The sequence below is a fragment of the Castor canadensis genome, chromosome 5 (genome assembly GCF_047511655.1).
Source record: "Castor canadensis chromosome 5, mCasCan1.hap1v2, whole genome shotgun sequence".
Taxonomy (NCBI): domain Eukaryota; kingdom Metazoa; phylum Chordata; class Mammalia; order Rodentia; family Castoridae; genus Castor; species Castor canadensis.
Window position 1 is genome coordinate 150,435,731 of NC_133390.1, and position 72,089 is coordinate 150,507,819.

The 72,089-nt window shown below is 38.7% G+C and overlaps 1 pseudogene; it reads right to left on the reverse strand.

Moving 5' to 3' along the window:
* Positions 1-31,623: 31,623 nt before the first annotated feature.
* LOC109677388 (inorganic pyrophosphatase pseudogene) lies at positions 31,624-32,462 on the reverse strand (annotated as a pseudogene).
* Between the last annotated feature and the right edge of the window lie 39,627 nt (positions 32,463-72,089).

Here is a 72,089-nt window from a genome sequence, read left to right on the forward strand (position 1 = left end):
ATAAAAATTATACAAGCAAGCAACATAGCCCATGATGACAGTTTTGCATTTAAATCATTCAATAATACCTTTCTTCACTGCCTGAAATATTCATAATTATTTGATGGATTTGGGGAGAGATAGTTTCTAGATCTTAGTATTTGTCTTATGTTAGAAATGGAGAAAATATTTTAAAATGTTTTTTTAATACATGTCCTTAAAGAAGTTACATCAAACAATGAATGTCATGCTTCCAAGTTTATTTTGGTTACTATTTTTTAATGTTTGATGTGTCCAGAAAAATGTACTTTTTAAAAAAGAAAAAAAGGTTATACTTTCTTAAAACTGTTACATTAGTTTTGATTACTAAGAAGGAAATCTCAATCTGAATTTCTAAAATCTATGGCTCCATCTACTGGTGGCCTCCAGTACTGCTTTGTGTTACCTGTGTTATAGGTCCATACAAAATCAAGCACTGTGAGTGCAAATATTAAAGTACACTTGATATGACAGACATAAAATAATTCTGTATCTTAAAATCACTCGTACCATTACAAATAAAAATGTTACTTGCTTAATGGCTTCCCCACCTACTAGGGTTCTTCCTTTAGTCCTCCATCAATTATATTACAGAAATATCCAAAAATGCTATGCACACATCTTAGCCTCCAGTGCAACTGGAGATCATCATGTTAAGCAAGATGAACCAAGCTCAGAAAGACAAATATTGCATTTGTTTACTCATATGCAGAATCTATACCTAAAAATAATAATAACATCACATAATTACAAAAAGGGGACTGTTGAGGGAAAGGGGAAAGGAAGGCATAATGGAGGATAAACCCAATCCAAGCACATTCTATTCATGTATGACAATAGCAAAATGAAACACACAAAAAACTATTAAAAAGTGGGGGAGAAGACAGAGGGGGAATTAAGAAAGAGTTATATAGATGGGGTGAATTTGATCAAAGTACATTATATGCAGATATGTGAATATCACAGTGAAACAACCTTGTACAAATACTTACATATTCCATCTATCCTTTTTCCTAATTGTATAGTATGGGCTAGTTTCTCTTGAACTAAATTCACCTAATTTATCATGGAGTAAAAATTCTGAACAAAGAGTATATTCAATAGATGATCTCTGATATTATAATATTACACAAATGATCCTCCAAGGGCAGAAATGTTCTTTCACAGCTCTTACTAAATGATAGACAGAACCAAAGTTCTTGCCTTAATGGAGATTATGTTGTAAATAACTACACAAACCCTAACAATTATCTCTGTTGCTTTTGTTGCAAAAATATTATAAGAGTTATAATTATAAGAAAACTATATTCCTACATTGTTTGATGTGTATCCTCTGAATCTTGATGCATGCAATGAACAGATGGCTGATTCAAACCTGAGACATATGAGAAGCAAGAACCTGGCTAGGACAGCAGAGAGGAAGTGATTGAGGGAAAGGAATAAATTAGAAAGCAGAAGAAGAGTTAGAAGCTACTATGCCTCTGCCTGACCACCCTCCACTTCAGGCATCTGGAGCAGGCCCTGATTTGGGAAATGGAGTCATTTTATCTTTCAGGGAAGGTTAGCATTTTGATTATTGTAAATGTCTGGAAATTTTAATTATATAAATTAGAATATCCTTGAGAGTCATAAGTGACACAGGAATTTTTATGATGAGAAAATGTCTACAAAATCACAGTACTTACTTCATTTTACTCCATGGGAAGGAGAAACCCTAGCACCACAGTGCAGAAAGAACAAGTTTTTTGTTTTTGTTTTTGTTTTTATAGTACTGATGTTTGAACTCAGGGCCTCATTTTTGTTAGTCAGGTGATCTACCACTTCAGCCATACCCTCATCACTGAATAAATTGTTTTCTGAAAAATAAGATGTATTCTGCTCACTCAAAATACCATACCCACCAATAAGTTATTTGGAATTTTTCATGTTTATTCATAAGTGCAACTTGCCCATAGTTTTCTCAAACTATTAAGTTTGAGTATTAAGGTGATACTAGCTTCTTAAAATGAATGAATCTGTAAACTTTTCTTCTTGTTCTATAACTGGGATAATTTAAGCAATTTAGAAATTGACTCTTGTTGGGTCAGTGGAGTGGCTCAAGTGGTAGGAGTGCTGGTCTAGCAAGCATGAGGCCCTGAGTTCAAACCCCAGTGCTACCAAAAAATAAATAAATAAACAGAAATTGACTCTTGTTTAAAGGATGTAAGAAAAATCTGCTGTACCATTTAAAATAGTATTTCCCTATCTTATGCTTATTTGTGTAATAATTAGTCTATTCAGGTTTTCTACTTCCTGTACTATTAATTTTAGTTGATGTTTTACTAGACTATTAGGCATTTCCACTAGATTTTTAAAATTATTTTCAGAGAATTATGAATAATACATTCTTATCATTCTCTTCCTCTATTCTATATCCCTGAGTAAATTTGGTTTCTCATCACTGATGGTTCACTTTTATCTCTTTTTTTCTTAATATTCTTGTCACTGGTTTATTTTGTAAGTTCATGTAGAAGAATCTATTTTCATTTTATTTATTATTTTTACTCTATTCATATTCACTCTATTTAGTATCAAAATTTATCTTTATTAACTTCCATTTCCTTCTTTTTATAGTTTGTTGTTACATTTCTTACTTCTTACAATGTTGCTTTCAAGTGATTTTTCCCCATGCCCTCATGGCACCCAGTGAAATTTGCCAAGAGAGATTTCCACCAACAATTCTTCTTCATGTCAGTAACCGGTCATCCTCCCAGACATTCTAGCTCACTCCTTGCAGATTTCAGGATGTGCTCATCATCTCTCTCTGTACCCCTACCTGCCATTCTACCCTTTTCTCTCGTTTCATCATTCCCTCTCCTACATCTCTGTGCCCATGACCTCCTCGCCTCCAACACTATTTCCCTCATTCTACCATTATCTTTCAACATCTCACAAGACTTGTCCTTGCCAGTATTTACATTGCCTCTCAAACAGATCTCCAGAATGGTACTCTCTGATAGGCAATGCTTCTGCTCCATTAATACTTCAGTCTCATTGACCCTACCATTTGTCCAAGGTCTGTTTCTCTCTGCAGCTTCACAATTCCCTCATTACCCAAGTGAGAGTCCACACCATCACATAATGACTCCCTTCATAGACTCCTTCAGCTTCCTAGGTGCTACATCTCTCCATAGTCTTCTGGTAAAATTCCACCTGCAAATTCACCTCTGCCTACTCCGTGGCTGCTTTAGGAAAAAGCATCAAAACCATGCCCACTTGTTACACTGGCAATTTACATTAAAGATCTCCAATGAACCTTTGGCATTTCTCAAATATTCTTTTAAATTTATATTTGTGTACACTAGAGGCTAATGCCCATGCAGAATGTCCATGTTTTTCTTTTTATAACCAAAGCTGACTTCTATTTAAGTATTTGTTCCATAAAGACAACAAACATAATCATTTGGCACAATGTAGCCACGACCACTTCAGTGACCTGTAATGCCCTTCTTGTTCCTTCCCCAGTGTTTAACCACTAAATGTTGGAGGACTCCAGGGTTCAGATTTCCTGTGTCTCTCTCTCTCTTTCTTTCTCTCTCTCTCTCTCTCTCTCTCTCTCTCTCTCTCTCTCTCTCTCTGACATTCTTAAATTCCTTTGTGCCATCAGCCCCTTTGTCAGCTTGGAGAAGCTTTTAGACCCTTATTAGAATGGTTTTTTTATGCAGAAAATAAAAAACATAGAAGTATAACAAAAGTTGTCTAAACATTTCTAAAACTGTTTTATGACTGTGACATGTTTTTTTAATTAAAAGATTAAAAGGTAGGTTCAATAATCATGGTAATTTTAATAATGACAAGCCAGGTATAGTAGTGCACGCCTGCAAACTCAGCACTCAGGAGATTGACACTCGAGTTCAAGGTCAACCTGGGCTACATAGTGAGATCCTATCTTAAAAACAAAACAAAAAAATTAGTGATGAATTTCCAAGTAATCGATATTTTGGCATAAAAGAGCTCTTATTTCTGTTGAAGACAAAGTCACAAGTACTGAAAATACTGCTGTGGTTTGTACTCTATATTCATAAATGAAAATTCTTAACTAGAGGTCAAGGAAAACAATGATACAATTTCTTAGTCTCAGTTCACAGACCTCCTGAATTCTATCCACAGATCTCTTGGAGATCCATGGATCCCATATTAAGAACACCTTGAGAAAATGAGGGAGAATGGTGAAGGGGTGAATATAACCAAGGTACATAGTGCGCATATGAAAGTGTCACAATGAAACCCCCTGTACAACTAACATATGCTAATAAAAACGTCTCAATAACAGTACCTTAAGTTTAATATCCGCTCCCTAAGTAAGGGTATACAGTCCATGGGTTATACAACTATATGCCAATGGCCTATAAAAATAGCTGTCTACTCCCAGCCTCTCTCCTGAGTACCAGACTTATCTACTAAGCTGCCGAGTGGATATCTCAACTTGAATATGTAATATTCATCTCAACTATACCATGCCACACACTGAACTCTAAATTCTTTGCCCTTCAATGTTCAGCAAATGACACTATCAATCACTCAGTTGTTCAGAAAAAAATATCATAAGTTACCAGATTGCCCTCTTCTCTTAGCACCCCACATGTCCTCTCAACTGTCCCTTCAAAATGCACCCAAATCTGACCCCTGTCACCATCTTCATTGCTACTACTCTGTTCCCAGCCACCTTCAACATTTGTCTGGAGGACAGAAAAAATTTCCCAAAGAATCTCTGTGTCTTCAATTCATCTCCGAACAGACTCTTCACCAAACAGAACAAATAAGAATGCCCTTTGTAAACATAAATAGGATAGTATGACTCCTCTCCTAAAAGCTCTCTAAATGGCTTCTCCTCACAAAAGAATAAAATCCAATTGCCAACCATCATTGCTTAGAAGGTTCAACACGAGGGTCCACTTCTCCATCTTACCGCCTGCCTCTCTCTGCCTTGCTCTAATAGCACTGGAATGTCTTGCTGTTCCCTAAACACACCAAGCTCAAGTGAACCCCCGGATCTTTGCACTTGTTATTTTTCATCTTGAGATCTTTGTTTGGCTCACTCTCTTCCCTCAGTCAAGGCCTCTTCTCAAATATTAGTTTCTTAGAGAAGTTTTTCATGAATTCCCTTTAAAATAGTCTCAAATTCTCACCCCTTGGCCTATTGTATTTCTCTTCATAGCTGTTATTACTACCTGAAGTGATGTTACTTATATATTATATTTGTGATTAAGAACAATCTTTGTAAATATTCCAACAACAGATTTTCTGTCAGCACAAAAACTCAATGTCGGAAGCTCCATCTTGTTCCAAGTGTATAAAATATACAGTCACTCAGTTGTTTTTATTTTAAAAAATAAAAACACAGAGCTAAGCCTGAACATGAAAGAGGGACAAATTCAGGTACCATAAATAAAGAAGAAACTCATGTCCAAAGTCACAGAGCTGAGCAAGAGGTGAAGTCACATGGTGTTTGATGGTCCACCCTTGAGTAAGGTCTAAGAAAATTCTGCTGTTGCCAGGGTTACGGTGCACAAGCCTCAGGTTCTGGAGGAACAAGTTACCAGGGAGAGTTTCAAGTCCTTGGCCCATACTGCACATACATGCAACCCTAATTATTCCATTCAGCCAATGTTAAATCGCTGGTATAAAGCCTCCTTTGGAGCCAGTAAACCCAGCAGTCTCAGCAGAGACTACATTGCATCCGTGTACTGGAGAACTGCACAACTTGAGTCATTGGAAGGGGGAGTTTTGAGTGAAATATCCTCGACCAAAAATCACAAAGCACACAAAGGAAATTCACCACGATGAGAGATAGTCAATAGATGGAATAAATGGAGGATTCACCCATGAAGAACTAGAGATCATGCAGCTAAATCTGAAAAAACTTGAGAAAAGTATGTTTTAAGATATTTAAAGACATCCAATCCCCTTGTTGTGTTTGCCCTTGATCTAATGTCCACATATGAGGGAGAACATACGATTTTTGGTCTTTTGGGCCAGGCTAACCTCACTCAGAATGATGTTCTCCAATTCCATCCATTTACCTGCGAATGATAACATTTTGTTCTTCTTCATGGCTGCATAAAATTCCATTGTGTAGAGATACCACATTTTCTTAATCCATTCGTCAGTGCTGGGGCATCTTGGCTGTTTCCATAACTTGGCTATTGTGAATAGTGCTGCAATAAACATGGGTGTGCAGGTGCCTCTGGAGTAACCTGTGTCACAGTCTTTTGGGTATATCCCCAAGAGTGGTATTGCTGGATCAAGTGTGTATACTTTGTTGTATACACAGCTTAAGTCATTTTAACTTCAATTTTAATCATCACATTTATAACCAAAGCAAAAAGTTCTAGTTGGAAAATTAAGGCATTGCTTCCTCTTACTCATTTCTTCTTGTCCTTTGTAAGAACTACAGATAAGTTAATGAATACATTCACACTTGGATTTCACCTTCATGAATTATCAGCTGAAAGACTATGGCGATCTTATGTCAAAGTAGTCAATCTATTAATGAAGAGGAGCCAGTATTCATCAGTGTTATCAAGTAACAGCCTTTTATTTTTCAAATTGTAAAATCCCTGTGAATATTGATTGTGATTTGCTAAAAAACTGCATCAGTTCTCATGAAGAGTACTTCATGATCCATGCCCTTTGTTGCACCAACTCCCATCAAGAGGTGGGAGTCTTTTCTCCCAATTTTTAAATCAGAGCTTGCTTTGTGATTTGCCTTGGCCAACAGAAAATGCAAGAAATGACACTGTGTCACCTCCACGCCTACACCTCACCAGGCCTTGAAATCTTTCACTATCTCTTAGACCTCTACTTCTACTGTAAGAACGAGGCTATGTTAACCTGCTACAGAATGAGAGAACACATGGAGCAGAACAACCACCAGCTAATTAGACGCCAGACAAACCTGGACAAAATCACCCAAGCCAATCAATTGACTAATTAACATCCTATAGACTCAAAAGGAAAATAAATGTATATTATTGTATGGCACTGAAGTTTTATGTCTGTTGTTTTGCAGCACTAGAAAGGCAATAAATAACCAGAAGTGTACCCAAAACATTTATTCCACAGGGTATAAGTTCACTTTCCATGAAACCAATTCAAACATTTACTCTATTTTGACATGTTTTGTTTCTATTTTGTTGAATAAGATACTTGCTTTATTGAACGCATTTTGAGTTTGCATTTATTTTGTCTATCTAGTAGGGGAAATAATTATTCTCCCTGCTTCCTTAACAGGCACTATCTAAGAACTTAAATTTTAGGACCAGGGTTGGAAGACAGTCACTTCTATCATTTAAGTTCTCTGACATGTGATGTTCACAAAAACAAACATAGCGACCTCTGTACTATGTAGATCAGCAGAGTCAAATGTGAACTTAGAGACCCTGCCAACACCCACCACCAACATGCCACCATCCAAACTCTATAAAAAAGTTCAATCTTAAAAGAGTAAAGTAGAAATAGACTCAGCTGACCAAAGCCAGTGGATATCATGTAATTTTCTGTTTCTTTCTAGATACTACACACATTAGGGACATAGTTTTTTTCAAGATGGAAAAAGAAAAAAATAATGCTGAACAGAATTCTTAGGAAAGAAGTTTAAGAAAAAAAGTTGGATTTGCCTCAGTATTATTGCTTCTGCACCCACCATTCCTGTTGTTTTGATATCATGCAGATTTTACATTAAATACCATGAGTAATTTTAAGCAGGACTTTGGCAAAACAAAGGAAGCGGAAGAACAGAATAAATTCATGTTTACTGTAGAAAAATAGAAAATATAGGCAAGCAAAAAAGGAAATTAAATATCTATAATCCACCCAGATTTATTTTGTATAAATATATGCTTTTCCTAAACAAATAGCCTCATAAATATGTTGATAGTGAATATATTTCCCCAAAATTGAGCAATATTCTACACACTCAGTTTTTTCACTTAACATTGTAGTACAAATCCATTTTTATCATTACAAGTTGTCTGCATAAACAATTTCCCATTATTGGACATTGATATTTAAATTTTTTCACTATTTCATCATGTTGCAATGAACAAACGTCCTTATAGCTGAATTGTTGAATACATCTGTGATCCTTTGAATAAATTCCTTGAGGTCCTCCTTATTAATATATTTTTCCAACTAGTTTTGACAGCATTTATACAACAATCCTTATCTCCTAGGGTTGGAATATGTTTGTCTTTGGTGATCACATGGGTGTTGCAATATTGGTTCAAGTATTGCTCCCCTTGGCCCTCTGCCTTTCATGACTTCACCCCCTCCGAGTTTGTTTAAGTTTTAGAAGTGTACTCTACAAATTAGAGAAGCAGAAAAAGTTTCCTTTCAGCACCTCTCTTCCTAGTCCTAGCAATCTCTGTCTCCTCAAATTCAAGGTCTCCTATGCTCTCGTTAAACCTTCCCCCACTAACAGATCAGAAAGTTAGGTAATTAACCAATTCACACCAAATGTTAAATCCTGTGGCAAGTTTAAGGTGTCGTCTCTTTTAAATGCTGCAAATTTTATTCCATGAAAAAAATCTATTGTAGAAGTATAATTTCTAAGCATCAGAAATAGGCCTCTTTAGGAAATTTAAGTTGAAAGAACAGTTCCCCTGGTATGTTCAGATATTTGGATTATATACTATTAAGTTAAAAACCGCAAGGGGCAAGTTCAAAACAGCCTGTACATTGTGCTTCATTTGTACTTAATGTTTAGGTGGGGTTAGGAAGCAGAATTATACTTTGTTCTTAAAAGGATGGGATAATTCTAAAAAGATGCACAGGAAACAATTAATAGTAGCTGATTTTGGACAGGAAAGCTAAGGTAATTAAAAGACCAGAATGAGCCAGGTATCAGTGGCTCACACCTGTAATCCTAGCACAAATCAGGAAGATAACAAGCCAGCCCAAGCAAATAGTTCTCGAGACCCTATCTTGAAAATACCCAATGCAAAAAAGGGCTGGTGGAGTGGTTCGAGTGGTAAAGCGCCTGCCTAGCAAGCATGAGGCCCTAAGTTCAAACCCCAGTACCATGGGAAAAAAACCCCAAAAAACAAAAAAACACAGAATGAGTAAAAGATGTGCTTGAAATCTGAAATATAATGAAATCTATTTATAAGGTTATCTATTTCATTATATATAGTGAAACAAAATACAAAACATTTCTTAGTTTAAAATTTTTGTACCTGAGTTTGCATCACATATTCCAAAGTTTTTAAATTAAACTTAAAACAAAGTTCATGAAATAAAACACTACTTGCTTCCTGGATATTCAAATCCTACAAAGATTTGAAAGAAATGTTTATGACAAATTACGTCAACCCATTCTCCATGCACTCAGGAGAAAGAAAGGAGCCAAGATACTTTGGCCAGAAACGGTGTCATCTGACTTACCAAAAACAGTCACCAAATCAAATTCAGTATCTCTACTTGTCAGAAATAAAATTACCAACATGATAAACTCCATTCTTTCAAACATGATAGCACTCTTTCGGTTCAATGGCCAAAACTATTTTCTTCTTTCTTGTCTATAGTATCAACACTCATTTTATGGTGGAATGAAGGGGAAAAAAAGACCAAAAGACAAATCAGCATATTATCTTGGCAGATAACCACCAGTGTAAAAGAAGGGAGCATTCAAAAGATCAATTTTCAGCTCCCCAGACCATTTATTTCACACTTCTGTCATCTATGGTTGCCTTTCCAGCAATCTGTCAACAGTTTCCTTCTGCCAAAGACACACATTTAGCATCCAAAAGCAATGATAAAGGATATCCAGATCCCCACCTATGAAGTTTAGGTTTGGCTCTAAAAATAAACCTGTATATTCTCACAGAAAAAAAGAAGATGAAGAATAAGCTAATCAGACCATTTTTTAATGTGCATTGTTTGTATTTAACAAAGCAAGTAATTAGCATGTGAAGATAGCTTTTGAGATCTTACACATCTTACTGCCCTCCTGGTAAAGAGGAGTACTGAGACTGGAGGTAGAAAAATAAATTTGAAATGCTGATGGAAAGAAACAATGCAGTACATTGTCAATTGCAACTGAATATAATCCATATCCCCAAAAAAGTGTAACAAGCACAGAAGAGAGACAGAATCCAGACTAGCAGAGTCAAGAGAGATCTTTCTAGAAGGAGCAACACTGATCTTAACTCTAGGGCAAACAGGAAGTGGAAGATGAAGAGTTAGAGAAAGAACACCCCATGAGGATTCTATGGTGGAAAGTGGTTACTTGCTCTGATGGCCCTGACTCTCTATCCACTCATCTGTTCCTTGGGTCTCCTCTTTCTGTTGGGAATCTCAAGGGGCTGGCCCCTGCAGGCTGCAGTTCCCAAGCTCTGTCAGTGTCTGAAACTCAGAACAAAGAAGGAGGGCTGAGAACTGGACCTGAAGCGCAAACCATCCCAACAGGTGAACTATAGCTACAACAGAATTCTTCTTTGGTTTGTACAGTGGTAGGTGGCAGAAGAAGACAGAAAGGCAGATGGGATGGAGAAGGCCATTCTTTCTTCCAACACAGCTAAATCCCACTGTGATTCCTGCATCCACTGAGGATCCAGCTTGGATGAGTTGATCCCTCCCAGCTGACTCACTCACTCTCTCTGTCCTGACAAGGGATGGGAAGGGCTCCCTGCTGTTGTTAATCTCTAGTGGCTTCACTGGTCCTTTTGGCTTCTCAGCTCATCTATTACCTGTGTATATAATTCCTTACTTGTGTTATTTCCCAAGTCACTAAAGTTCCTCTGTTTTCAATACTCAAATTGTTCCCTAGTGAGACCCTAAGGAATAAAGAGTCCACTGGAGTCTAACCTTAGCAAAGAAAAGAATTGCTTTTGAATTGCTTTGTCTACTGTGCCCAAAAGAGCTGGCACACTAAGAGAGGACAGAAAAGGGAAGCTAACATAAAGGGAAGGAAGAAAGGAACAACCAAATTCATTTCAGAGGAACAGATACTACTCCTGTGACTTATCCTGACTTGTCTCCAGCATCAGTATCCTTCATAACTGAGGAATGATCATAATGAACAGTCCTCTAACAAGATGTGTGATGCCTAATCAATGCTGAGAGAATGAAGTGACCTTAAAAGGCCTTATATGTCAAAGGGTTTTTATCTTCTGTGATGTGGGTGCCCTATTAAGAAATGAAGGAAAGTCCCAGCTACTCTGGGCTGAGCATAACTCAACAAAAAATCAAGCAGCTGCTGAAAATTGGCCTGGGTCTATGTTGTGTACACTTCCTTCACACAAAGATAAGCGCATCTGTACAGTCCACACTCTTGATGAAAAAAGTGTACCTTGTTTATTGAGGCAGGCCAGCTGGCCACTGATCATAATCAAAAGTGTATTATTAATACCCATATTCTATTTGTCCTATTTCCCTTCTGACTCAAAATTCATAACACCACTTTGTCCCCCATAAATATCTGTAGCTATAATTTTCCAACTAAAGAAAAGAAGAAAGAGCCAAACTAAACTACTGACAGTATCCAGCACGAAGTCAACATTATAACCTTGACCCTTCTAAAATGTGAGAGTAAAACATAAGGGTCATGTTTATCCCACAATGGCTTCCTGTCTCCATTGTTTATTTTTCAGCAGTAAACATACTTGGAAGGTAGTGATGTAACCTGTGGAAGAATTTCTAAGAATTAGCACAGATTTCTGTAAATCTTCAGAGGGGTATTGATATGAAATACTAAACATGGTATGGGCATACATTTTTCCTTGGACCATAGTTTTGTGGGTTTGTGAAAATGTGTGAGAGGTTTTAATGACATATTTGTGGTCCTTGACCAACAGTAGAAGTTAATTATGAAGATTATTGTTAATTGCACATCTCCAATTATTCTAAGGGAAGGTTTTTTATGTCTCTTGCTCATAACCAGTCAGCTGTGCTTTCAGAATCATTCAATATTTCTCCCATATGTCTCTTTTGCCATCTCTACTTTCCCTTGGATGATGTGCCAATCACCCAATGATGCAGTGGCATCATTTGGGACTTTCCCAGAAACTATAAAGCAATCCAGGAGTTTTTCAGCCTGCATTTATTTCTGGAGCCATGAGTATCCTCCAGGCATCTCAGACCCATCCAGCTGTCAGTTCATCTTCTTTGACCCTTCAGAGTCAATATGTTGTTGGAAAGGTCACCAGATTCTAGGTGGACCAGGAGCACTAACCTCACACCTCCCTGAGTCACCCTTCTGTGACCTTCACTAAACCCTCTATGACTTAACTCAGACTTTGATGGTATAAACCTTTATTTCCTCATCTGTAAAATAGTTCAGTAACATGGATATAAGAAATAGAAAATTAAAAATTAAACAACAAAAAGCTCTTTCTTAAAGAGTAAGATACTATACATAAAGAAAATATGATGCTTAGTGCAAATCACCCATAACTTTGACCATCTATCATCTATGACCTTGATCCTGTCACATACTTCTCTAAGTCTTGGTTTTCTTGCCTCTGAAACCATGACAATAATGCCATATGTCCTATGGATATATACTGATTAACTGAAAGGCTATATACAAAGCTCTTTGCTTAGAGTCTGGCATATAGTTAAGCAGTCATCATTAGTAGTGATGCTGGAATGAATGGCCTACATTTATTGAGTACCTACTGTGTGCAAACCGGTTGAACACAGAAATGAATATTGTACACAGCTCATAGCCTTGAGAAGCACAAAAAACACTTTAAAAGAATATCATGTGTACACAGAAAGTAACAATTTACTACATTATATTCTAGGTGAGGTGAATGATATAACATGAGTAACTTCAGAGCTACCAGAATGGTCCAGAAAGACTTCAGAGCACCTGAAGTCACCTGGGAAGGGAGTGTGCCTTTGACAAGGATATTTTATTCAGCCAGGGAAATTACCAAAGAGTCTTGACTACTGAGGGCTGCCATAAGGCAGCACTTCCAACTTCTGTGGAAGTAGGTGCTTCATCCATGGAGATGGAGCATCTGCACATGAGCCCCAGGACTGATTCAGAACAACCTTGATTCAGGAGTCCTCTTGAACAACATGCAGTTAGCCTCCAAAATCTCTTCCAAGACAGCACCAGATTGGGTCAGCAATGAATGAACCCTCAGAACCATCCAGAACATCACATTCAGGGCATCGCAAAACCCTGAAATACTCAAAGATGACTCCAAAGGGTAATTTGTCCCCAGATAAGTCAGTGTAGATACATTCTCTGAGATTGAGAGAGATTGAGGCAGATTTGCTGAATGTCAGATTATCAAAGGAGCAATTCTCTGAGTTCACCTGTTTCTTTTATCTGGTTGTATTTGACAAATTTTCATTCTGTCTATATTATCATTTTAAAGGATGTTTCATGTCTGTGCTCCATCTCCTCACTACTGTAGTGGAGGGCAGAGAGACGAGGAGGAGAGACAGGATCAGAGATGGAACAGAGAGAAACTCCTGAGAGATAAGAGTCTTTAATTAATACACCCTTGGATGTGTTTTTTTATTGTATAACTTATAGTAACTACATCCTTCTTCTACTTTCTCCCAGTTATCCAGAAATTGAGTTTTGTTTAATTGCATTTCTACAATTTAGGCTGCCTGTTTCCCCACAAACATATGCCCTGCTACTGATGAGTTGTGGAATCCTAAGAATTATGATTGGAAGAGAGATCAGAATCCTCCCATCCAATTAAGCCAACTGCAGATGAGTCATTGAGCTTCTCCAAGGACACCCTTGGTCAGGTCACATGTGAGCTCTTGAAGCTACTTGTCCTTTCTATGGGCAACGTCCATCTTCAGACGCACTCCTGGGCCTTTAGCCTCACCCATGGAGTCCTGCAGAATACCTGCTTCATCTAGATGCTATTCCCTTGGTAATAGAAGGAGCTCTCAAATGTACCTGAGTCTCCTCATCCCTGTTAAAATCTCACACTCTCCCCAAGAACCTACTTAACTTTCCCAGATGGTCACCTCACAAGTCACTAGCCTTACTTCTGATTGGCCACATCTGGGAGTTGCCTTTGAAAGTGACCTTTCAATGCCCAGGTGTTGGGATTTTCCTCAATTCTGTGTCCTCCCCGACAATCTCCCAGACATTTCAGATTTATTTTATTTTTTTATTTATTTTTGTGGTACTGGGGCTTGAACTCAAGGCCTCACGCTTGTTAGGCAGGCACTCTACCACTTGAGCCACTCCACCAGCTCTTCAGATTTATTTAAGTTACTCAGACTTGTTATTTGACTATGCCAAACCCAGGACACCTAGAGATACCAGCAGTTAACGTATTGTGGATAACTTCCTGGGTTTTTTCTTTGTATGGGCTAAAAAAGAAAGACAAGCTAGATGAAAAGGAAGACAGGAAGGCAGGTTTTATGGAGAAATTTTTCCTCAAAAAATATCAACCAGTATAAATAGTTTCTCTTTATTGAACAAAATGTACTAAACATCTTGCAATGGTCTTTCTCTTAAAAGCTTCTTTTTCAACCATGGCCATGGAGTTAAGGCTCTAATTCAGTACTTCATAAAGACAAAGACAAAAACAATTCCTGCTCTCCAGGAAGTCACAATTTGGTTAAGGAGTTACTCACGAACACAAATAATAACAGAACAAAGGTTTGCAATGAGTTTTCACCAAGTAATTAAATGCAGAGCAGGAAGCTCTGTGTTCCAAAATCTTGGGCTTCGTGGCTTGAGAAAGCAGGAATCAGTGTTTTCTCCATCTGCTACAGGCTGAGCCTAATCAGTCACCTCTCAGCCCCTCCAGCAGCAGCCGTGTTGTCGCGTCTGGCCCTCCTCTGATCTGTCACCACCAGGAAATGTGGAACTTGCACCTTCTGAGATTGCCAGTGTGATGGGGAGTGGTGGGAACTGAACTTTGGTCCTTGAGAGTTCCCTGGCCCAGGAGGCTATCTCTAATACAAGGGAGATTTCTGGGAGAATCAAGTCACACCTTGTTCTGACACTCGACTCACAAAGTACCAGGGTGCTGGCTCACATTCAGTCTGAAAAGAAAACTTCAGTGCCCACAAATGTCCAAAAGGAAGGAAGCAGGAGGTTGAACTGCAAGAACAGTGATTGGAGCTGTGCGAGAGAATGGTTGGTTTCTTGTACACTGCTGGTGGGAAGGTAAATTAGTACAGCCATTATGAGAAACAGTGCAAAGTTTCCTAAAAATTTAAAAACAAAACTACTATAGGATCCAGCAATCCCACTTCTGGCTAAAGAGCCAAAGGAAATGAAATCAGTATGTCAAAGAGACATCTGTACTCCAATGTTCATTTCAGCAGCATTCACAATAGCCAAGATACTGAGTCAATCTAAGTGTCCATCAGTGAATGAATGGGTAAAGAAAACATGGTACACATACACAATGGAATACTATTCATCCTTTAAAGAGAATGATATTTTGTTATTTCTGACAACATAGATGAAACTAAAAGACATTATGCTAAGTAGCCAAGTATAGAAAAACAAATATCACATGATCTTATACATATGTCAAGTCTAAAATAACTGAGCTCATAAAAACAGAGAGGAGAATGGTGGCTGCCAAGGAATTGTGATGAGGGTGGGAGACAAAGGAGGAAATGACTGAGCGATGTTAGTCAAAGGATATGAAACTTCAGGTAGATGTAATTTCTGGAGACCTAGGTAAGAATATGGTATTGCATGCCTGAAAATTGCTACAAGGGCAAGAGATCTTAAATGTTCTCACCACAAAAAAAAATGATAAGTATGTGAGATGATAGATGTGTTATTACCTTGATTTAATCACTTCACCATGTATACCTATATCAAAATATCATGTAGCATACCACATGATAAAATTTTTTGTCAATTATACCTAAATAAAGCTGAAGAATTAAAAAAGAGAGCACTGGTTATCGAGGACCTCCTTGAGACACAATACGGAATCCTCTCTAGAGCCACCCTGGGGCCTCTTCACTCCTCCCTTCCTTACACTGTCCCAGCCTCCTCCATGTGGCCACATGCAAAGCACCTCTCTGACACGTGAGGGTATTCCAGAGTGTCTGGATTTGAGCCTTATGAAGACCTTTGGTCTCCAAGTCAGTTTTTGTCTTAAGCTAGAAAAAAATCAAGGACCCTCTGTAGATCTTCCCCACTTCCATACAACTCTCAATGAACTCCCAACTTTTGTCTACTCAAAGAGGTTTCTAGAATATTCTACTCCAGGTACAGATGGATCTGGGGTGTGCCGCCTGAGCTGCCCAACTCCAGGCAAAGAAACCTCTTTGCTAGTCCCAGGCCCTTACTCCAAGAACTCTGCAGAGTTTGAAAAATCCCCAAACTGCCCTGGAACCTAGGAGTGACAGCCCAGACATGGGGCTTCATACAGTGATTGAGGACAGTTTGGCTGGGATAAAGGCAGAACTTATTCAGAATCTATCTGTGTCGTCTTGGGAGAGTTGCTCAACTTTTCTTATTCTTACCTACGTAACGGGCACAGTAGTAATCCCCATCTTCCAGGGTTATTTCGTGCCTTCAGTGAGATAGGGCACCTTGGGCTCTCATCACATTTTCCGACATGGAGTAAAAGCTTAACACCTGTCAGCTACTGTTATTTTTTTCATCCTCAGGCTGGCAAAAAATCCAAAGTATGAAGTGGGGAGACCATATTTCCCTCCCTTTGCTTTCTCCAGTGCTACGTCATAAACCATCCCTGTCCAAAAGAACCTTTTGTAATGATGAAAACATCTATACCTGCCTTAGCCAATACTAGCCACATGTGGCTGCTGAATACTTGACTTGTGGTTAGAGAGACTGAGAAAGCTAATTTTTTTTGTACTTCCGTTCTTTTTATTTCACTTAAGTTCAAACAGCCACACATGGAGAGTGGCTACCCTATTGGTCAGAGCTGCCCAAAAGGATCAAGTAGAAAGTGGCAAGGCTTTGAAAGCACAATGATGGAGAATAAATTCCAAATTTAAGTTAAAGAGGCAACATCATGGCCTAGGGAACTGATGGGTCTTTTCCAAGGACAAGGAAGGATCAAGATGGCATTGGGGAATTGGAGGATTGTGCAAGGAAAGGAAGCAGCCCAAGGAGGCACCTGGAGCATCAGTTTCCCCCTGGGGACCCACACAAGGCCAGTTTGCAGACAGCTGCAATGCGTAGCCATGCAGGAAGGATGGGGTCGCTGTGTTTCCACTTGTGGTTAATCTCTTGGGGCCAAGGTGACTGCTCTTGCTATCAGGCAGATTAACTGTGTATTTATGGCCCTGCCTGGAGAGTCCAAAATAAGTCATAAACAGTTCCAAACAGCACACTCAGATCCTGTTGAGGGCCTGCTTTTTCTGTATCCAAGAGAGGAACTTGTTATAAACTGCTAAAAGGTTGGGGAGGGTGGGAGGAGAGGAGGAAAGAAACAAAAAAGCCCCCTCTGGTAGGATGCAATGCAGAGTGATAAAGTGAGCAGATTTAAGCTTGAGAGCAGATGCCCTCTTGGCTCTGCACTTGGGACCAAATGAGAAAGGCAAGATGATACAGGGAAAGGAGTGATACAGAGTGAGAAGGCAGCTGCCGGCAGGAAAGCACTTGGAACTGCTGCCCTTTTATCAAGGGCAGCTGTAAGTGATGGTTTCAACCTCCAATTTACGTGTCTGCTTGTCTTGCTTTGACTTAGGAACTGAAAGGCAAAGAAAAAAAAAATACTACCCTGATTTGACTAAGGACTTTGCTGCTGCACTAATCTGAAACGGCTTCAAGAATGTTCTCATTGAGGTTCTCCTCGCTAAGAAATTGTATAAGATATCAATTATGATACTCCCCCCTGGAAATAAGACAGGATACCATATCCCAGCTAACATTCAAATCCCCCCCTTTTTCCTCTGCCTGTAGAAAATTGAGCTGTTTGCCTTTAAAATGTTGAATCATTGCCCAAGAAATACCCCTTTCAGGAGTTTATCCTAACAGAAAAAAAAATCACGTAAACATAAACATTGGTGCATACACATGTTTATTAAGGTGGTATTAAAAACAAAAGGAGCAGTGTAAATATCCAAATGGAGTTGGTATGTTCATACAGTAGAATCTTACACAGCCATTAAAACTTTATGATTTCAAAGATACTTAGTAATACAGGGAAATGCATGTTTTCATGATAAATGAAAAGAGCAAGACATGGAATTGTTTCTTAGACACATTGTCACGGGCTATGGATGCAGCTGTATAGAAAGAAACCTAGAGGCTACTTCAAGAGATTTTGTAGAAGAGATCTTTGGATAGTGAAATTAGAAATCATTTTTACCTTCCTCTTCTATACTTTTCTGAAGCTTCTAAAATTAGGATAACATAAAATCAGAAGACTCTCACATTCCATAACCTCCCAGCAGTTAGGTGACTGAAAAGGATAAAGGACACCTAGATGAATAAGAACAGCTTCTCAAAACTTCTCCTCTGAGTTTTCTCTTTTCTAACCCAGTGAACACAATAGTTAATTTCATTTATGACCTTCTGGTAAAGTTAGTCACTCCAGGATTCCACAAAAGTTTTCCTCAACATTCCCCAATGTATTTTATTTTCCCCATATGTACAAAAAGAAGTGGGCTTTTCCCAATGTGTTTATGTGCTGGTTAAGAGGTTAGTATTTCTGGTCATACAGTTAGAGTCCTACAGACATTCTTTTTTAATTCCCAATTCTCTTTAGTCATAACTAGCCCTTTGCCTTGTTCTGAGTGGTCTCCAATCTAGAAATATGGAGAATGTGAATTCCATAGTCTAGGGAATTCGTATTAATCAGTGTGGTACCTCGAGCTACTAAAACAGCTTCTGGTACATAGGTCGGAGACACGAAATAAATACCAGTCAGTGGAGGTGGAATGGAGGAAGGGAGGGAGGAACGATGAATGGATAAGTAAATGGACGAGTTGGATGGAGGGGTGGCTAGATGTATTGAATAGAATTCTCCTTCTCAAAAGTAAAAATGAGCAAAATTTAGGTAAACTACTGAATCACATTCTGCACCCTGAAGCATATTACCAGTGCTTACTCAAAAAAGCCAATTCAATTCATGCTAACTCTAAGGGACTGAGCAGCCTAATTTCTTTACCACTTTGAGTCAACAATCTATCATATTTAGTCTAAAGCTACTGGTACTAGCCTTATAGTTCTTTCTCAAAACTGTTTTGGGCTGGGCATTGTGGCTCATGTATGTGATCCCAGCTACTCAGGAGGCAGAGATCAGGAGGATCACAGTTCAAGGCCAGCCCAGGGGAAAAGGTTAGCAGGACCTCATCACAAATCCTGGTGTAGTGACGCATGTATTTCATCCCAGCTACTCAGGAATCATAAGTAGGATTGTAATCCAAAACAGTCTCTAGGAAAAAATGCCAGACCCTATCTAAACAACAACTAAAGCAAAAAGGCTGAAGGCTCAAGCAGCAGAGCATCTGCCTAACAAGCATGAGGCCCTGAGTTCCAAAGCCCCATTACAACCTCCAAAAACAGGGGCGGAGGGAGACCATTTTCTGTTTCTCTTTAAACATACCATTGTGATTTTGGTAGAGATTACACTAGATCATTTTGATATACTATGAACATTTTAACAATCTTAAATTTTCCAACCTATGACCACCAAATGTCTTTCCATTTACGTATGTGTTCTTTATTTCAGCAGTGTTTTATAGTAACAAGTCTCTCGCTTCCTTGTTTAACTTTCTTCCTAAGTATTTTATCCCTTTTAATGTTAATCTAAGTGGCACAATTTATGCAATTTCCTTAGGGCATTGTTTATTCTTACTTGTAAAAATACAATTGATTTTTATATGTTGATTTTTGTATCTTGCAACTTGGATGAATTTGTTCATTAATCCTAAAGTATGTGTGTGTGTGTGATCTTTAGGATTGTCTACAAATAAGATGATGTCATCTGAAAAGAAAAAAATAAAAGCAACAAAAAGAAAGAAGATGATGTCATCTGTAAATTTTTTCTTTCTTTTTCTTCTAATTTTGATGCAACTTATTTCTTTTTCTTGCCTAGTAGCTCTGGCTTAGGACTTCTGCTCTGATACTATGTTGAATGTAAATGGCAAACATGAGCATAATTTTTGTGCCCCTAATGTTAGAAGAAAAACTTTCTGATTTTTACTATTGTGATGTTAGCTTGGGGTTTTCATATATTACCCTTTTTATTTTGAAGTTTTCTGTGATTTCCTTGCCTTTTCCCACTTATGGACATCTGGCAATAAGAAGAGTGGCAGAATTTAATTAATGCTGAAATTCAGTTGCATTCATGGGTTCAATTCTAAGACCTTTCTAACTTTCCAGTTTGGAGCTTTTCTCAGAAAATATTGGTTAAAAAGAGAATTCCAATCCCTTTATTTTCTCTTTAAATTTTTTTTGAAAAATATAGTATTTAAGTTTGGCACATTATTTCACAGCCCTAGGTTACCACAAATACAGAATAAAGCATATTAAAGGAGAACCCACCTAAATTGTCGTAAGTTTGTCTTGGCACCATTCACTTCCTGGGAGCTAGTACATTTGTTATGCAACTCAAAAGACTGGGCTAATTGTTGATCTAACAATAGTGTAGCTGCCAGCTGGAAAAACACCAGATCCCCACAGGACAGCTTAAAAACATACAAAAGTCCATCATTTGTAGCAGGCAAGTTAACCAAATTGGATTTGTGTGTGAGTGTGTGTGTGTGTGTGTGTGTAAGATAGACACAACTAAGAATTTGACTCCTTTCTTCTGAGGGGGAAAAAAACACTTTCTTAGAACTATGTCTGCAGGTTTGATAAGCAAATGGATAAACGTGATTCATGAAAGTAGCAGCACTACAAAAGAAGAAATCTAGCTCATTAATTCTGTGGCAAGGACCCATCATTAGCCACATACCCTATTACCTGGGATCTGCCTTACCTAGAAATTCACTACCCAATACAACATGTGACTATTTAAGTCTTAAGGTAATTTTTAATAGGTAAAATAGTGTGTTAATCATTTAATGCCTATATATTTTGAAATATTTGAGACACACTGAGTTCAATTAAATATATCATTGAAATGAATTTTAGCTATTTTTTAATGAGGATATTAGAAAAATTTTAATTACCTGTTTGACTCACATTGTATTTCTATTGGACAAGCTTAATCTAAAGAATTATCTTAATTCTCCAATTAGCTTTTGGAGTAGTAATCTAGCCAATGATGGAAAGATTGTGTGTCTTGTTTTTTATTAATCCTATGTTATCTACAAAGATATAAATTGCATTTAACTCTTTTATTTAAATTTTATCTAAGCCTGACATGCTCCAAGCTCTGTGCTATTTATTGAGGGTACATAAATAAAAATCAAGCAGCTGCATTCCAGAATCTTAGTCTAGCAAAGCAGTGACCAAGTAAATCAAAATTTGGAACTATGTTATAAGTTAGGAAAAGATATGTGTGCATGAGACTACATAATGCAAAAAACAAAAAAAAAAACATCTAACTTGGCCAGTGGGAGAAGTGGGGGAGACATCCTAGAGGCAGGGACAGTTGAACAAGGAAAGGTTTATGCTGTTGGTTTAATGTTTCCTTCTATATTGATAGCTGTGCACCCATGTTGTATACATGATATAGAGCCCTGTTCTAGGGTTACTCTTCTTTGAGTAGATTCACATCGCCTTGGACCTACAGTTTGTTCAAATAAAATGAAGGAAGAATGGAAGCATGTGTTGGTCCACCCTAAAGTTTCATTCTAGGTGTGTTGTCCAGAATTTGTTGTGTCCTCTCCCTATAGGGAAGCATCTCCCTTCAGTGTTGAGGACTTCCTGCTTTAGGGCAAGCAGACCAGCCAGGAAGGAGTTTGGCAGACTTGGCATGAAGCTCTGAATCTCTGGCTTGCTGGTTAGTGTTTGTTCACTCCTGCCTAGCTGCCTCTGGCCAAACTTATAAAGTAGTGGCTATTTCTCTATTCTTCTCCCTCATAGCTCCAGACTGATTCCCTTGATGAGGAGTTGGAGAGAGTAAAAGTGATGTGTCCTAGCAATTCTTCCTTCGACTCCTCTTTGTTGGTCTCATTAAAGGAAACCAAGAGCCCTCTTAAAATTTCTTTCATTTTTTAAGAAAAATTTATTCCCTACTTTCGACCCAGAGAGTTATGTCAGTTCTATCAGCCATTGGCATCCTCTTCTAATTTTACCCAATATAGTGCTGCCTAGTTTCAGGAAAGACAAAGAACTATTATCTTCCTTTTTTTTTTTTTGGTACTGGCGTTTGAACTCAGGGCCTCACAATTGCTAGGCAAGTGCTCTACCACTTGTGCCACGCCTCAAATTCTTTTTTACTTTAGCTTTTGTTGTTGTTGTTGTTGTTTTGTGTGTGTGTGTGTGTGTGTGTGTGTGTTTTAGATAGGGTCTCATGCTTGAGTCTAGGATGGCCTCAGACCATGATCTTCCTTCTTTTACCTCCCAAGTAGCCAGGATTATAAGTGTATATCACCACACCTGACCCTGCTAATTTCTACCACTACTGCTCTTGTGCTGTTTTGGATGGTTCTCAGAAAAGAAAGTCTAGTAGTCATTTAGTCCTTTCACTTAAAGAATAATATCTGTGTTTAACAAAAGCATTCTGGAAGCAATATAGCAGAAAATTTAAAGACAGGTAAGAAAAAGATGAGGTATAACTTATTTTCTTATTGATCTAACAGATTGTAGAGCCTACTATACACATACAAACATATATACTCACATATAACATATATACGCCAGTGTGCATATGTAAATATATATATATATATGAACAGAATATTCACATCTTGCATTTCAGAAAGCAAGAAAACATAGTTAAAGTCACACTCAGAAGTCACTTGAAAGCACTCAGAAGTCAGATTGAAGAGATTTTTCATAGGCCAAAGATGGAAAAATCTAAATACCAATAAGGATAAAAACTGTAACAGACCAAAATACAATTGTTTAAATAAATTAGATTTTTAAATTCCTAGCAAGCTAATTTGCCACCATCAAAGAATAGCAAATAAAGGAGAAGATAAATACAAATAAATGAAGGACAAGAATCAAGCATTTACCCCACCCTGGCCATATGAGCTGTAGCAGTAAATAACACATAGTAACTATGTAAGTATTATAGATAATGAATGAAGAATACCTGACAGAATATCATTGATTTACAGACTCCTATAAGTTAATGGGTCTTGTCACACAGCATCAATGTCAGCTAGAGTCATACAAGAAGAGACAACCAGACATTGTGTGCCACTTGAAAGAAGAACCATTACCTCCCATAAAACATCTTGGCAAAAACATCAAACTGGGGTTGATTAAGCTTCTATATAGAATTACCAATTTCAAGAAATACAAAGGACTTAGAAACCTATTAGTCACACCAGGGGATACAATCAACAAATACCAACAGTCAGGAACTGGGAAAAAGAGCCTGGTTTTCTTCCAGAAATAATTTATAAGGGGAAAAAAGAGTGACACATGGAAGAGAAACTTGTAGAGTGAAAGAAATTCATGAACCATGAACAAATCACAATGGTCCTTATTTGAATTTTGTTTCAAATAAACAACCTATAAAAAAAGCAATTATGAGACTATTACATAGTGGTAATATTAAGAAATTATTGTTAACTCTTAAATATGATAATGGCACTGTGGTTCTTTGTTGAGTCCTTTAGAGATACTAAAATAGAGATAAAAATATTTAGTGTCCGGAGCTTGCTTCAAAATAACTTGGGAGGAGAAAAATGGATGAGGATATAGATGAAACAAGACTAATCTTTAGTTGGCGATTACTGAAGCAGGATAGTATTTACATAGGGATTCACTACCTTTGTACATGTTGGAAATTTCCCAGTAAAAAGTTATTTTGGTTTTTTGGCCAAATTTTCACTACTCAAGCCACTGGGTAAGACATAAGCTTAAATTCCTTGAGAGAGGACTTCCTTCTTACCTTCCAGAACACTATATTTGTTAATTTTTGGTGTCAAGTTGCCCAAGTTAAGAGATACTGAGATAGATAGTAAAGCAGTATTTCTGGGTCTGTCTGTGAGAGTGTTTCTGGAAGAGACTGGTATCTGGATCCATGGACTAAGAAAGGAAGACCCTTCCAACATGGGCTGGCACCATCTAATCCATTAAGAACCCAGTGAAAACAAAAGGCTCTGTCTCTACAGCACGGACAGCCACTCTCTTCTCCCCTTGGATGTCAGATATACCCAGTTTCTCCACCCTTTGGACTGCAGGACCTGCACCAGCAGCCCTCCACATTCTTTGTCCTTAGGTCTCAGACTGAAAGGTACACCATTGCCTCCCTGGTTCGTAGGCTTTCAAACTTATACTGAGCTATGTCACTGGCTTCCCAGCTTGCACATGGCCTACAGTAGGTCTTCTCAGCCTTCGTAGTTGCGTGATCTGATTCTCAAAATATGTCCCCTTTTGTCTATTTATCTATCATCCATCTTTCTTCTGTTGGTTCTGTTTCTTCTGGAGAACTCTGACTAATATAGATAACAACAGGTTCTTTGCTATTTTCAGTACAAGAAACCCAGATGTTTATTTTCAAGCCACTTTCTTGTATCAATGTTAAAAATCATGGTGAAATGACAGCACACCAATTAAATGCAATGTGGTTAAAACAGTAGATATTTTAAAATGTACCTTCATAAGTGTCCAACAATTAAACAAAAAAATGAAAATAAAATGGAATCCAAAGTTTTCTGTGCACACAGACAAATTAGAAGAAAAAAATATATATCTCACTGATTGGTGTTATTTCAAGTACATGACCACAAATGTCAATTAAACTCTTGTCCAGAAATTGTCAGCAAATCAAGTTGTGTGCACCTGGCCCACCTGCCCTCCTCTCCCACTATGTCAGATGACATCATTGTGGGAATCAGAACACAATTTATATGTCTATCTTTAAAAAGTGACCTCACTGAGCTGGAAGTAGTAATGATAGTAGTGGCCTATACCAATCAGCTATTATTACATAAAAACCAACTGCAAAGTCTCAAAGAATTGTTAGGAAATGAAAGTTGACAGTAAGAGTTGTAGTGTTACATGGAACTGGCTTTTAACTGAATGTGATGGCACACACTGTATTCCCAACACTCAGGGCACAGGCAAGAAGATCATGAGATCAAGGTAGTGTGGGTTATATAACAAGAACCTGTCTCAAAAAAAAAAAAAACAGACTCAGCTATTGCCATGTAACAAACAAAATTGCAGAGACAAGAAGTATTTATTTCTTGCTTAAAACATCTGCAGGTTGGTTTTGATTCAGATGATTTAGGATGGGCTCAGCTGGGCTTGGCACCTACTCTGTTTCTTGTCCTTCTGGAATGAACATGCTTTGGGGAACCAACAGATAGGAATGTTTGTATCACATAGCCTGGACACAAATGCAAAAGGAAAGCCAATAGCCCAAGCATATTATGGGCCTCACATTTATTAACATCCCATTGAACCAAACAACTCAAATGCACAAGTCCAAAATCAAAGAATGGTATAGTTCGCACAGTGTATAGGTTCAATATATTGTTGTTCTTCTTTTTGAAAGGCACCAAAGTGACTGAAAGACTATTTAAATTTGGATTGCCTTCCCATTCACTGTCCAAGGTAGAGGCTATTGAAGTCTATGAAATATCAAAATGTGCCACCATTCTGTTCCCTCAAGTGATTGAGGGAAGAAGAGCATATAACTTCACAGCGAAATCTGAACACATCTAGGTGTTTCTAGAGAACTCTGTGGCTTATTCTGTTTTCCTTTTCCTTTATAAGTAAGGAAAATATTCCTAACAGGCACACTTACAGACAAAGACATTCATTCCTCCAGCTAACACAAGGAAAACTGTGAAGACAAGACTTTGTTGATACCAGAGGCCATGATGTTTTGAGCCAAAGTCACTGCCTACTGGGCCAAGACAACAAGACAATGTTCAGGGGCTGTGTCTAAACAAACACTTGAGCCCACCAAGAGCAAACAAAACTACCACTGTCAGCCAGCACAGAAGATGCACCCAACTTCCCAAACAACAGTCTCCCCAGTGCAGCCCAACAGAAATGTTGATTTAAATGATTCATGCTAATGTGAATATGGGATAAGGTGATGAGATTCTTGGCTTGCTGACAGTGAGCTGTGAATGAAGTGGTAATGGTATGTACACACACATCCTAGATGAATGAGAACAAAAGCAGAACTGTGAAGTCACCATAGGATCCTGCCATTTGCTTCCCAACTGAGGGCAACACACATGGGGTTATGTCCAGGTCTATCAGAGCAGGTATACAAACAAGCCCCAGAAAAATCCTCCCAAGACAATCTGTGGAGAATATAAAGCAGAAAATAATGTCAACACTACCTATGTTAATTACAAGTGGTAGAAAAATCATGAGATAGACATCTTGTTAAGATCCAGGGAAGTTTAAGAAATGGCCACGAATGTGGTTTCTCACTTTTGCCACTAACTTCCTACATAACCTTAGCTTTAAGGTCATTGTTTATATAATAGAATGGGTGATTCTGAGACATTTACTTTCACAACGCCAAAAAGAAAAGAAATTACACTTAAAGTTTTTGAAGAAGACAATGACTCCAAAATTATGGTTATAATATGAAATTTGTGCAACTGCCCCTAAAAATGCCCATGGTTTCATGAGAGATCCAAAATGATTCATTAGAAATAAGATAATTAATTTGGGATGGGATTAAGAGACATCATCTTTAAAATCACATCTACTGGTCATATGACATGGTATGAATGATATGTCATATTTCAGTTGCATGGATTGTTTTTCAGCAAAATAGTCTTATTTCCTAACACATGGCAAACATACACAATCCAATATGTGTTCATTTTCACATCTTATTCATAAATGTGAATAGATCACAACTTCTTTGACATTTTTTTTTTCATTTTTCTTTTATTATTCATATGTGCATACAAGGATTGGTTCATTTCTCCCCACTGCCCCCACCCCCTCCCTTACCACCCACTCCGCCCCCTCCCTCTCCCCCCCCTCAATACCCAGCAGAAACTATTTTGCCCTTATCTCTAATTTTGTTGTAGAGAGAGTATAAGCAATAATAGGAAGGAACAAGGGGTTTTGCTGGTTGAGATAAGGATAGCTATACAGGGCATTGACTCACATTGATTTCCTGTGCGTGGGTGTTGCCTTCTAGGTTAATTCTTTTTGATCTAACCTTTTCTCTAGTACCTGGTCCCCTTTTCCTATTGGCCTCAGTTGCTTTAAGGTATCTGCTTCACTTTCTCTGCGTTAAGGGCAACAAATGCTAGCTACTTTTTTAGGTGTCTTACCTATCCTCACCCCTCCCTTGTGTGCTCTCGCTTTTATCATGTGCTCATAGTCCAATCCCCTTGTTGTGTTTGCCCTTGATCTAATGTCCACATATGAGGGAGAACATACGATTTTTGGTCTTTTGGGCCAGGCTAACCTCACTCAGAATGATGTTCTCCAATTCCATCCATTTACCAGCGAATGATAGCATTTCGTTCTTCTTCATGGCCGCATAAAATTCCATTGTGTATAGATACCATATTTTCTTAATTCATTCGTCAGTGCTGGGGCATCTTGGCTGTTTCCATAACTTGGCTATTGTGAATAGTGCCGCAATAAACATGGATGTGCAGGTGCCTCTGGAGTAACAGTCTTTTGGGTATATCCCCAAGAGTGGTATTGCTGGATCAAATGGTAGATCGATGTCCAGCTTTTTAAGTAGCCTCCAGATTTTTTTCCAGAGTGGTTGTACTAGTCTACATTCCCACCAACAGTGTAAGAGGGTTCCTTTTTCCCCACATCCTCGCCAACACCTGTTGTTGGTGGTGTTGCTGATGATGGCTATTCTAACAGGGGTGAGGTGGAATCTTAGTGTGGTTTTAATTTGCATTTCCTTTATTGCTAGAGATGGTGAGCATTTTTTCATGTGTTTTCTGGCCATTTGAATTTCTTCTTTTGAGAAAGTTCTATTTGGTTCACATGCCCATTTCTTTATTGGTTCATTAGTTTTGGGAGAATTTAGTTTTTTAAGTTCCCTGTATATTCTGGTTATCAGTCCTTTGTCTGATGTATAGTTGGCAAATATTTTCTCCCACTCTGTGGTTGTTCTCTTCAGTTTAGAGACCATTTCTTTTGATGAACGAAGCTTTTTAGTTTTATGAGGTCCCGTTTATCTATGCTATCTCTTAGTTGCTGTGCTGCTGGGGTTTCATTGAGAAAGTTCTTACTTATACCTACTAACTCCAGAGTATTTCCTACTCTTTCTTGTATCAACTTTAGAGTTTGGGGTCTGATATTAAGATCCTTGATCCATTTTGAGTTAATCTTGGTATAGGGTGATATACATGGATCTAGTTTCAGTTTTTTGCAGACTGCTAACCAGTTTTCCCAGCAGTTTTTGTTGAAGAGGCTGTCTTTTCTCCATCGTATATTTTTAGCTCCTTTGTCAAAGATAAGTTGGTTATAGTTGTGTGACTTCATATCTGGATCTTCTATTCTGTTCCACTGGTCTTCATGTCTGTTTTTGTGCCAGTACCATGCTGTTTTTATTATTATTGCTTTGTAATATAGTTTGAAGTCAGGTATTGTGATACCTCCTGCATTGTTCTTTTGACTGAGTATTGCCTTGGCTATTCGTGGCCTCTTGTGTTTCCATATAAATTTCACAGTAGACTTTTCAATCTCTTTAATGAATGTCATTGGAATTTTGATGGGAATTGCATTAAACATGTAGATTACTTTGGGGAGTATCGACATTTTTACTATGTTGATTCTACCAATCCATGAGCATGGGAGATCTCTCCACTTTCTATAGTCTTCCTCAATCTCTTTCTTCAGAAGTGTATAGTCTTCCTTGTAGAGGTCATTCACATCTTTTGTTAGGTTTACACCTAGGTATTTGATTTTTTTGAGGCTATTGTAAATGGAGTTGTTTTCCTATATTCTTTTTCAGTTTGTTCATTATTAGTGTATAGAAATGCTAATGATTTTTCTATGTTGATTTTATATCCTGCTACCTTGCTATAGCTATTGATGTTGTCTAGAAGCTTCTGAGTAGAGTTTTTTGGGTCTTTAAGGTATAGGATCATGTCATCTGCAGATAGGGATATTTTGACAGTTTCTTTACCTATTTGTATTCCTTTTATTCCTTCTTCTTGCCTAATTGCTCTGGCTAGGAATTCCAGTACTATGTTGAATAGGAGTGGAGATAGTGGGCATCCTTGTCTGGTTCCTGATTTTAGAGGGAATGGTTTCAGTTTTTCTCCGTTAAGTATAATGCTGGCTGTAGGTTTGTCATATATAGCTTTTATAATGTTGAGGAACTTTCCTTCTATTCCTAGTTTTCTTAGAGCTTTTATCATGAAATGATGTTGGATCTTATCAAAGGCTTTTTCTGCATCTATTGAGATGATCAAGTGGTTTTTGTCTTTGCTTCTGTTAATGTGGTTTATTACGTTTATTGATTTTCGTATGTTGAACCACCCCTGCATCCCTGGGATGAAGCCTACTTGGTCGTGGTGAATAATCTTTTTGATGTGTTGCTGAATTCGGTTTGCCATTATTTTGTTGAGGATTTTTGCATCAATGTTCATTAGGAGATTGGCCTATAGTTCTCCTTTTTGGAGGTGTCTTTGCCTGGTTTTGGGATAAGTGTAATACTGGCTTCATAAAATGTGTTTGGCAGTTTTCCTTCCCTTTCTATTTCGTGGAACAGTTTAAGGAGGGTTGGTATCAGTTCTTCTTTAAAGGTCTGATAGAATTCAGCAGAGAATCCATCAGGTCCTGGACTTTTCTTTTTGGGGAGACTCTTGATTGCTGCTTCAATTTCATTTTGTGTTATAGGTCTATTCAGGTGATTAATTTCCTCTTGGTTCAGTTTTGAATGATCATATGTATCTAGAAATCTGTCCATTTCTTTAAGATTTTCAAATTTATTTGAATATAGGTTCTCAAAGTAGTCTCTGATGATTTCCTGGACTTCCATGGTGTTTGTTGTTATCTCCCCTTTTGCATTCCTAATTCTACTAATTTGGGTTTTTTCTCTCCTCATTTTAGTCAGGTTTGCCAGGGGTCTATTGATCTTGTTTATTTTTTCAAAGAACCAACTTTTTGTTTCATTAATTCTTTGTATGGTTTTTTTGGTTTCTATTTCGTTGATTTCAGCTCTTATTTTTATTATTTCTCTCCTTCTATTTGTTTTGGGATTTGCTTGTTCTTGTTTTTCTAGGAGTTTGAGATGTATCATTAAGTCATTGATTTGGGATCTTTCAATCTTTTTAATATATGCACTCATGGCTATAAACTTTCCTCTCAAGACTGCCTTAGCTGTGTCCCATAGGTTCCGGTAGGTTGTGTTTTCATTTTCATTGACTTCTAGGAACTTTTTAATTTCCTCTTTTATTGCATCAATGATCCACTCTTCATTAAGTAATGAGTTATTTAGTTTCCAGCTGTTTGCATGTTTTTTGTCTTTACTTTTGTTGTTGAGTTCTACTTTTACTGCATTGTGGTCAGATAGTATGCACGGTATTATTTCTATTTTCTTATATTTGCTGAGGCTTGCTTTGTGCCCTAGGATATGATCTATTTTGGAGAAGGTTCCATGGGCTGCTGAGAAGAATGTATATTGTGTAGAGGTTGGATGAAATGTTCTGTAGACATCTACTAGGCCCACTTGATCTATTGCATATTTTAGATCTTGGATTTCTTTATTGAGTTTTTGTTTGGATGACCTATCTATTGATGATAATGAAGTGTTAAAGTCTCCCACAACCACTGTGTTGGCGTTTATATATGCTTTTAGGTCTTTGAGGGTATGTTTGATGAAATTGGGTGCGTTGACATTGGGTGCGTACAGATTGATGATTATTATTTCCTTTTGGTCTATTTCCCCTTTTATTAGTATGGAATGTCCTTCTTTATCTCGTTTGATCAATGTAGGTTTGAAGTCTACTTTGTCAGAGATAAGTATTGCTACTCCTGCCTGTTTTCGGGGGCCATTGGCTTGGTAAATCTTCTTCCAGCCTTTCATCCTAAGCATATGCTTATTTCTGTCAGTGAGATGAGTCTCCTGTAAGCAACAAATTGTTGGATCTTCTTTTTTAATCCATTTTGTCAAACGGTGTCTTTTGATGGGTGAGTTAAGTCCATTAACATTAAGCGTTAGTACTGATAGGTATGTGGTGATTCCTGCCATTTAGTTGTCTTAGTTGTTTGAAGGTTTGATTGTGTGTACCTAACTTGATGTTACTCTCTACTGTCTTGCTTTTTCTTATCCTGTGGTTTGGTGCTGCCTGCCTTTTCATGGTTAAGTTGGGTGTCACTTTCTGTGTGCAGGATCCCTTGCAGAATCTTTTGTAATGGTGGCTTTGTGGTCACATATTGTTTTAGTTTCTGCTTATCATGGAAGACTTTTATTGCTCCATCTATTTTGAATGATAGCTTTGCTGGGTAGAGTATCCTGGGGTTGAAGTTATTTTCTTTGACATTTAAGCATGTACTAAAAGTTATCTTAGTTGAGATACAAAAATGCTTTCAGCAAAATAAAACTTTGAATATATTGGACTGGTCACAGTAGAATTTGCTTGAGTTAGATGGGTTCTTTAAATTTGAAAAGCTACTACCTTTGCATCAATACTTCCAGATGAATAGCATACAGCAATATCAGCAGATTCACACGGTGATGGCAAAGCATCTACAGTGGCTTTGGTAGCACCAGGATCACCCCTGAAAGGGCTCTCAGACACTGCTGTACTCATGTGAATGATTCCTTTTCCATCTATTTTCTTGGTACTAATGCTTCCCAATAGTTATAAGTACTTTTAATAGTATTAGTTGCAAAGACCTTATAGAAAGCAAATTCACTTTCTGGTTTTCCATCAAGACCTTGTATCTTTCTAAACCAGTCCACAGTAGCTTCTAGATTGCCAGGTTTCAGCCATCCAACATCATTAATGTCATTTTAACTGGCTGCATCAAGATCATCCACATTAACAGCAATGACTTTCCAGTTGGTTTCGACTTCACCAATCACAGTCAACATGTCCAGAACATTTACCCTGATTATTTCACCTCTTGCATGTACCTTGCTTCCGATTTCATAAACATCAGTTGGATCATATCTGTCACTGTGTCCTGGGTCTTCCTGTGTTTGAGGGAATGACATCATAGTTTCAGATATATCCTTTATAAGGGAAAAAACTTGCAACATAATGAAGCTTTCCTTTTTTTCACATCTTGCTTGATTGGATTTAAAATGTCCTTTGTAGCAATCTCCATTTGACCAGTGTGGAACTTCAACTACCATGTGGAACACACCATTATCCACATAAGTCATAATGTCATAAAATGGAGCTGTATCTTGTCCTTTTTCATTTTTAAGGAAGACTCAGTACTACAGGGTGAAGGACACAATGCACTCCTCACTGCTGAATACACTCATGGTGCTGGAGATGAGCCACAGCCACAGCCAGAGTCACTGGCTGGCAGGAAGTGCCAACTTTCAGAAAAAGAGTCCATGCCTACACCAAGAGCTGCCCAGTTGCATGAGTTTTGGTCATAGATCCTCTCCTTGGTGTTTTCAAATTATAACATTTGGAGCAATGAAATGATTGTGCAACCAAGGATTTGATTTCTCTATAAGAAATATAGTCTGGCTGGGCACCAGTGGCTCATGCTTGTCATCCTAGCTACTCAAGAGGCAGAGATCAAAAGGATCACAGTTTGAAGCCATCCCCAGGCAAATAGTCCACAAGACTATCTCAAAAAAAAAAAAAAACCCATCACAAAAAAAAAAAAAAATGGGCTGCTGGAGTGGCTCAAGGTGTAGGCCCTGAGTTCAAGCCCCAATAACACACAAAAAGAAAGAAAGAAAGAAATATAGTCTGATATTGAACTCACTCATGGTTACAACAGGAACTTTCAAGGCAACTCAAAATAACATACAGAGCTGTATATAACACACATGCAAGGAAAATATCTTAGTAAGACATCCTGTGTCTTACATCCCAACACATTCACATGGAATATTTGATGACACATGCATTTGTAGAACACTGACCAGAGTCAACAATATTCCTTCCACTTGTCTCATCAAACATCTTCCAAATGCTTGTTCTGTGAGATGGGCTTAGTCTGAATCCCACACGCAGCCTTATGATTTCAGATAGCTCTCTGGCCCTCCTATTCCTGATCTTAGGCTGGGGAGGCAAGGTTTTATCACACAACACAGGAATAACTCAAATTCTATTTTTACTTTGAAGTTTGACACCCAGCCCTCAACACATTTTCACTAAACATGTTTCTTTCCATTCTTTTAGAAGTCTCATAATTGAGCTCAAGCCCAGCAGTAATTCAATAGATGATTCTTTAAGCTTGACTTTTCAAGAAAGGAAGAAAAAAACATTTAAATACCCTGAAGACCCAGCTTCCTTTTCCCACATCTAGGGTCCCAGAAAGTCTATATAAGAAACATGGCAAAAACACAAGCTACAGCCCTGGTGTTTTTTTTAAAGTATACATTTAGTCTGGGCATTAGTAGGCAGGGAAAAACTGTATGATACTGAATCAGATTTTATAGCCAAGTGGTAAAAAGTAAATCTCTGGGGACTGAATTAACTCTGGCAAATTACAGAAGAAGAAAAAAATCAGGTGAGTTGTTTTAAATTTATACCCAAGCAAACAAATTAATTTTGCTGTGATTCCAGACCATGTTTTGCCCTCATCTGAGGGGAAGAAGTAACTCATTTTTACAGCCTGTATATAACAACTGCTGGTCTTTATGCTCTCGATAATTCCTTGAGGTTGCTTCGTTTTTGTTTTTGTTTTTTTTTTTTTAAACTCTAAAAATGTTTGAAATTGAACTACACCCTCATTAGCTGGAAACCTTAAATTGGTAGCAAGGTCCAACTTCTCTCCTAGAAACACCTTTTCTTTCTTTTTTTTTTTTCTAACATATGACCCCAGCTCCTCCCTACATGGTCAGTCTCATTCGATCCCATAAAGACAGGCACCCACAACTGAATTTGAGTCCAGACATCTTATTTTGGGGAATGACTAAAAATTACCAGACCACCTATTTTTAGCATGGAGAATAAACATTATCTGTGTGTTTCTTTGGCTCCCAGGAGATTGTTTTTAGTCACAGAACTGAGTACCCCTCCTTCCCGCCATGGATTATTTTTAAAATGTGGGCTCAGAAATAGCTACATGCAGAACATTGAAGGGCTGGCTGCCTTCAGAACTAGAAATATACCATCCAGAACCAAACCTGATGCGTGAAAAAATGCAACCAACAAAAATCAGAGATCCAACACATTTTTCTTGAAGATTTGCCACAAACCAACATGGTGCAAAAACCCAACAATTTGGGTCTTAGTGGTGACTCATAATCTACAAAATGAACAGAGAGAGAAGTTGTAATGAGAACTGGGGAAAGGGGATGAAGTGATAAAGTGGACTTGGTTGGAAGGATACTTCAGGGTGCAGAAAGAGCCTCTTTTAATTGAGTTAACTGGAGAGATTCTGAGGAAGGTCAAGTGCATACCCTTTCTATTGTTCTTCAGACTGTTGGGTCAATTCATGTCAAAGACTGCAGTGATACCAGTGATAAAGAAATAATTTATGCCTAGAAGGTTATGCCTTATAAGGGTCACTGTGATAGGTTCCTAGCTTTAGAAAATCCCACCCTGAACCTCATTCAGACACAACCTTCCCTATTGAATGAGATGTTCATAAGGCCAAGGGAATGTGTTCACCACTGGCTCCCACACTTACTTCTGTTATAGGTTGACTTGTGCTTTCCCAAAATTCACCAGTTGCAGTCTTCACCATGAGTACCTCACAATGCAGTCTTATTTGAAAATAGGGTATTTGAATATGTAATCAAGTTAAGGCAGGGTCATTAGAGTGTACTCTAATCCAATATTACTAGCATCCTTGTGAAGATGAAAGCAGTGATCTGAGTGATGCCAAAATTGTTGGCAAACCACCAGAAGCTAGGGAAGAGGCATAGAATAACTGTTCCTTGCAGTTCTCAGAATGAAGCAACGTTGCTGACACCTTGATTTCTAGTCTCTGTAAGTATGAGACAAAAATTTCTATTGTTCAAGATATTCAGGATGTGATACTTTATTTTGACAGTGTTAGTAATACACCCTCCTTCCAGACCACATCTCATTAGTCAGGCACCAAAATCCCTTGAGTCCCACTCCAGGGTCTGCTGAAAGCAGAAAATACCTCTGGTATGTGCTCCTCTGGGCCCAATGGGTGGCCAAGGGACAGTTATTGATGTAGCATATATAAACAGCTTGTTGGAGGCCAAAAGAGGCCTCCGCTGGTACAGAAGGGAGCTATGGGTAGGAATACAGGTGGGAAGGGAGCCCAGGCCTGGACTGAGGTTTACTGTTCCCAAACACCACAATCCAACAGAGAATTAGACTAACCTTAATTTTTAAGAATTCAAAACATATGGTCAGGGCTTAGTAGATCACATGTCTAATCCTAGCAACTTAGGAGAGGTAGTTAGGGGAATCATGGTTTGAGGATAGCCTGGGCAAAAGCTAGTGAGGATCTGTCTTAAAAAGTAAACCAGATGTAGTACATGCCTGTAATCTCAATTACTTGAGAGGCAGAGGTAGGAGGATCTTTATCCGAGGATGACCTGGGGAAAAGCAGGAGACCTTATCTGAAAAACAAGCTAAAAGCTGAAAGGACTGGGAGGGGAGAGGGAATCAACCAAGTAGTAGAGCACATGCTTAGCCAACAGGAGGCCCTGAGATCAATTTTTACTACTGCCAAATTTAAAAAAAAATTCTAAACTTGGACCTTGCCTTTCAGGCAAAGATGAAAGTATCTTTTTTCTTTGTTTGTTTGTTTGGTTGGTCGATTTGGTTTTTTGACAGTACTAGGGTTTGAACTCAGGAACTCAGACCTGCTAGGTACCCATGCTACCACTCAAGCCATTCTACCAGCAAAAGTAACTGTATTCTTTTTCTTATTAATGTTCTGTTAGTGTGACTTCTAAATTTTAAATAGTTCAATACAGGGCATGTGGCCTCCTTTTGTACTCTGTTTTTTGTCTCCCAAATGTTATCAGGGTGTGGACCTGTTGGTTTCATACTAAGATGCCACAGCTCATGACCTCAGTCTGAAATAAACTCAACCAAGTACCAGCCTTACATTTAGAAATGCAACTATCATCTATCAAGGGTAAACTCTGCACCCTCCTGCCTAATGACATTCTGTTTGTTTTTTGGAAAAAAGATATGTTGAATGCAAACACCTAAAAAAGAAAAATTCTTTAGTCAAGTTTTCCAATCAGAGCTGATTAATTTTTAAGAACTTGTAAGTTCTGAAAGAAAAGAGGTAAAAAGGCTTCACAAAGTCTCTCAAGTTCCCAGGGATTCTGTGACACTCAATTCCTCAGAAATACATGAATACTTGCCCAAGAACACTTGTCCTCTCTGTGTCAGAGGCCTGCCCTCAGCTCACCCAGAGACCTGCCAGGCTGCACAATTCATGGAAAGCCATGTTGGACGGTATAAATATAGATGAACTGACACTATGGCCTGAGATCCTGAAGTTTGAAGAAAATTGAATACTTGAAACACAAATCACAAATAATGGTGCTAATTGTCTCTTATTTCCAGGTTGGATGTAGAACCTGATATGGGGAAATTTACAACTAAGACAGAAGGGTATTTTGGAGTTTTATTGTTTGTTAAAAGGGACTCTTAAGAAAAATAGAGAAGTCAAGATGTTCAAGCCAATGTCTAAACCAGTTCATAAAGTGACCCCAAGGAAAAGCATGGAGAATGATACCTCAATATTAATGTGGTAGTCACTGTTATGAGTTTTTGTAGGTCACGTATATAGACACCATTCAGGTGAGCTGAATGTCCCGGATACAATACAGGGGAAAGACCAGCTTTATAAAGATGTTTGGGACTTGCTTGAGAGACCCCAATTAGCACTGCAATAACTGTTAACACATACATAAAATAATTCAAGTTCAAGGCAGAATTACATAGAAATATAGATCCTAGGGTCCCAAATCTATTCAGATTATTTGTTTCCATCTTTTTTGAGGGGGAGGGATTAAAGAAAAAAAAGAAAGAAAAACTTGTTTTCTGGCCTAGTGCTTGGCCCATGCACAGTTTGCCAAATTGCCTTGGAAAGCAGGAAATAGTTAACAAAAATAAAGCAAGCAGACCAGTTCATAAAAGTGGGCAACAGACTCTAACACCTCATATTCTCACTGCTTTCCCTTATAAAATGATAGAAAAAGCATCATAAAATCAATATTAACTTATTTAAGTAGCTGTAAAAGAGCTCTCTGGTCATTTGGTCCAACTATAAAATTATCTCACCATCTCTGTAAATGGCCAATCCTTAGAGAGCTATCTACTGTGATTGTCTATTAGCCCTTGACAATAAATACTTTTAATACTCCTGGCATGTCTTAAGGTTGGAGAGGAGGTTTTTTAAATGAAAACATATCAGGTATTGTAATGGAACTCTTTCAATGTTACCAAAAGCTACTCTGTATATTCATGCAAACACACAATGAAACAGTAATAAAACTCTCACACCTCTTTCCCAAATAAAATACCACAAAATGCTGTATAGCCAGTGTGATATCTAGAAACCAATGCAAATTTTCTTGCACTTTTCTTGATATACTAGAAACATTCAATTATAGTTTCCCTACATGGCAATTGTAGGTCAAAGAATAATGCATATACATGATGTTCCAGATTTTATGTATTATTTTTGTTTGGAGAAATAGCTCACAGCTCCTTCTGGATAGATTGTACTACTATTTTTTTCCCACCTAGTTGCAGTCCCTCAATCATGTTCCCCTAATTTTGCAGGCACATTGTAGAGATTTCCTCAGACCTCCTGGTCAGGAATGGCTCTGCTTTTCTTCACAACTGGTTTGTTTCTGGCATTATGGACACCATAATTCTTAATGACCAATGGCATATCTCTCTGTCATTACTTGTTAGTCCCTCTTACTCGTACTAGACAATTTTTCTGCCTTTATTTCCTTCCCTCATTCCAGTTGTCTTTAATCATTCAGTTTATCTTCTAATTGCATGACTTTGACCTTAATTTTCTCTAGAAAAAGGTGATTCTTAATTTTTTTATCTTCTCCTGTCTTAAGGCTATCACAAAACTTATTTTCTTCAAATTTCATCTCTTCCTCTCAACTTAGAGTTTTCTAAGAAACCATCACAGATAAAATATACTCACCCCTTACCTTAATTTATTTGTGCTCTGTCAAATTAGCACTTGTAAGTTAGATCTCTAGATTTTTAGGATAGGTTGTATACAGTTTATTTTCATTCTATCTTATTCTCACTTAGTTTATTTTTATTTTTCATAGTTCAGGAATAACTTTTGAGGTTGGAGGTTGTACCCATTCAAAAATTACTTGCCGGTTAACAATTTCTTGGTCCCTAAGTAACTCATATTGCCTGGAAGGCTATTGTGCACACCATTAGTTGCTACTACTAATAGGCAGAATAAGATAGGTTATGCTGAAAAAAAAAATCTCAGTGGCTTCACACAACAAAAAACTTACTTATCACCCATGCAAAACACACTGCAAGTCCAAAGGACTTTCAAAGCTTCCATCCTCCACATAGCATCAGCAATCCATGCTGCTTTGATTTATGTGGCAAATTCATCAAAACACTGGTGTATCCAAGTTCAAAAAGACAGAGGAAAGGAGAAACAGGAGAATTGTAGAGGTACTTCTCTTATGCTCCTATTTCATTGTCTGAATAAATGACAGGATCTTGTCCAATTACCCTAGGCCTGGGAACACAGCCCCACATGCCCAGGGAGGACAACAGAGACAGAAATTTACTGGTCCTAGTAACATCTACTGCATATGCCTACAAGAAAAGGAAAAGAGAAACACAGAGCAAGGAAGAAGAAAAGAAAATTAAGGTTGTTAACTTATCACAAAGACTTAGAAATAAATTCAAGAAATTTTTACTACATGAAATCATTTTGTTATTAAATCCTGAAATAAAAATACATTCACTCTCTGGTTGAATCATCCTCCTCCTCCCAAACCTTTGCTGGCCCCTCACTGGCTCAGTAAGAGTCCACACCTCTCACCTAAGGGAAGGCCTTCAAACTTAACTTCTTTTTTCAAGCTTTATCTCTAAGGACCTCCCCTAGTGAGCATTTTGCTCTGAACAAATGAAACAACTCATGGTTCCCTAAATATACTTTGAGCTTCCCATTTAAAGCTTTCACAATAAGTTTGCTCCCATTGTCATCTACTAACCACAAAATTATATCTATTCAACTTGTAGAAAACAGCCAACTTAACTCTTTCTTCCTTTAGCTCACTGCCTCTAATGTTTTAAATAATTGCTCCAAATTATTTCCTTCTCCGTATGAGGAAGACCTCATGACACAAAGTGCTCTCCTCTAGAATAAAAAATACAAAACAATTTACAAACTTGAGGAAAACAATTTACAAACTTGAAGAGTCTATATTTCACTTTTTAATTTTCCAGTCTAATTTTCAGAATTGTAAAAATAAAACATACTTGTTTCAAAACCTTAAGCCATTTTCAGAAATATGTAGCATCAATAGCTAATCTTCACTCTATGCCAGCTAATATGTTAAGGGACTTATATGAAGTATGTCATTTAATTCTCACAACAACCTGTGAGATTAGAACTATTATCTGTACCTGGCATGATAGTATGTGCCTATAATCCCAGCACTCAGGAGGTGGAGGCACGAGGATCACAAATTCAAGGCCAGCCTGGGCTACATAGCGAGTTTAAAGCCAGTCTAGGCTGTATGTCAAAAATCAAGCATAAAAGAACTATCACTGACTGTATTTTATAAATGAAGAAATTGAGGCTTAAAAAAGTTAAGTATTTAACCAAAGTCAAAAATCTAGAAAGTGATAAAGCTACAATGTAAAGAAGCCACCATCCCAGGAATCAAAAATCCCTTATAATCCCACCCTCCTAAAAACCCTGTCCTCAGACAGAAGTTTCAATATGACCTTTTAAAAAGGATAAGTGAAATATAATGGACTCTCTCCAGTGAGGCCATAAACCTATATAAAAGAAAGCACTAGAAAGTCTCTGATTCCTCCTCTCTCCACAAAAGTAAAGTTTTGGGGAAGCTTATGTGGCACCTCTCTACCTGGTTGACTCTTCCACCTCTTTGGGTTCAAGGTGCCAATCTTTCCCTCAGGTGAGAGTACTTACCAAGTATCATTTGTTCATATTATTATTAATAAAAGTAAGCTTGTGGCCTGGAATGGCTAACACAAATGACCACTAAGCCACTGTGCTGATTGGCTCACTGTCGATGAAGAGAGGCAGCATGAGAACCAAGAACTGAAGTTTTAGTTGAGAAAAAATGAGAAACTCAGAGTTGAGCTCCTTCTCAGGAAGCTCAGTCAGGAGTGTTGTTATGAGCCCCTGACAAACCCCCAGTGGGAAGAGTTGGAGGAAGTGACAGAAAGAAATCTAAGAAGGACCAAATGATGGATTCTTTCTACTGGCTCTACCTTGCTGTTGTATTGAACTCTGTATATCTATTAAGTAAAGAATATTCATTCTGCTTCAAGATGGCTGCACTTGTGGCCACCCAGAAGTAAGTAGTTCTTAATTTAGGGGAAGATCACTCTGAAAATCTGCGAAAGCAATAAGCCCTAACCCCAGGGAAAAAAATACATGAGCAATATTTCACATGCAATTTCTGAAGGGTACTGGAGACCAGAATGAAAAACCAACGTTGTCACAGTGCCTGTAGGATATACTTCCTGTGTCTTGTAATGCCTAGGGGAGAAAAGAGCTTTGTAAACTCACTTCCTATTGTCCTAAGCATCTTTCTGGATCTGAAAGAAAAGAAGTTGGTAAGATAGAGAGGTGTACAGCTGTGGCTAGCTGTTCAGGCTGCTTTGCACAGAATATAGAATATAAGACTTTTTACTTCCTCCTGATGATAAATAGCCACTGTGATTACCTATGACAGCTACAAAGTAAATAGTACCTTCTGGGGTTGTCTCAAGGACAATCCATTCAACCTGTGTAGAGGCTGGAAGACCATGAAACTTCCAGAAAATAAGACCAGAAGGACAGGCTAACTAAAGAAATGATATATTCAGCCAAGCAAGAGCGTGTAAGTATCTCTTACACAAAGGAAAACAACCAGTAGTTCTCTACATCAATCAAGGAAGGAAAAGGAAGAAAGCTGCAGTGGCAGCACACAATGCAGATTAGAAGGAAGGAAGAACTTGCCTAACAAGTGTAATTGACTCTTCCAGGAGTTGCTTAGGATGGTCCAGCATTTTCTGTTTTGAGATTCAGAAATACACATTCATTTTCATGTGCATACCTGCACTAGCTTATAAACTCACAATTCTCATAAATTTGAGAAGGAATGGCACACCTGATTTTCCTCACATAACTCCTAAGCTAGGAGGCAGTTTTGATGCATAAAGATGAATAGGTTTAAGTTTTAAAAAAAAGAAAGAAAAGAAAAAAACTTGGGCATGCATACCACCTCCAGCCCTTATTTGTCAGTGGAGGCTTTAGTCAAGTCCATTAGGTTCATTTAAATCTCAGAATAAGGTCATTATTTTCTCTCTAGAGATGACCTGCTTTCAGTCTATTGAAAGCGTATTCCTTTCCTGATAAACTTTGCTGTCACTTTTACTATTAAAAAAAATCTCAGAATAAATGTTACCACCCCATAGAAGGCTTCCTTATGACACACTACCATGGGTTTTCCACACTCACCCCTGACCCCAGGAAATTCTAGCTCAGTCCACTTATTTGTTTCCTTCCTATCATTCACTACCACTCACACTTTTTTATTTGTCCCTTCACTTGTTTTGTTTTGTCACCTCTAATAGAATGATAGAGTCAAGGAGATAGACTACATACATGTGTGTATATATTCCCAGCACCCAAAGCCCCACCTACCACATAGGAAGCTGCTCAATGTCTGATGAGTCAGTGGAATGTTCTGAGCCTTCTCCCTCATTGTAAATCAGCTGTTTGCTGAAGAATAGAACATAAAAGAAAGGGCTTCTATGGTAGCCAAGTCTATCCCAAACCGCAGCTAACTCTATGCCAGACTGCTGTGCAGTCATGACACATCATGACTTGTTCTTCCAGCTACAAGTCATGGTCAACGGCAGCACCTAGGAGAGATGAAAGCAGAGAATTCCTGGTGTTTGCAATTTTTCATCCATTAAATTCTAGCAATGTTTCCCTTTATATCTCTTTGGGCTTTTTTGTCATAATTTGCTCTCTCCTTGAGAGAGAGAAAAGAAATAATTTCTCTCTCTTGAGAGAGAGAAAGAGAATAATGAGTGAGATCAAGAGGCTTAGGGACAAGGGTGGGTATTTGAGCACTTCTAGTGGACTTCACTGAACACTGACTATCCTAAGTTTGCTAGACTTAAAGATATTCTTCATCATTTCTTTATGGGGTTTCTGTGACACCAGATCCTTACAACAAGACCTGTGACTGTTAATTTTACTTGTCAACTTGCCTAGGCTATAGTGCCTGGTTGTTTGGTCAAACACTAGTCTGAATTTTGCTAAGAAAGCATTTTAGAGATGTGACTAACATTTACATTAAATAAAGCATATTCCCATCCATAATGTGAGTGAGTCCCATCAGTTGAAGGCATTAAAAAAAAAAGACTAAGACTTCCCAAAGAAAGAGGACCTGCCCCAAGACTATGCTGTAGAAATCCTTCCTGAGTTGCCAGTCAGTTACCTGCTCTATGGCTCTGACTCACCAGCCCAACAATCAAGGAAACCAAATTCTTAAAACTCCTCTCTCTCTCTCTCTCTCTCTCTCTCTCTCTCTCTCTCTCTCTCTCTCGCTCTCACTCACACACACACACACACACACACACACATACACACACACTCTACTAATTACAGAGATAGATAGATAGATAGATAGATAGATAGATAGATAGATGATAGATAGATAGATAGATAACAATTGCTTCTTTCTATGGAGAGCACTAACTGACCCAGGACCGTTAGACCATTTCTCACAACATGTGATTTGTACATGAAGAGACTCTACCTTTTCCATAGTGATGAACAGCTGTTATTTTGTTCTCTCTCAGGAAAATGGTTAAGAACATCAGGCTACCCAACGACAGGAATGGCCCTCTAGAGTGAACTGTTGTAAGTGCCTCTGGTCTTCTCAAAATCACTTAACCTCTCTGTGATTCAGAGAAAATCAAAACCACAGTTTAGAGCCTTGAAAAAGTTCATGGAGTGGGGGAATGAAGAGCTCCTCAGAGTTCTGACGCAAATGGAAAAGATTTTTTTTCCACCCTCCGTTACCCCTTTGGGCCCTTCCACCACCTGGAGGGGAAGAAAAAAGAGTGGTACATGATTGAGCAAAGTAAGTGCCTCTCCCTCCCTCTTGAATTCATTTTTTTTTTCATCGCCTTTCTAAAAATACAGGGAATTCTATGAATCTTTTTTCTGCTTCTGAAATATTTTCTGCAGAATCTAGTACTTGCAAAGCAGTGATTATGAATGACTAAACAGTCTTGCATATATTTCTGGAATACTTGGAAATGCCTCTGTTATTTTTGGAAATGCTTGTTCAGGTTATTCCGGCAATGGGCAGCTACTGAAAAAAAGTCTTTCTTGATAAAAAGCCTGTAGCTCCACCTACTGCTTTCTGAAAGATGACAACTGGGTTTCAGTGCTAAAAAATGAAAGCCAAGACTTCATGTTCGAAATATAGCTCGTATATTTAGTTGTTTTCAGTAAAAGTAAGCTAGTGTGCTTATACCACTGACAAAACAAATATCTATAGCCCATACATTAGGCACTACTAGCAAAAGAAAGGGAATAAAAGCAGGCAGGAATAAATTGAGGATTTTGAAACATCTGTCAATGTCTTTACCAACATCGGCTGAAAAGTCAGACCATCAGAGAAGTCCTTAGAGAATATACAACTTTGGGGAAAGAACTGACTTTAAAACACAGGCAAAATAATCACAAACATGAGCCCTGGTGGTACAACTGCATCTTGTTTTGCCTGGATTTGAAGAAAATGAAGAAATGGAAGCTGTAGGCAAGAGAGAAGTGAGAGAGTCCAAGTCTTTAAATGCTGCTTTTAAAATGGTCCAATTCTCAACTTCTCTGCCTCTTCTCATAGCTCCCTCATGCAAGATCTGGTCCAAAAAACAATTTCCAATGGAATTAATTCTTTTGTTTTGACTATTTCCACCACTACCAAACTTCCAAATCAATGACCCTCCACTACAGCAAACTTTCCTCTCTAGTTTCTCGAACTTCAGCCACAATAGATTATGCTATTATTCTTTTCTTGATACAGGATTAAGAAATGCCAACAAGAAAACTTCTTTTCCTTTTCTAGTCTTTTATTTCCTGTGAGTCTCAAACAGTTCTCAGATAAAATCTAGGTTTCTACCAAGCTAATAAGACAAAGTAATGTACTTCAGTTCTTCCTCTTCTTTTTTTCTAAGGTACTGGGGATTGATCCCAGGGTTTTGGACATGGTAGGCAAGCTCTCTACTATTCCCCAGCACTCTACTTCCCATTTTAATCAATAATACACAAGTAGGGCATACATCTGAAAAGACACAGAGAATTACTACTTGACATTGCACAGGTAGATAACCTCTTTATTGTTAAGTCTGAAGGGTCTTCTTTCTGCTTTCATTAATCTTTTTTTTTTTTTTTTTTTTTTTGCGGTATTAGGGCTTGAACGCAGGGCCTAAACCTTGAGCTACTCCTCCAGCCCTTTTTTTTGAAGGGTTTTTCGAGATAGGATCTCACAGAACTATTTGCCTGGGGTGGCTTCAAACCATGATCCTCCTGATCTTTTCCTCCTGAGTAGCTAGGATTATAGGCATGAGCCACTGAGGCCTAGCTCATTAATCAAATGTAACCACTTAAAAAGTATATACAACTTTGGTTTCATGGTAACACAATACCATCTTGTAATTATACCATATCAATTACATTTGGGTTTTGCACCTTTTCATACTGGAATAAGGTTGTTGCTTTTTTTTTTTAGACAACTTTTTAATTTGCTGTAATTTTAAACCTCCAGAAAAGTAGCCAAGATGATATGACCCTTCTCATGTACTCTTATGTGGACCCAAATATTGCAAACTACAAAACTTTTGTCCCATTTGTTTTACCACTCTCACCAAAACTATAGTTTTTCTCAACTCAATTGAGAATAAGTTGCAAACATCACATTACTGTCTTCTTAAAAGATGTACTCTTACATAACCACAGTATAATTAGTAAATCTGAGAGATGTAACACTGGTGTAATTCTACTCTGTAATCCGCAGTCCATATTCAAATTTCACCAGTTGCCCAACCATGTGCTTCTTTTCTTCTTGTGGAGACAGTAATGGGGGTTGAAGCCTGGGGCCTCATGCTTGCTAGGCAGGTACTCTATCTCTTAAACCATTCCACCAGCCTTTTTTGTGTTAGTTATTTTTGAGATAGGATCTTAGTTTACTCCCTGAACAGGCCTGGACTGCAATCCTATATATGCTTCCTACTGAGATGGGATGATAGGCATACACCACCATGCCCAGCCATTGGTTGAGATGGGGGTTCGCAAACTTTTTACCCAGGCTGGTGTTGAAGCACAATCCTCTCAAAGATCTCCATCTCCTGAGTAGCTAATATTGTAGATACAAGCCATCACGCTTGGCCCCAATGATATCTTTCTTTAGCTGTAAGTTTTATTCTACTCCAAAATCCCATACAGATTCCTGTCTTTTCTTTCCACATCAGATATCTTTGATATTCTTTATTTTAGAGTAGTTCTTCCGTATTTTTTGTCTCTCATGGCTTTGACACGTTTACAGTATCTCAGAAAGCTCTTTCATGGCCTCTCCCGCATGTCAGGCTATAACCCCTTCAGCGTGACTGTCACAGAAATGATGTGATTGATCTTATCAATGTATCACATCAAGAGACATGGTATTGGCAATACGAAGTTTGTTCATTTGGTGTAAATAGTGTCCATCATGGTTTTCCATTACAAAACTGTCATTTTCCCTCCATAATTAATAAGTAGCTTGAGGAGAGATTTTAAGACTTTGCCTATATACTGTTCCTTATAAAACTTCCGCTCCTAGTATTAGCATGTGTTCATAATTGTATTTTTGAATTGAAATCTAAGGATGCTTTTAATACAGCAATGTTCTAAGCCATCATCCTTTCTACATTTGCTCATTGCAGCACTGCCTTTAGCCTACCATATCTCAATGTCACCCTCCAGCTAGTAACTCAGAGAGACCTAAGCTGTTTCTTTGAAAGAGGATTATTAAAAGTTAATGGTTGTAAAATCTTAAAGGAGAATATTAAATACCTCTCTCAATAAAACCCTCCAGACCTTTAAACAAATTCTTCAAAAACTTGAAACTATCAAATCAAAACAAAAACTTAAAAAACTGCAGGCCAGGCATGTTAGCACACATTTTTAATCTTCACTACATGGGAAGCAAAGATAGGAGAATCCTGATTCAAGGTCACCTTGGACAAAATGTTAATGAGACCCTGTCTCAAAAAACAAGCCAAGTGTAGTAATATCTGCCTGAAATCCCAGCTACTCAGGATGCAGAGGTAAGAGGCTCAAGCTCGGAGGCTGACCTGGGGCAAAAACAGCACAAGATCCTACTTGAAAAGTAAGCGATAGCAAAAAGGGTTGGGGGTGTAGCTCAAGTAGTAGACCACTCACCCAGCAAGCACAAAACCCTGAATTCAAATGCCAGTACTGCCAAAAAAGATAAATAAAATAAATAAAAATTGCACCTAAAAATAACATTGAATTATTTGATTGGGAAAAGGAAAGACAACAAATTTACAATAGTGTAAGATATGACTCTTCATGTTTGGTTCATTAGGAAAAAAAAAAAAACAAGAAACCCAAGTATTCTGAGAGGAGGTCTCACAGAGGCCAGGAGACTATCCTCCTTGTATAGTCTGAGAACCACGAGATGCGTTTGTTCCCACAGATTACTACATGAGGCCACTGTTCAATCAGTATAGTCTTGTGACTTGAAGGAACCTAGAAAAATCACATAGTTTACCTTCACTTTCACCTTCACCTTCAACCCTACCTTTTCTTCTCAGAAAGCCATTATAGCATCCAAAGATGAAAAATGAGCTTACTTTGAAGACCTTCAGAAACTCCTACCCTTTGACAAACCAAGCAATCCTTTCTGCCAGACAGGATGATATAGCTAAACAAGATGCTTCATTCCCCCTTCCTTTCAATATTGTCCTCACAACAAGTACCCAGTAACTAGACTCAATAGCTTCGGAAAGATGTACAAATTCTTGAATCCTATGAGATTTTGGTTTACTCAGCGAATATTCACTCATTAGCCCTTCCTCTGTGAGTAAAGTTCATTTTCCTGCCTCAACACCATTAAGCTTGTCCATCCAACCAGCCATGGGCAGTGGTATGTTAATATGTAAGAGGCACACAGAGGCCTTAAGTATGGTTCCACAGTGTTGACTTAGCCCACTGCACTCCTGTGATGGCTATGAAGGGACCATACCTGGCCTAGACACTTCTTCATCAAAAGACACCAGAAAAAGTATACATGGTGCAGACCTGACACCAATTTGCAGCCTGGATCTAAGAACAGCCAACCCTTAGACTACGATACAGTCAACCACATGAGCCCACTGTAGTCCAAAAAAACTACAGTTTCCCTATAGTTTTGTAAGTATGAGAATAAATGCCTATTGTATATATCTGAGTTTGAGGACGGCTTGTTACTCAGCATTACTATAGTATAAGGGACTTATACAAATGCTATAATAAAGTCCTTTTCTTCTACCTTCTCCTAATTAGATAACCCCAGTTCAACATCACCCTATTGTAAGACCCTATTTTAAAATTATTCCATTTTCTTGTTGTTCTTCTCTTAGCCATCTTTATAAGAAATACCATTTCTCCGTAAAACCTACTGAAAAGCTGACACGCTGGCTTTAAGGCATTTGTTCAACTTAATTCATGCCATGACAACCCAAAAAAAGATTGTATATATAAGAATCTGCATAAATGGCAGAATAGACCACCACCTGTGAAATGAACAACTCAAAACACATACTCATGAATTTTAAAGTCTTGTGAACTACAATCACAACAAACCAGAAAGGAAGTAGTGTAGTATTCTTACTCTAGGCCAAATTCAAGGACATGATAACTGTTCACTCACCTGGAGCCCACCTGTGCTTAGAAGGTCCTTGTGCCTAGCTTAGTCCTCCACTATTACTATCTTTAAAATATTATTAATTGTTTGAACAAGAGAATCAGCAATTTTATTTTCTACTGAACCCCACAGATTAGAGAGCCAGGCCTGATCCCGTGGTAATCCAGCCTCTAGCTTGAACCTGCTCCTCCATTTCCTCTGGAGGCCTTAGATCAGGCCCTTACCACCTTCTCCTTGGGTATTTGCAAGAATCCCTAATTTATCTGCTTGCCTTTTGCCTTTCTCATCTCCATTTTCTCCTTCAGAATACACAGCTCTCACATGCCACATCATTAAAATCTTTTAATCAATCCTTACTGCATGCAAGAAAAAGTTCAAATTCCTTAGCAAGACATAAATGTCCACCCTTGCCTTCTTTTTATTTTATTTATTATTGTTACTAATTGAATAAAATAATGGGTTTCATTATGATATTCTCACACTTGCATACTATGTACTTAGATCGTATTCACCCAACCATCACCCTCTCTTGCTCCTGCTCCTCCCCTCTCATCCAAATAGTCCCCCCTCTACTTTCATGTCTTTTTTTAAATCTAGGTTCTGCATATGAGAGAAAACATGCACTATTTTTCTGAGTCTATCTTATTTCAGGTAACATAATCATCTCCAGTTCTATCCATTTTCTGAAAATGACTTAATTTCATTTTTCTTTATGATTGATTGATTGTCCATTTTTTTATATACCACATTCTCTGTATTCATTCATCTATTGACAGGCACCTAGACTGATTCCATGACCTGGCTATTGTAAATAGGACTGTAATAATCATACCCCATCTTTATCTTCTGCACTCATCTGGTGCTACTGTCTCAGAATCTGCCTCAAATTCCCTTGTTCTTCCCTGTCTTTGCTCATGCCTCTCTCTGGATGCCCCTCCATCATCCTGTTATCTTAAACAGTCCTGGACTAAATGTGTCCTCTATGGTCTTTCCTGTCCTCTCTCTCATTCCCTACAAATTTTTAACTCCTTATGTAAGTAACATTTGAACATATTTCTATTATGGCACTAATGAAAACACCATAATGATTTACTTACTGCTCTTCAGATTGTGAACTTCCAGAGTCAGGAATCATATCCGGTTCTTTCTACACTAGCTCAATGACTAGCATGGACCAAGCATCAATAGCAGACATTCAGGAGATCATTAAATTTTAATAATTCCTTAAGAAAAAGGAAACTTAGACCCAAATATTTTAGTCCTTCAGTTAAAGCCACCTAGTAAATCAACGGCAAAGTCAAGACTCAATCTCAGGCCATCTGATTCCTGGTTTAATATACCATATTGTCTTCTCTTAGTGGATTTTCCAATATCAGCTATTTCCTCCACTAAGTCTTAAAGTAACTCACCTTTTGTGTGCTTGTCTAAGATGTGAGGAGAGAGGGTCCTTAATGTGTCCTTCCTAGAATCTCTTCTAAGACATACGATGTCGGATCAGAGTGGACTCTTAGAGATTGCATGTTCCATCTCTTCATTGCACCCAAGAGAAAGAGGAACCAAGAAGGTGAAGAGGCTCACCTGGGTTACACAATTAGTTGGCTTGCCAAGTTCCAGGTCAATGCTAATCCCACTAACCACACTGTTTTGTCATTAGAGGTAAGAATCCAGATTAACACGCTTGGCCACTGCAGCAAATTTTATTGAGCCCCTAACAGCTTCCATTGGACTAACTTCCTTCTCCCTTAAGTCTAATGGAAGGACACCTGACATCTACACAATGCCATGTGGCCTTTCTGATTTCATCACCACCAAAGCACAGGTTTTTATCTACGGGCTTCACCTTGCTCCATCGTTAGGTGGAGAATTTTCCATATGCCCTCCCTGCTTTCTTCTCCCTTAAATTTAATGGAAGGACACCTGACATCTACACAATGCCATGTGGCCTTTCTGATTTCATCACCACCAAAGCACAGGTTTTTATCTACGGGCTTCACCTTGCTCCATCGTTAGGTGGAGAATTTTCCATATTCCCTCCCTGCTTTCTTCTCCCTTAAATTTAATGGAAGGACACCTGACATCTACACAATGCCATGTGACCTTTCTGATTTCATCACCACCAAAGCACAGGTTTTTATCTCCGGGCTTCACCTTGCTCCATCGTAAGGTGGAGAATTCTCCATATTCTCTCCCTGCTTCACACATCCTCTCCACATTTATGCCTGAAGTTTGTGGCACATAAGTTTCTTCATTCTAAAAAACAGAAGAAAAACAGCCTTATTGGAAAAACTTCATATTAATAAAAGCTGAAAAGGAATTCCACAATTACCTCCAAATATGCTTTGTATATTATATGGAGAACAATTATTGCCTCTTTTCCAGAATCTCTGAAGAAAGAATGAGAGAATTGTTCCAACTCCAGCCTGGGGGGTCCAGGGAAAAGGAAGAGATTGAATGCAGAGTGGGAGGATGGAAACAGATTTCTGATAACGAAACTCTTTAGAAAAAAAATGGCTTAAAATCTCAGCAAAGGGTTAAGCAAACAGAAGAATATTCCAAGTGGCCTCTTCAGAAACTTTGGAAACAATCTAAAAAAGAAAATTATGTTTTCTGCTCTCTGGAATTCCTTCCCACAGAGGATTTGGGATTAAAGGTGCTAATTGAGGCCATGTAGTCTGAGGAGAAGAGTTCAGTGGGGGGCCAGTGTTCTTGGTCAGATGATGCCCCCTTCCTCCAATGCTCTAGTTGCAGACATCTTCAGTGTGAAACTGACTCTGAAAACTAAGCTAAGAATCCAAGGCTCAGTTGAAATGTATTATTCCTCTGCACTTTTTGAATTCTTATCTGAAATACGGGGATCAGGAAAAAACAAGAGCCTTTATTATAGACGAAAAGCAAATCTCAATTCAACCACTTCCCAACAATGGCATTTAGTGTCTCTGAGGTTCACTTTAATCTTCTATGAAATGAAAAATATATCATTCATCTCACAGGGATTTTGTGATAATTCAAATTACTTAACAATGTCTTCATTGTGCTCAATTTAGATAGATAGACATAGATGATAGATAGATAGATAGATAGATAGATAGATAGATAGATAGATAGATAGAAACATGATAGAGTCTTTTCCAACTTTTCCTAGAGTTTAGGGGTGAATAAATAACTCAATGTACATTTCTGACACATAACCATCACATAATAAATATTGTCTTTTCTCTCCTTTCTTACCCCACCATCACGTAATGAGGAGTTTGTAACAGCTAACCCCTAAAATCCCTTCTAATTCTATAATTCCACTAATTCTATGTTTTACCACTTAGATTTAATTGCGTATCTTGGAACCCATCACAGTAGCAAGTTAGCACAGTTAACATGTTCCATCTCTTCATTTCACCCAAAAGAAAGAAGAGTCAAGGAGGTGAAGAGGCTTACCCGGGTTACACAATTAGTTGACAGGCGTGCCAAGTTCCAGATCAATGCTAATCCTCTAATGACAATTGCTTTGTCATTAGAGGGATTAGTATTAGTATTAGTATTTGTTATTGGTATTTGTAGCATTGAACTGCTTCCCCAATATCATCCAGGTTTGGGATAAGGCACATGCTCTCCATGTTCCTAGAACTGTACACTGGAAGAGGTGAGTGTACTTCCCAACTGACAGGGAGATTCTAAGAGTTAAGTTACAGTCTCACAGAGCACAGGATCGGTACCACACACTCCCTCAGGAAAGAAACCCACACCACATTCACCCTCACACTTTTCACGTGCACCATCTTCATGGAATCCAACAACTGCTTCTGGAATCCAGCAGCAATCCCTAGCAGTTAGTTGCATTTCAAAATAGTGTATCAATGTGCTATTTTTAGATAGCTTAATAAGAATCATCACGTATCTCCCCGTGAACCCATACTTTATCATTGGCCAAATTTTCCATATCCTGTTCTAGCTACTACAAAAAAAAATCTGTTTTAATTAAAAAGTAATCAGGAGAGTGCTCTCACATTTGAAGGAAATGGGCTCTATTTAGCATGAATTGCTGGCACCATAAATCCTTGTTTCAGAGTGGAGGAACTATCACAAACTTCTTTGCCAGCTCCAGAAATTTAACCTAAGCCATACTGACCCAGATTTCAGTGACTCAGCTTCTGGCAAGACTTGCTCAAACGAAGCCTGATGATATCATGGGAGGAAGGACTCCATTACCCAAGAGTGGCACATATCACCCCAGCTAGATATGAGAAAATAAAAGGCAACTCATAGACAAGCTGAACTACATCCCATGCTAGGAATCTCTTAATCCACTCACCTACATTAAAGTAATTCTCAGATGTGTCTCTCCCATTTTCATCTCTCTACTTCCCCTGCCTCTCTTTCAAGTATTGAACACTAAACTTGAGTCACTTGTAAAAAAATTTTAATTCATCTTCTTTCCTGTCCAATTTCTAACATTGTTAGTATAAATCATACTAAATAGTCATTCATTACTTAACTTCTACACATTTATGTTAACCACAAAAAAGCATTTTTTGTGCATCTATAGAGGCTCAATGTGAGGTCTTTTTAAGAAGGAACCAATAAGCCTAGAAAGGAATTATGTCATGTACAGAAATCATCACCAAACAAGGAGGCAACAGTGTCACTCAGAAGTGGTAGCAACAAAGGGCTATCCAGACTTATAGGAGAGAAAGACAATTTCCAACTGGGCCAATCAGAAAACATAAAGACCATGCACAGTCTTTGAAGGATGATTGTTAGGGAAGCACTTTGCAGATGACTAAAAATCAAAAACACAAAGCTTTGACCGTAAAACCGGTTGGAAAAGCAAGGATTACAGTTTTCAAAGGTTGATTACTGTTAAATGGCATTGTGCATGATAAATTAGGGATTGACAGAAGTAAGTGATAACATGGGCAGTAGAAAAGGGCTGAGATTGGTGTGGACACCAAAGAATAATTAATATAATTCATTACGAGAACCTCCTCCCCCATTTTTGCAAACACATTCATTCATATTTATTCATTTATTCATATTGAGTGCCTAACCTACCTTGTGCCAGGCATTGCAGCCAGAGAGGGGCTCACATTGTGAGCCTCTTCACATCTTTTATGGTGGAGAAGACAATATTCAATAACTGCAGCAATAATTATAATTTAATTGCAATTGTCATCATTATGGTGAAAAAAGAGTAAAGGATGTTCTAAGAGTCTGTAATTGGGATACAAAACCAGGCTGCCTCTTTTCAGGTTGCTTTTCAAATTCCAAGTAGGGACCACCATATCCCACTTTCTCCAAAGCAGGTCCATGACTGTCCTTTTCCCAGTGTCACAATGCCTTCCAGTTATAAATTTCAACCCTTTTGATTTGTCTTTCGGTGCTCTACTTAAGATGTCAATAAGCAGTGAAATCCAGAGATCAGCAGCCAAAGAGGAGAAGATTCCAATCGTCAGCCCCTGAAATAGATCTTAGCTAACAGTACACCAAAAGACACTCTATGTTAGGAGTTTTCTTGCTCTCTGTGAACGGCTTCCTGTGTGATAAAGTATTTTTAAATGTTCCTTTTCATTTCTCTCATAACTTTTCCCATTAGAAAGTTTTTTAGAATGCCAACAGAGTACTTTACTAAGCTATTATTTATAGAGTTTGTTCCTAAGACTTAAGAGTACAACTCAGTGAATTTAACCATTTATGTCACATAAACCTCATCTAGATCTTACAGCTCTTCTCCTGCACCTTTCCTTGAAATCTTCTCCCAACGGAGAAAATTCTATTCTGACTGCTGTTGCTATAACAAGTTTCCATATAAATGGGATCATACAGTGTGTACTCTCTTCTCTGAGTCTGTTGTGTTGAACAAAGACTTTTTCTTATCTCCATCCATGTTGTCGTATGTGAATTTGTTCCCTTCTATTGCTGATTACTATTCTACTAGATGGATTTACCATAGTTTGTTCTTACATTCCATATTGGTGGATATTTAGGGTTTTTTTCAGGGTCTTGTAATAAGATAAGAAATCAGAAGAGTTTATAATTAGAGTAGTTTATAATTAGCTGTAGAAATTCTACACATTGGCTGCGTGTACCTGTAATCCCAGCACTTGAAAGGCTGAAGCAGGAGAATCAAAAGTTTGAAGCTAGTCTGGGCTGCACAGTGAGACCTGTCCCAAGAAAAAAGAACTTCTATGTATTAAATCCACCTGTCCCATTGCCCATTTAGAAAGCAATAAACCCAGTCTACTACAGGGAGTGGGTGAGGTCAGGGCCAATAAACCTATAGGCCCAGATTCTGGTAAGGAGATTAAACTAGTTCAATAGAAGTTCAGAGGCACTCAGGGGTTGGGAAAGAAGAGTGTGGAAGGCTCAGAATATGTCTTCTATCCCAATGCTCCTTCATGTTCAGGCCCTGCTGTCCATTGAACGTTGTTCACATGTACTTGATCTCAGCAAGGGACTAATACACACCTGTGCTAATTTTCCCACAGTAAGTAGATTATCAAAGCTGGACCTTCCTCTAAAACTGCACATGCACTCCTCCCACATGAAATGCTCATGCGGGCCTCCAGGAGGCAGCCACCTCTGAAACAGCTTAACTTCCAGTGCATGAAATTCTCAAATTCCCGTACGTGATTTTACAAAGCTTGTCTACTGAACTCACTCCTTACTTTACTAATTCCACATATTGGGCATCACCTATTCATTGTGAATTGTAAATGTACTGACTTTACAGAAACTTAGTCGTTTAGCCTTCATAAGACCCTAAGAGATCAGCCCCTATATTATTATTCCCATTTTATAATTGATGTTACTGTACAGGGAAAGTAAGCAACTTGTCCAAGATATACAGAAACCAGAATTATAGTATTGTGTCCTTTTGCTTGTTTCGTATTGTTTTTAGACCAACCCATGTGAAAACAGTACCTACCTTTTTCTATAAGCCATGGCCTCAAAACTCCAGTACAAAACTACGACAATGAAAGAAAACAAAAAACAAAAACACAATCACAGTGTGCGAGTTTCCTGAAAAAGATCTGTGAGCCAGTTAGTGAGGCAGGCACCTTTAGGGGCAAACTCCTATGATAATACATCATCAAAGTGTCCTTTCTTTATTTTCAGCCAAAACATTACGGCACAAGCTGAGCATGCTTACTAGGGCTGCTAGCCCAGGACTCCAGTTATACAGTGGCATGGTACCAACATCAGTTCAGCTCTGCTGAAGACCTCACAGCTCATGGAATCATATGACAGAAGCATGTGTGGGACTGAGAGATTGCATTATCAGACAGAAGCCTGGGGCCCCACAATGCCTTCCAAGGTCACACCCTCAATGACCTAATAAGGGCTTCCCACTAGACTCCCTTTGTAAAAAGTCCCACCACCTCCCATATTACCACACAGGAAGACCAAGCTCCCAACTAACAAACCTTTGGGAGACAAACCACTTCCAAACCATAGCACCCACCTTACTAAAAACTTCCTCATATTCATTAACCATGACTTTTTATTTTCTGTATGTCTAATGATTGGAGGACTGGGGCCTTGCTGACCCTTGAAAGACAGCCCCTCTCAAGACTAGCCAGTCTAGAGACAGTAAACAACTTTCCCAGAAGTATAACTTTCAGATGCATGGAAACCAATGCAATCAGGAACCCAAGTCACAACCACCTCCTTTATCAGGGTCTTACTAGATTCTTACTTGAGCTACTATTCCCTTGTCCTAATCACTCCGAGGCCAGATCCAGGCAACTAGGGACAGCCCTTATGACTCAGACTCCACCAAAATCACTCAAACTATCCAATCCTAAATCTTCTTACCCTCCCTCGTCTTTTTCACACACTAAAGACAAATGCTTATGTTTGCCCCCAACACCCCTTTGCTTACTAACCAATTCTAGTGCTTCTTCATGAAGCTCTGCATGCTGTACTGGGCCTCTTATTTCTAGCAATCTCTGAGTATAAAAACCTCCTTCCTGACAGTCATTTCCATGTCTGTGTGTCTTAGAATATCTGAATGAAACAAATCCTGGAAACCCTTAAGACAAAGCCTCGATACACTTAAGACATCATAACATGGAATTCATGTTGATAACCTTAGTCATCAAGAAAATGATTAAACCCTACTGAGCAGAATCTAAGTAACAAACTGGGATGATATTTCTTTTAGGGTTTTTCTTAGGTGCTTTCACTATAAAAGTAACATACATGGACTTCTAGTTTCTGGCCCAGCTTTAAGAAGCTTGGAAGTTGTCACTCTATCTTGTAACATGTCCTTTGAACTCCTTTTGCTAAAAATCACTGACTCCTCACTTATGCCCATAAGTTAATTAAAAGGACAATAGCCTGTCATCTTTGCCTTTATTTTGCATCTGTCCCCTTTGTCTTAAACCTTTGGTCAGATTCCTGATTAACTCTGCATGTAGCCATGTTAATCACTCAAGAAGTGTCTGTCTAAAACACTAGTGACAACAATTTCATCCCCCACACACACCTAAAAAGGCACAGGAAACAAACTTTTCTGACCCTGTCAAGGTCTTCCATTCCAAGAGTCTTACAATGTCCCTTATTAGAAGGAAATAGTTACTGAAGAAAATGACCTTCAGCCTTTAACATCCCATAGAAATGAAATGGTGACTTGACAGTGAATATTGAAGAGACCACCTGTTACTGAACTAACTCCAATTAGTTCATTTTGTGCTCTGATTCTGTTTTTGCCTCTTTAACCTTTTCCTCCTGAGTCTCTCCCTCCTCCCTGTCCTCTGGGATGATAGGACTGATCAATAAACATCCTTATGACACGATTCAAATTTACACCCTCAGGTAGCAATAAGTTTCTTATCATGAGGAGGCCCCACCTGACCAATTCAGAGACAATGATCAAATAAACCACAGTTTGACCAAAACTTATTCCTATGCATGCTTCTTCACCCACATACACTTCTGCTCCTTCCCTATATAATCCGAAAGCTTCTGTCAGTATCCCAAAGATGGACTTGGGTGACTGAACCCATTTATCTGTTCTTTCCAAAGCAGCTACGTTAAGATGTCTTTCTCTGCCCCTCCCCACACTCATCTCTAATTGATATATGCCTAGCATACTTGGACCCTCAGAGTCAAGGCTTTTGCCCTGAACCTCAGTAACAATTCTAATAGTAAGTAAAAATCTGAAAAAACTGAAAAATCTGAGAGCATTAGAGAAATAAAGTCATAGGTCAACATGCCACCCCAAAATTAGAGAGACTGAAAGGCAAATATAGAGACTTACAACTTATCAGAGCAGAAACCCTTGAGCACAAACCTCTGCAGAATTGTTAGAGATTCAGTGAGGACAAGTCTGGGAGTTAAAAACTCCAGGGGAACCCAGTCATGGAGGGAATCTCCACACTTTTGTTTCATTTCCTGGAGCCCTGCCTGAAAAATCTGGCATGTTTCTGGTAGTAGGGGGAAGGAAGGGATCCCATCTGAACTATGACAGAGCCTTCTGTTCCTAAAAGGTCTGTCTCGTTTTATAAGAGGCTAATCTACTTGGGTTTTGTCAGAGGTAAGCTAGCCTGGGGAAGAGAAATACTCCACTCCAGTGCCCTCTATCCATCCTGTCCCACGTAAAGAAGGGGAGATTGAAATGCACAGTCACATTCACAGTGCAATGAATGACCCAAGCTCACTGAAAGACTAAGATCTAATCATACAAATTTAAAAGTTCCCTTACCACAGCAGTTCCTTATACCCAGTACATAGTGTTCAACTATCAAGGAAAAATTATAAAACATACTAAAAGGCAAATAACCACAATTTGAAAAAACAAAGCAAGAATCTGAACCAGACTTAAATATGGCGGGGATGTTGGAATTCTCACACTAAGAATTTAAAACAACTATAATTAATATGCTCAAAACTCTGCTGGGTATCTAGTCTAAAGTAGATAAAGTAGCAAAATGTATAAAGCAGATAGCATGCAAAAACAGATGGGCAGGATAAGCAGACAGATGGGAATCTTAAGGCAGAACCAAAAAGAAATGTTAAAGATCAAAAACACAGAAATGAAGGATGCCTTTGATGAGTATATTAGTAGACTAGACATGACTGGGGAAAGAATGTTCAAGCTTGATACATCAACAAAAACCTTCGTGACTGGCACTGGTGGTTCACGCCTGCAATCCTAGCTACTCAGGAGGCGGAGATCAGGAGGATCGCAGTTCGAAGCCAGCCCAGGCAAACAGTTCATGAGACCTTATCTCCAAAAACCCATCACAAAAAAAAAAGGGCTGGCAGAGTGGCTCAAGCTGTAAGAGTGCCTGCTTAGCAAGCATGAGGCCCTGAGTTCAAACCTTAGTGCCACCAAAAAGAATAAAAAAAAAACCTTCAAAACTGAAAACAGGAAAAAAAGAAAAGAAAAGCGATAAAAGCAGAACAAAAGGTATAATACGATGTAATATAATTCTTAAAAGGCAAAATGAATTTCTCTCCAATTCATGTCACACACCAAACCACAGACACAGGAAGCTCAAACATTAACAGGTAAGAGCTAAAAAAAAAAAGAGAGACAATTGCTCTAAGCATAGTATACTCAAACTACAGAAAATCAAAAACTAAAACACCTTGAAAGAAGGGGGAAAAAACACTTCACTTACAGAGGAACAAAAATAAAACTTAACATTCAACTTCTCCACAGAAACCATACAAGTAAAAAGTAGACTGCAGTGAGGGAAAAAATATTGCCAACTCACAGTTATAAACCCTCTGAAATGATCCTTCAAAAGTGAAAGAGAAATAAAAGACATTTTCAGACAAACAAAAAATCAATCTTGGTGCAGTATCTCATGTCTGTAATCCCAGCAGAGACGGAGAAAATTACATAAAGTACGTTAAATACAAAATAATAGTTTCCTCCCCTCCTTCGTTCCTGACATTAACAGCACTTTGTGTACCCTGTCAGACATTTCTACCTTTATTTTTACCAAGACGGATAGTAATATACATATTGTTCTGTAACTTGCTTTAATTTACGTAACAATAATTCTCTTTTGTAATCATCCTTTGTAGATCTACATTTTAGAAAATGATTTAAAAGTTGTGAAACGATGACACCTATATGCAGATAGTAAGACTGTGTTAGAAGCACACAGCACAAAATACCTCTCTGTTCTTTTGATGCTGGTTTTAGAATCTACTCTTAAATTCCCATGGCCCTACATTATGTGTGGTCTAAGCTTGCACCGCCCTATACAGTAGCCACTAGCTACATGAGGCTATTTAGATTGAATTCATCTAGATGAAAAGAAATTAAAAGCTCAGTTCCTTGGCTATACTAGTCACTCTTCAATGTGTGCAGTGGGTACAGGGACCATTGTCATCATGACAGAAAGTCTATGGGACATTGTGGCCTATGCATTTACGATAGAGGGAATTTTGTGCAAGATTATGATGGCAGAAGAGCTAAGAGGCCAAACAGGACAAGGGAAGCACCCAGGTCCCTGGGAATAGGAGGAAGTCATTCCCACTTCAAGGAACACAGGAACCTTGAGAGAAGATGAAATTTGTGCCCTAGCGCTGAGGTGATCAAGCCTAGGCTGCAAACACAGGAAGCCTGTGTGGTGGCAGCTGAAGGCACTGCTGGAGATGCCACTCAAAGCATAAAGAAGAAAGAGAACTCTGCCTTTTCCTCTCCACTGCCTTCCTGTCTCCTACCATTACCTCCCAGTGGCCCAACCCAGCAGAAAGTCAGCCACTCAGGAGCCTGGGATAGGCAGCCTGCAAGGAAAGGAGACAGGGAAGCAGTAGCAGGGCACCCAGAAGTGAAGCAGTACCTGGTCCACATGTAGAACTGCAGGCACCGTAGGCAGAGTGAAGGCCTCTGTGACAGAGCTCAGGCAGCACACAGGCAGCAGACAAGGAATCCCTTGGGCAGTACCCTAAGCGGTTGGGACTTTATCTAGTCCACCCTGCACAGTTGTTGGTGGGTCTTAGAAGGATAGAAACATAATCAGCTTTGTGTTTTAGTAAAACACTAGGCTACACTGGCTTTCCATCAATGTGACACAACACCTGAGATAATCAGTTTATAGGGAGAGAAAGTTTGTTTGGGCTCACTTTCAGAGGTTTCAGTCCATGGTTGCTTAGCGCCATTGTCTTTTGGGCCTGCAATGAGGCAGAACATCATGGTGGTGCACAGGGTAGGAAGCTCCTTGTGGAAGCTGTGAAGCAAAGAGAGAGACAAGAACAGACCAGAGTCCAATATCTCCTTCAAGGGCATGCCCCCCCCCCCACCCGGTGATCTAACTACCTTCCACTAGGCCCCACCACCTAAAGGTTCCACCACCACCAAAGAACATGACAGGCTGGCAACCAAGCCTTTAACACATGGGCCTTTGAGTGACATTTCATATCCAAACTACAGCAACTGGCAGTCGTCATCGTGTGGTCCCTGGACCGGCAACATCAGCATCTCCTGGAAACTTACAGGAAATGCCAGTCCTTGGCCCCCAACCCAGGCTTAATGAATCAGAAATTCTGGAGCTGAGCCCCAGAAATCTTAAAAAATCCTCCAAATGACTCTGATTCCTGTTAGAGTTTGGGAATTCTTCAGCTGGCCTGGAGATGGGTAGATGAGGTGGGTTCTACACAACAGACGATGAAAACTTGGTGCTGCCTGGAGAGTAATAAAGGAGGTAGGGTCTGCAGTGTGGTGACTAGGCATGTCTTGCAACAGGGAGGGAGGAATCACTCAAAAGAAGCAGAGGAGACAACTGCCTATGTGATAACGTTCAAGGTACACCAGACAGGAAAACTCTCTAATCACTAAGCAGCTACTGATTGCTCTGGACCCAGGGCCAAGGTGCCAGGTGTGACCCCCCCAGGAGCTCACAGTTGACACTGATCTCTCCAGTAGGTCATTTAGCTACACTACCACTACTATGTTAAGACATTTGCTTTCTGTTCAAACACAGGGGCTTGGTACAGGGAAAAGCTAGATAGGCCTGCATATTCTATGAGAGCCAGATTGAAGAGGCCATGGAGTCCAAGAACCTGGGGATTCCCTCAGGGCAGCAGCTGGTCCTCTTTCTTCTCCACCATAAGCATTGTGCACAAGGTTCAGAGCAGCACCATCCAATGCAAGCCACATATGCAATTTAACCGTTCTAGTAACCACTTGAGAAAAAGTAACAAATGGAATTCGTGCTAAAGGGGGACAATGTAAGCCTAGTGCTCGTGAGCTACACAGAGAAAACTTGTCTGCCCAAAAATGTATTTTATCTAAGCCATTATTTCAACCTATGTGTAACAAATTATTAATATTTTAGTTAATTATTAAATTACTAATATTTAACAAATTATGAATGAGGTATCCTACATTCTTCTTCCCACCACCCCAGATCAAGTCTTCAAAGTCTGCGATATAGCTGGGTATGGTGGGCATGCCTAAAGTCTCAGCACTTAGGAGGCTGAGGCAGGAGAATTTCGAGTTCAAGGCCAGCCTAAGCTACATAGTGAGACCAAATCCAGTGTGTCAATGACACTCGGCACATCTCACTTTTGACTCTCTCAACTTCAAGAGCTTAGGAGCCACATGGGGCCCATGATTCCCTTATTGGCTGGTGCAGATTTAGAAGACAGTGATTGCTCGCTTGGGCTTTATTGAAGAAACAGGTGCATCATTACAGCTATTACTCTATAGGACAGGAAAAAGGGGATGAGTGGAGGTAAGAGACAGAAAGTCAACAGTTGGGTTGAAAGAGAGAGATGCATGAAGACAATGTGCCTGGAAAGCTGAGGCAAGTTAGTTATCTATTACAATTGTTACTTTTGCTAAAATGGAAATCCACAGCACATATCTGATTCTTCAATACTTCTCAAAACAGAACAGACTATCAAAGTGTTAATTTCGTTGATGGAAATTTTTTATCTGTGCTTTTTGCTTTTAAAGGTAGATATATTTGAGAGCAGAGATGTAAGGCAGAGGCCAAGGCTTTTGCGTGGAACTTGGGACTCACTTCCTTCCAAGTACAGATGGGCCTGGGCAGGGTGAGAAAATGCACGGGAGAACACAGTGCACTCTTTCCCTGTGGAAAAAGTGAGGAAATGAATACCAGAAAGTGAAACCCCAGTACTGCCCTGCTGGGAAGCTAGACTGAGAGACAAGTCTGCTTGCTATGCATGGGAATTGGACCCCTGCTGATGGGCAGTGACTTCCCAGCGTCCTCTCTACCCAATCTTGGCCAGTGTCTCCTGTCTCCATTCCGCAGGGTAGACCCACACCTGTGGCTTTATTTGTATTGCAGGGTACGCCTATATCCCATCCCAAGGCCTCAGGGCTCTACCCAATTAAAAAGAAGTTCCCAACTTCTTGCTAGGCTGGAAACACCTAGCTTCCCACCTGGCCTAAAGACATGTCCTAGCCACCACCACAAGTATGGCTGTGTATTTCACCACAGCAAGGAGGTGGCTGGGGTGACCGCAGGTGGCTTCAGCCCTGCTTTGGTGACTCTGCTCTTTCTCTATGGAGACACCCAAAAAGTGCCATGTTTTCCCCATGATACCAGCTTGTCCTGACAATAAGAAATTGTAAGGGATGACTCTGAAGTTATGGAGAGAAGTTCCTAGAACTGAAATCAACTTCCCATTCTAGACCTTATATAAACTATGGTGAATCCTGCCCCACCCCTTCCCTGGGACCGTAGATTGGAATCAGTTTCCAGAATGGAGAAGTTTCCATAGGGAAAGGAGCCAAAGCCCATGTCCAAGCCACAGCATGAGGAAAACAGAGTCCTTCCACAAGTCTTCCTTCAGAAGGACTAGTGCTGGGCATTTTGACTAATTCATATAATGTTCCTCAAAAAAGGGCCACTAGCCAAGAGAAATCCTTGTGTCCTCAATGTTAAGATCAGACAGACACTGCTTTATCATTTTTCTTTCACCTGACTTCAATGACTCTGGTTCTTAACAAAACAAATCTGAGAATGGGGGCAAATTGTACCTGAGAGAACCAAAGTTTCCTGCAAATTTGCCTCCAACCCCTCCTACATGTTCAGCAAGGGCTTAGCACTTTACCAACACAAAAGAAATTAAATATGGCAGAATAAGTACGTCTACCAGTTAAACTACTGAAGTAAGTTTTTATATATAAAATATTTCATGATTATTTTAATCACATTCTCCCATTACACTTTTGAGTCATGTGACTATCATCACCAATTTGTCTCTGTTCATTGAGCAGTTCTTATATGTCAGCACATACTGTATTTTCTGGAGAAAACTCTTGAAGCTCAAATTAAATGGGCAACTGTCCTTAGAGGATCAAGTATTGATTTGATGCCTGGTACTGAGCCAGAGTCTGGGAGTTACATCTGGTTACTGTTCTCTAGAAACACTGCTGAGGGCTGGCCGAGTGGCTCAATGGTAGAGTGCCTGCCTAGCAAGCATGAAGCCTGGAGTTCAAAGTCTAGTACAGAAAAAAAAACCTCACAGTTGATCAGTAAAGAACGGTATGTTCATACCCAAATAACCATGCACAAGACTCAGAGATGGAACTGAGGAAGTCACAGCTAGGGGATAGTCAGCAAAGGGTAGTTCCAGAGAATAAGTGGAATTTATTTTATCTTTAAAATTATGCTGCTCTAAAAATATACAATGGAGAAATAGCAGCCTCTTCAACAAAAACTGCTGGGAAAACTGGTTAGCAGTCTGCAAAAAACTGAAACTAGATCCATGTATATCACCCTATACCAAGATTAACTCAAAATGGATCAAGGATCTTAATATCAGACCACAAACTCTTAAATTGATACAAGAAAGAGTAGGAAATACTCTGGAGTTAGTAGGTATAGGTAAGAACTTTCTCAATGAAACCCCAGCAGCACAGCAACTAAAAGATAGCATAGATAAATGGGACCTCATAAAACTAAAAAGCTTCTGTTCATCAAAAGAAATGGTCTCTAAACTGAAGAGAACACCCACAGAGTGGGAGAAAATATTTTCCACCTATACATCAGACAAAGGACTGATAACCAGAATATACAGGGAACTTAAAAAACTAAATTCTCCCAAAACTAATGAACCAATAAAGAAATGGGCATGTGAACTAAACAGAACTTTCTCAAAAGAAGAAATTCAAATGGCCAGAAAACACATGAAAAAATGGTCACCATCTCTAGCAATAAAGGAAATGCAAATTAAAACCACACTAAGATTCCACCTCACCCCTGTTAGAATAGCCATCATCAGCAACACCACCAACAACAGGTGTTGGCGAGGAAAAAGGAACCCTCTTACACTGTTGGTGGGAATGTAGACTAGTACAACCACTCTGGAAAAAAATTTGGAGGCTACTTAAAAAGCTGGACATCTATCTACCGTTTGATCCAGCAATACCACTCTTGGGGATATACCCAAAAGACTGTTACTCCAGAGGCACCTGCACATCCATGTTTATTGCGGCACTATTCACAATAGCCAAGTTATGGAAACAGCCAAGATGCCCCAGCACTGACGAATGGATTAAGAAAATGTGGTATCTATACACAATGGAATTTTATGCAGCCATGAAGAAGAACGAAATGTTATCATTCGCTGGTAAATGGATGGAATTGGAGAACATCATTCTGAGTGAGGTTAGCCTGGCTCAAAAAACCAAAAATCGTATGTTCTCCCTCATATGTGGATGTTAGATCAAGGGCAAACACAACAAGGGGATTGGACTATGAGCACATGATAAAAGCGAGAGCACACAAGGGAGGGGTGAGGATAGGTAAGACACCTAAAAAACTAGCTAGCATTTGTTGCCCTTAACGCAGAGAAACTAAAGCAGATACCTTAAAGCAACTGAGGCCAATAGGAAAAGGGGAACAGGTACTAGAGAAAAGATTAGATCAAAAAGAATTAACCTAGAAGGTAACACCCACGCGCAGGAAATCAATGTGAGTCAATGCCCTGTATAGCTATCCTTATCTCAACCAGCAAAACCCCTTGTTCCTTCCTATTATTGCTTATACTCTCTCTACAACAAAATTAGAGATAAGGGCAAAATAGTTTCTGCTGGGTATTGAGGGGGTGGTAAGGGAGGGGGTGGGGGCAGGGGGGAGAAATGAACCAAGCCTTGTATGCACATATGAATAATAAAAGAAAAATAAAAAATAAATAAATAAATAAAAAATAAAATAAAATTATGCTGCTCAAACAACTCAATAACAAGAAAATAATTCAATTAAATAATGGGCAAAGGACCCACATAGATATTTCTCAAAATAGATTAAAAAAATGTTCAGCCTCATTAATTATCAGGGAAACGCACTTTAAAACTACAGTGTGGCATCACTTCGCTGTTACTGAAAAAACAAATCAATATGGATGTTCCTCAACTACTAAAGATAAGACCACCCCATGATCCAGCAATCCACAGTTGAGTATATCATGATATGAAATCTGTATGTTCAAGAAATATCTGCACTTCCATGTTCACTGCAGCTTTATTCACAATAGACAAGACATGAAATCAAGTGTCCACGAATGAGTGAATAATAAAATTTGGTATGCAAAATGGAATGCTATTCAGCCTTTAAAAAAATAAAGGATGCTCCATTCATTTTTTTTTTCAACGAAATGGATAACCTTGGAGGATATTGTGTTAAATGAAATCAGCCAAGCACAGAAAGACAAACACTGCATCATCTTACTAACAAGTAGACTCTAAAGATGTCAAACTCATAGAAGCAGAGAATAGCATGGTGGTTACCAGGGACTGGAAAGTGAAAGGAATTGAGTAGATGTTGGTCAGAAAATACAAATTTTCAGTTAGACAGGAAGAATAAGTTCAAAAGATGTATTATACAACTTGGTAAGTACAGTGCTGTATTCTTGGAAAAAATTAAGAGTTTAGAGATGGACAAAAACATGGAATCTAAACCCCTCACTGTAGCCATGGAAAATGTGCAACAGTATGGTGCTCAAACAAAACACAGGATGGGTAACCAAGGGCCAGATGACCAAAGGCCTGAACCATCAAATGTTTGAAGCTGGGAAGTAACAGGAACAGGTTTGCCTTTGGGAAGTTCTCTCTAGCAGCTTTGTGGAAGACCAGTGATGGGAAAATCTACTGAATTAGAGACACCCATTAGAACACCATTATAATCAACTAAGTGAGGTATTAAGGATTTAAACCATGCTCTAGAAGTAAAGAAGGAGACAATTCAAGGGTTATTTAGGAAGTAGAGCCAATGATCTTCATAATTCACTGAATGTAGGTGAGAAGGTAGACTATTTTATTAGAAGCTTCATTGAGGTTACCCCAATCACGGATCTGGAGACAACAACTGGGAAGTGATAACAGAAAGCACAAAGAAGGGAGTGGGACAGGTGAGAGAAGGAATAAGGGAAGGCTACACTAAAGAGTAGTACACAGCTGTGGACACTAGGACTCCATCTCCAGGGACCCTTTCAGATACTATAGAATACAGCTCAGAGCTGATGGGAGAGGTACAGAAAACCCTGTACATATCCACCAACTCTCAGCCCTCAATAGTGGAGGGTCACTCCTGAGAATGCTGACTCACCAGTACGTTAGGTATGCCCTAAGATTGATGATAGCTCTTAAGCAGAGGGATACAGGGTCTGATATGGGAAGCCATTGGTGTGACTTCCAAGGTGGGTAGAGAGAACAGGGGTAGGGCACAGCATAGTCTGCTAGGTATTTAGGAGATCATAGACACAGATTATGTAAGAAGATAATAATAAATAACTTCTGAACTATTATGTCAATTTCATCCCTTAACACATTCTTAAATAAGCTATTAGACACATCAAGGAAACCCTATAGCCTACTAGGTAAGTTCCATGGGTCATCTTGTATGAATAGAGTATTATTCTGTGGCCATAGAGACTTCAAGAAATAGAGCCAGAATGATCACCTGATAATAGAAGCATCAAGACCACCACCCTAACACTACACATAACTACTTATGATTAGCAAAGTAGATGAGAAAGTTGGTGCAGGATCTGAGAATGTCAGTAACATGAGAAACTTCCGAATTATGAACTGATTCTTGGTGAATGTGGACATCTCATGCCTGGAAGGAAGAAAGCCAAGTATTGTTTGATACTCCTCATTTGAGGGTTGGAACTGTCAGATTGGGTCCCTGGATCAACTACACTCTGATAATCTTCTGAGGACTTTTTAAAAAAATCTTGCATTCCTATAGATCCCAGTCTCTTCCCATATTAAAAAAGATAGCTGCCAGGAGACCTCAAGGGATGGTCACAAAAGTAATACATATGAATGTGAACAGGCTTTGTAGCCCTAGAGAAAAATCCACACACTTTTAAACTTATCTTGGGAAAGATCAGACATTTCCTAGCCACAGATTTGAATCAGCCTGAACCTAAAGTATTTGATTTCCATATTTAGAGCAGTAGTTGTCATTGGTTTGTAATCCAAACCATCCCGTGCAGCTGTGATTCATGCACATACTGATTACTGCTAAACTGTCCAGAATTCGAGCTCAATTTCACAAGACAGAAGTATGACTTTTTTTTTCTTTTGGTCATAAAAGATCACCCAAGGAAGTAGCATGACAAAATGTTTCCTGATGCTGTTAAAGGCATATGGCTGAAACTCAACCTCACACACATCAGTACAAAAATGTTCTGAACAACCCACAAATATCTGAGCTTTCTGGCAACATTAACACCCAAGCATCAACAAGCCTTCTGTCGCTAATTATTTGAGACATCTTCTGCTTTGCTTTTATAACATCCTGAGCTGTTTATCAAAGAGGTCATAACATGAGAAAGTATTCATGCCATCTTTAATAAAGAAAAAAATCTGCCTGGACGAGGAGAGAAGAAAAAACATTGTTGCAATAGAGCAACAATCAAATTACGTCTATAATGGGCTTTAAATCTTTAGAAGAAAAGATCTTCAGTTTAGCCATACAAAGCAGTATTATTCTTGTTGTTATTAAAAACTGCCCTCTAATCTTTCACACATATGTAATACCTCTCATCCAAGGATCTCAAAGTCCATTTTAAATAAACACAAAGCTGCACTTTATAAAATCTAGCCAAGACCACAAAAGAGATGGAACTCCCTTGTTATGAATAAGCCGACACTTTTTTTTAAATTTCTTTGGTGGGAATAGGGTTTGAACTCAAGGCCTTGTATCATAAGCACTTGCAAAGCAGGCACTCTACCACTTCAGCCACAACTACAGTCTATTTTTCTCTGCTAATTTTGAGGATGGGGTCTCTTGAACTATTTGCCAGGTTCCATCCTCGAACCTCTCTATCTCAGCCTCCTAAGTAGCTAGGATTGCAGGCATGAGCCACCGGCGCCTGGCTAAGCCAACACTTTTAAAGCAACTCACCTGCTAATATAAATATAAAGACTTGGTCTCACCAAAGTTTGGGGAAATAATTGATTCTCGATACGCAAAAGCATTTCATAATTGCTTATAGACACAAAGATTGATAGCATGTCTCCTACAGGGACATGGTACAGATTAGTTAATGTATATGATTTTTTTTTACTATGCTCTTTTTAAAATCATAGTTACTAACTCACATTAATTGTTCAGATTATTGGGTTTCACTGTAACATTTCCATATATGCATATATCATGCTTTCCTTGAATCTCCCCTTCCTACTAACCTCTCTTGTATCATGTGTATCATGCGTATCAACATTATCACTAAATGCACAATTCCTTTCATAAGGTATATAGCCAGCAGACCCAGTCATCTCAGTATTCAAGCAGAGAAATATTAATTATTCCTTCCCTACTGCCTGTAGCTTCATTACTGTCTTCCCATATCTCTGATAATTTGTCTCCTCTGTAATTAGAAGTTTAAGTCCCAGTAAAGAAGGAGCAAAGCTGTCAAAAACCAAGGCAAGAAGACTTAGAAAGTTCACCATGAAGAAGTAGCATAAACACTGTAATTAGCAGGTAAATTTAACACTTTCATTCATATAACAGAATCATTGAGAGTCATCTATTTATTCAGGGAAAAAATATATGAAAGAAGCATATTTCTGACCTTGTGTTTGACACCAGCTTTAAAAAAATGAGGAAGACCATAATACATTAACAGTAGGAGGTAATAAGAAAACAGGAATATTTAAACCAGTTGTACATGGTCTCCAACTAATGATGGCTCAAATAACAATTTTTTAACTTTGCGATGGTACAAAAATGCACCCATACAACCATTCTGGTTTTCACCTTAGTGTATATTTAATAAATTACATGAGATATTTAACACTTTGTGATAAAATTGGATTTGTTGGATGATTTTTCACAGTGTAGGTTAATGTATGTGTTATTAAGTACACTTAAGGTGGAGTAGGCTAAGCCAATAATTTCATGCCATAGGCACATTTTTGCCTTACAATATTTTCTACATATGATGGGTTTATTGGGACATGGCCCCTTTCTAAGTTCAGGAGTGCTTCTAGAATCATCTGGAGTAACTATGAAGAGGACTTGGTGCTCTGCTACAATATTATTGATACCAACACTATTGAAGTTTTGGGCCAGATAATTCTTTATTGGGAGGAGTTAGGCTTTGTAGGAAGTCTTACAGCATCCCTGGCCTTGACACACTAGGTAACAGTAACACTACACTGTCCCCAGCTGCAGTTATGATAACCAAAATTTTCTCTACATACTGACAATTATCCCCAGAGGGCAAAATTGCCTCTGTTGAAAATCTCAGCGATTTCAGAGACACTAGAAATCCAAGAAAATAATTCATTTTCCTTCACTTATGTATTAGCACTAACTGGATAATCTTGATTAAAATGTTAAATTGTATCTTCAGCCAGCACATATCCAAGTACTTTTTAGTAACCTGTGACATGCAGATCAATCTATTTCCAAGATATAATCCTATTTCAACAAGACATCTGCCTTCATTTTCATCTTATAAACCTAGACTCCAAAAATCACATTTATATTGAAAAAAAAGTGAAATAGAACCTTCACTAATCATGTAAGGCACTACATGGAAGGTGACAGGAAATCTCCATGATGTCATGTGTCAAAAGATGACTCAGAAACATGTAATTAATTACCTGTATGCCAAATAATTTACTTGTATATAAAAGAGATGGCCATCAGACTGTTCTCAATAACCAAAGGTAAGAATAGGATTTATTTTTTAATTAATTAATTAAAATAAATAAATCACCCAGTAGAGGAAGAGAAGGAAGAGGGGAAAAAAGTAGTAAGAAAGAACAGTGAGTCTTATTTTGCATTTCAGAGGTAATTAGCTGGCAGCTGGCAAAGAGGGCTGTCTGGGCAGTCTGCCCTTCAACAGGCCGCCTAAGGTATCAAACCAAACAATTTCAGTTGATGATGGATTCTCCAAGAAACCCAGAGGGTTGAGCTGTGGAGTTTGCGTGAAAGGCTGCCCCAGCCTGTGACTGCCAGATCCTTCATCAGTATCAATGCAGTTGAGCCAGGCCTGCTCCATTTCTCCATTTAGAATAACTCTCATAGGAAAGCCAATTTCGATATAGCAGTTTTCTTTTTAGCTCCATGAATGGATGGAAAAGAATTGCTACATAAAACAAGCTTCAAGTTCCCAAGAGCCAGAAACCTAAGACCCAGAGACTTCTTTTCAAACGTGAATTTCTCTGCTTTTCTAAGTGACAGCTGAGAGTATACCAGGCTTTTCCACTTGTTCACCAAAATGTAGAATCTGCAAGTCTCAAACTCTCCCATTCTATACTGGAGAAGATTGTAACCACCAAAAAAGTGTCACTCAAAATCAATGGAAAAGAGCTCCCAAAAGAGGCAACAGTGATGTTCTGTGGTGATACACGGTATAAAGTGAATGTGAACAACTTTTGCTTGAGACTGTCTCTGTTAATCAGAGACATTGTTGAATATCACCAGAACAGTGTATCTTCACCTTAATATTTTATGAAAGGCTACTTTCTTGCTTCATGTTGAATTATTTTAATGTTTTTGAAAAACTATTATTTGGCATTCATATTATACCTGGGTGTAATAACTAGCCCAAAATTGGTCCAGAGAAAAAGCAGGGCTTTGGGAGGTGTAACCTACTGTTAGAAGAAGGTAGGGCCAGGAAGCAGTGGCTCATGTCTGTAATCCTAGCTACTCAGGAGGCAGATATCAGGAGGATCGTGCTTCGAAGCCAGTCCAGAGCAAATAGTTTTCAAGACCCTCTCTCGAAAATACCCAACACAAAAAAAGACTGGTGGAGTGCCTCAAGTAGTAGAGTGCCTGCCTAACAAGTAAGAGGCCCGAAGTTCAAACCCCAGTACTGCCAAAAAAATTTTTAAAAGAAGGTAGGTAATTAGTTTCCACTTATTGAACACTTACTATGTTTTAGTCATTAGTCCAAATGCTACATATGTATATTTTTTTTTATTTCATGTACTCCTTACATCAACCTTGAGTAATTGTAAGGAAACGGTTATTACCCCCACCTTACTAATGAAGTTCATTCACAATTTCATATTCCTATTGCTGCAAGCTCACAAAAATATTAACACTTTGGTAATCTCTTTATTTTCCAAAGGGAAAAAAAAAGCGACTTCCCTTTTCAGGACTAAAGGATCTCTCAAGGCTTCTAGTCATAGACTCTTCTTAAAATGTACCTCAAACTCTGTATTTCCCTTCTGAGTTGTGGAGCCCAGAGTGCAAGTAATTGGTTCCATTTTTGAGTATGCATCAACTTGAAGCCATGGCTGCATTTCTGAGCATATTACCTGCCAGACACTGGAAGTCATTCAAAGATATGACTAAGATATGATTTTTTTTCCCTTTGAGATCCTCCCAAAAGGAAACCAATAAATGCCCAACACAA